Below are 72089 nucleotides of genomic sequence, written 5' to 3'. Positions count from 1 at the left end.
AATCTTTACCTGCCACAGAAAAACGTCTAAAAAAGTTGGAGGAAGCCACTAAACTGATGAAATCAGCAACTACATATTACAATATGGAAGAAACGCTGGCCATAAACGGACCATGTTCCAGCATTGATAGAACCCTATTGAGCCTATCATGGCAGCAGGCAGCATCACCAGCGAGAACGCACTACTGATGTATGGCACACGAATCATAATCCCATCACCATGGCATACTCTAGCCTCTGATCTATTTGAGTTGAAAAACTAAGAAGTTGAAACAGCATCAACACCATGTTCCTATATTCTATAGACCAAAGATGAAGAGACAATAATCCAACGCAATCGACGACACATTGTACCCAAACCACTTGAAATAGTCGAAGCTCACAAACAGGAGACCCATGAAAACAGTCATCCACCAAGGGAAGAAATCGTGAAAACAGCATGCCAACCCTTACTTCTCAAGATTATACAACAACCAGATTTGGACATCAGTCAAGACCATCTATCAAGCTTCACACACACACATATAATTTTTTTTAATATTAAGAAGAAAGATAATATATCAAAAAAGAGAGAGATCACTTAGCTTTAACACTGAAGAACATCTAACATTAAATAAAAAAAGGGGAGATGTTATGTTAGGAGTCACCTGCATTCGTAGGAGTTGCATTCTTTTGTTTAATGTTGTAAATGTAAACTCTCACACCACAACGGAATAAAACGAGATATTAGAAGTCAGCCATCTTGGTATCAACGATGATTTGTTCTGTCCTGTTTTTACCAATAAAAATATGAAACAATTACAAAGGCAAATGCTTAGTAAAAGGAAAATCCTGTAAATAGTGCTGAAAGACAGGACATTTTGCAGATGCTTGCTGCAGCAGAGGCTCGAAACACTACTCATAAATGAGATTGACCTCTGTTATGTGTGTAGACATGCATATAATATGGACAACAAACACGGATGCTAGGGACAAGATTCATATTGTAGTTTATTCTCCATAATGGCTATCTTACAGACACCCCACACCAAGGTGAGTTATGCCGGCCAAGGGAGGTAAGTAGGGGAAGTGTACCTCTACTAGGAGAGTTACACCTAAAGGGGGGGTATTGTTTATACACGTAACATCTCCCTCCTTACAGGGGAAGAGAGAAAGTGTGTCCTTTTCAAAATTCAGGTAGATCATTCACAATATCTGACAGGCTTTCTTATGACTCTGCCCGATCTTGTCTGTATTGGTGATATTGTTCTCTCGTTTGGGTCTTGTTGATCTGCTGGTGTTTCCATCTCATTTTGTCTATTTGTTGCATTGTCTGGGGTGAGTCTTTCTATCTCAGAGTGGTTGTAGATGGTGCCTCTTGGTTGGTGTATGGGGAAAGAGTGTTTTGGTTGTATTGTTTGGCGTATGAAACGACGGTTGCGGCGGTATCGTTGTCCGCTTGCATTTTCAACTTCGTACGACCGACCAGTCAACCTTTTTCTTACCGTGGCTTCCTCCCACTCTCTTGCGTGAGGTCTTAGAGGCTGGATCCAGACATTGCTGCCCACATGAAGTTGGCTCAGTTCTCTGCCTTTGCCCTGCCGCCTCAGCTTCTTATCTTCCTTCTTTTGTGCCTCATAATGTGAGTAAGTGTATCTGGGCCTCAGTAGGGCCTCAGTGGTTGGTACTGTTGCCTTTGTCCGTCGGCCTAGCAGTCTCTGTGCTGGACTAGTATTGAGACCTTCAGTGGGTATATTTCGCATGTTCAGTAGCCCAAGTAATAGGTCCTCTCCCGAAGCTTTGCACTTTCGCATTAGACGCTTCATAATTTTCACAGCTGCCTCAGCAGCACCATTTGCTTGACTGTTCCCAGGGGATATTGTTTCGTGAGTAAACGCCCAATCTTTTACGAACTTCCGAAACATGCTAGATGAGAATTGGGGTCCATTATCAGAAATGAGGATGTCTGGTATACCATATCTAGCAAAATGGCCTCTAAGACGACTGATCACTGCATCTGACGTTGAGCCATTCAACTTGTCCACCTCAAAAAAACTGCTATGCTGGTCCACCGTGACCAAATATTCATTTCCACCCCATGAGAAAATGTCGGTAGCAACTCGTTGCCAGGGTCTCTTTGGTACTTCTGTGATTATGAGGGGCTCCGCTGGTTGACGGTCTGCATATGTTGCACATGTGGCACAGGCTTGGACATATTGGCGTATTTCAGCGGACATACCTGGCCAAAACAATAGCTCTCTCGCTCTTCTGAGACAAGAGTTTATGCCTAGGTGGCCCGCATGACATTTTTGTTTCATTTCCACTCTCATAGATTGAGGTACGACTATTCTTTGTCCTCTTAGTATTAGTCCATCTTGTACTGTCAACTCGTCCCTGTAGTCAAAAAAAGGTTTTACTGAGTCGGGCAACAGTTTTTTGTCACTGGGCCAGCCTGTCGCAATAACCTCGGCTAATATCTTCATGATAGGATCCTCCAGTGTCTTGAATCTGATCTCAGAAAGTCTGCGGTCTTTGATGGAATGCATCGTCAAATTATTTACAGTCATGAGCTCTTCTGATTTTTGGTTTGTCTATGGGCGCATGTGAGAGAGTGTCTGCTAATGGGATTTCTTTCCCTGGCTTGTATCTGATAGAGAAATCATACTGTTGCGCCCGTAGCAGCAAGTTTTGGAGTCGTGTAGGTGCTTTCGCTAGTGGCTTCTGTCAGATCGCCACAAGTGGTTTATGGTCAGTGAGGACATTCACTTTCCTTCCATGCGTGTAATGGTGAATTTTTTCCAGACCATATACCACTGCAAGCATCTCTTTTTCAATTTGGGCGTATCTTCCTTCGGTGTTCGATAGGGAACGGCTTGCATAGGCAACTGGTTGCCCTTCTTGGATCAGGGCTGCTCCCAACCCATACTCACATGCATCATTCTCAAGTGTGAGTTCTTTAAGTGGGTTGTAGTAAGAGAGCACTGGTGCTTTGCATATCATATCTTTGACTGTCTTGAAAGCCGATTGCTGTGCCTCTGACCACGTCCATGTGACATCTTTTTTTGTTAGGTCTTGGAGGGGCTTTAAGATTGTCGTCAGGTTGGGGATCAATTTCCCAACATAGTTTATCATGCCAAGAAATCTACGTAGGTCTCCAATAGTTTCTGGTGCTGGCATGTCAGTAATGGCCCTGATTTTTTCTGGGTCAGCCATTATACCTTCCTTGGTTATGCGATGCCCCATGAAAACGATAGCGTCTAGGCCTATTTTTAACTTTTCAGGGTTTAATTTTATCCCTATTGTCTGGCATTTTTTTAGAAGGCTGTGAATTCGTGTGTCATGTTCCTCCTGGTTAGTTCCATAAACCACCAGGTCATCAGCAATGATAATGACTCCTTTCATGTCTTGGAATTGCTCTACCAGCTTCCTTTGAAATATTTCAGCTGCCGAGTTTAGACCAAAAGGTAGTCGACACCAACGGTATCGGCCGAAACCTCCAAAAAATAGAAACGCCCACAACATAACAACACATAGCGATGAGAAGGACAACAAAAGTGGCATACTTCCATACCATACCTGGGCCCAAAATAGCAAAATCCCATACCCGAGCAGACACAAAGGAGGCATATGCAAAGTTGAGAGCAGACAACATAATGTCTCAAATAGAAATAAACGCGAAGGTAGTCGCAGGTGTTAGGACTAACTTTATTTCTTGGGAATGTTTAAACAACTCAAACATGCTCACCTTCAAGACATTCCAATCTAACTATTCGCCATTGGGGGCATCCCAATAGACTAAGTGGGAGTGTGTTACCTACGGGTCAGATATGGTGATATATTTACAAGCGCTAACTTTTACTTGGTAAAAAAGCAATGGGGCGCTAATTGGTCTCTGGACCGCAAGGAAAAGGACTAGTGATCTTTAATAGGGACAGATATATTTGAACACGATCGCACCAGTTCGACTGCAGCTACACAAAACCAGGTGTGAAAGAAAGGGAGTGCATAATCAAAGAATTTTATGTGTTCAAAGGCATCAGGTGCCTACCAGGGGACTACAGCATTAAGATTGATCCCTCAGTACCTCCAGTACTACACATATTCCATCGGGTAACAATAGCTTTGCAAGAGAAATTATAAGTCGAGCTAAACTCTCTTGCAGACTAGGACATGTTAATAATAACTCGCATAACAAACTCGATATCCTGGGTCATTCTTTTGTATACACTACAAAAACCAACAGGTATGCCAGGCTACACTTGTGCCTTAAGAATTTAAATAAGGTAGTGTTGCAGCCACATTTTGTTACACCAACATTTGATAAATTCATCCCCAGACTTTATGGAGCAAAATGGTTTTCAATAGTTGATGTGAAATCTGGAACATTAAACTGGATGAAAAATCAAAAGATACATGCCGGTGGCAACAGAACTAGCATATACAAATTTCCTCGCTTATCCGTACTAGAAGGTCTTGCAGTACTTTCTCATCTCACCCAGTTGTCATAGTGTTTGCCCTTTGTTTTACAAACGCCATGGTGACACGTAACTAGCTACACACGGGAAATGTCAAGTCAATTTCCTGCATACTGAATATACAATTTAACTGGTAAGTCTATCAGGGATTACTGGAAGGTTATTTCCATCCCACAATATCAGCTTCCCATGCTCCTCCTGGATACATAATGCCAACACGTGTGAATTCAGTCTTAATGTATTTTGTAGTTGCCGTTACCAAAATACGTTTTTTGTTTAACAAATATGAAAATGGGAAAAAATAAAGCAAAGTAATGTTGAACTTAAAGAGAACTGTCTTATGTAGTGTGTAAATACATAATACTTCAAAACATAAAGCAAAGTAATGTTGAACTTAAAGAGAACTGTCTTATGTAGTGTGTAAATTACATAATACTTCAAAAAATAAAGGCAAAGTAACAGTAAACAAAACGGAAGCAAAATAAAAAGGAGCAAATGAAAACTAGAATCCAAAAGTATATCAATTTAATCAAGTTTTATTAAAAAGAAATAAAATGCTGGGTTGTCTTTATTTCCTAAAGCAAGGATAAAAAATTAACCTTCAGGTAAAAATTACAAAAACATAATAGAACACACGTAAAAAAAGGGTCTCTAATTGAGAGATTATTCTAGAATTAATCAACTGGAATGACAAAGTTAAATTTAGCGTCCAAATGATAGTTACAAATTAAAACAGGAAAATATTCGTTTTCACTTTTTTTTTGTTTAAATTACATTTTCACCCCAAACAAGGCACATTGCCACTTTGGTGTAGGGGGCTACTATCAGGGGCAACAACTACTAGGGTAATATGTAGGGATTTGGGCAGCAAGATGTCAGTTCATGTTACACTTGAACTTCTGTACATCAGTACTGTTGGGGAAGCAGGGACCTGGAATGGAATTCCAAAGTCTAGCGGTTCTGGGGAAGAAACTATTGGAGTAGAAAGATCCTTTACATCTAGGGATCTCTACAGTGTGGGGGTGGGATTTAGCAGCCTGTCGGGTGTGTCGAGGGTGCTCACGTCGTGGGGGCATAAGTGCTTGCAGTTCGTCAGAGCATTCACCACTAAAATACTTGTAGAACAGGCAGAGGGATGCAACATTTCGTCGACGGGACAGAGGTTGAAGCTTAGATACCAGTTCAGGGCCTATCAGGTTTGCAACTCTCTTTTGAACCTTGTCTAGGATCGAGAGACTAGTAGCAGATGCACCAGCCCAAATGTGACAGCAATACTCCATACATGGGGGGATGGTGGCCTTATAGAGGTACAGGATACTTTCGGATGTTAGTAGTTGTCTAGCACAGTAGAGAGAGCCCACCTTTCTTGCAGCGGCCCTGGCAATGCCTTCAATGTAATTGTTCCAACTCATGTTTCCTGTGAACGTTAGGCCAAGGAGTTTGAAAGATGTACTCTCAGATAAAGAGTCGTTGGCCATTGCTATAGGTGGTAGAGAGGGTTTCTTGTAATTATTGAATGAAACTAGTTTGGTTTTGGTGGCATTGAACGTGACCAACCATTTTTGTCTCCATTTCACTACAGATTGGAGGTCTTCCTCTAGTATTTCTGCCATTTCTTTAGATATGTGTTCCTTTGTTTTCCTGTCATGCCTGTTATAGAGTGTGGTGTCATCAGCATATATACCCATCTCAGAGGCAATTTTATCAGGGAGGTCATTTATGAATATTAGGAACAACAGAGGTCCAAGGATAGACCCCTGGGGCACTCCCGCATTTATATCATATTGTTTAGATGTACAACCGTCGAGGACAACCTGGATTTTTCTCTTATCTAAGAAGGATTTAATTATGTTAAGTATTCTACCAGTGATACCGTATGATCTAATTTTCCTGAGGAGACCCTCATGCCATACCCTGTCAAAAGCCTTAGATATATCTAGAGCTACCACTCTGCCCTCCCCCGCTTTGTCCAGTGAAAGGTAAAAAACAATCTTATGACATTTAAAAACACGAAAGGCAAGAAAAATATAATAAAGAGTCTTTAAAATGTTCTTTTTATTCATGTGCTTTCTCAATTTTCTATAATCTTCTGGTTCTAATGTTTTTTTTTCTTTTAAAATAATAATGTCCTTATATGCAAGAAAGTTCGGGTAAAATTGTTTTCTAAGACAATATCTTTTAAGTTCCTTGAACAAAGAGGGAATTTTCTTTCCTGGAGAACACATGTACCAATAATATGCCTGTTTTCTTGTCTAATAGGCCAGGTAATTTAATTTCTGTCTCTTACAGAAAAGTATCCCTAAAACAACCTGGCCCTGTCGGTGGGGCATTAGAATACGCCAACTGCCCCCCTGCAGAGACGAAAAATCCCTCAATGGGGGTCCTGGATATGACCTTAAACTATATCCAGTGGTGAGGCCCCAGCTTGTGGGCTTTGGGGAGTGTGGAGCCACCCTTTAATTACCATTGCTTCCAGGTCCACTCTGACCCGGAGTGGTAGTACCTGTTAGGGTTCCAACTATGGGTTGAATAGAAACCGACGTGAAAACAACAAATATATTCTATTAAAAAAATTTTTTCATCAAAATCTTTGGATTCGGCATTAAATAAACCGAAAAGGGTTGCTATGCCGTAAAACAAAAACAACCAACCAACCAACCAACCTAAAACAACCGCTTTCTTCCATTGGTCCTTTGAGACTAATAGTTTCCCAGTTGGTAAGGCTTCTACTCCAAAAGGAAAAAGGGCCAAAACCCCATCTTGGACCCTGGCATTGCTTAATGGCTGCAAGGATTAAAATTCTCAGTCTCAGCTGTTCTGGGGTCTTGTTTGCCAGACTAAACTTCTCCAAATATTCACTGACATGAGTTGCAGAACACACACACTCATTCATAAAAATGTCATACGAAGACGTAGCCGCGTGTATGAACTCATCCTGGCTGAGGATGGAATTAATAATGGACCGCATTTTTAATGGCCGAGATTGAGCCCAAATCAGAGGCGGGCAAGCCAATATTATGGTCCCTTGATCTCCACTGTTTGGAACAGCCAAAGAGATTTATCAACATTTATTTGCAGATAGGCTCAGTGTATGTCTAGCACTGCAACGTTTGATCCTTGCTGTCACTATTCCCTTAATTTTTACCACTACTCCTCCCAGCTACTTGATTGTGCCCAGCCCAAGCAACAAATCAAATCCAAGTAAGTATCCATCCACAACTAAGACTTCTATGCTAATGTTCAGCTTTGCACTAATGTTTCCTTGCATCACTCCTATTCCACAGCAATTAAGTGTGCTCCTATCTGCTGTTAGCTCAGGGGTCATTTTCCTCATCTATTCCTTACAACATGTCTTCTGGACTAGTGACTGCATGCATCTGGTATCCACTAGAGATGCACGTGGTATTCCATTGATACGAACAGTTAGAAGTGGCAATGTCCTATTTACGACAGTTTGGGGGATGACATATGTGCTTAATTCTCATGCTTTTGCTCGTATCTTGGACAAAATCAAGCAATGTGCCCATGCCGCTGACATTGATAACATGTGATATTTCTTTGGCACTTGACAATATACTATTGACTTGACTGACTGTGCCACTATCTAGTAGACAATCGCTTGCTTTATGATTGGGGCCATTATATTTATAACACCGCGGGGAACCATCTGTTTCCTTAGATATGCTTTATGTCGACCGTGCAACAATACTAACAATGAAAATATGTGTGCTTTTTCTCAATTGCTTGTACATACATGTACAAGGTTACTGGAATCATAAGGACGAAATCGAGATCCAGGATAGGATACTCCTTAATAGCAACAAAATCATTATACCCCTATCACTCCAACCGGAATCCTACAACTATATTCATCCCACCAGGGGATAGAGAAAACACATTTACTGGTCTGACCAGCAATTTTCTAGGTCAGTATCAACAAAGACATAGAGGAACTAATTGGAAATTGTTCCACATACCAGAAGTAACAACCCAGTATCCCATAAGAGGCAGTATACTAGCATGAGACGACACCTTCCTATCCGTGGTAATATGTCAGTACAGACATATTTACCATAAAAGATAAGGAATTTTTATTAGAGGTGGACAATTACAGCCGCAGATACTTCATGCAGTGTCTCCACATGACCACACCAACTGCAGTAATTCGACAAATGAAACTCCATCTCAAAGAAGGAGGCATTCCAGAGTTAGTATACAACGACAATGGGCTACAGTATTTCATTACAGAGTTTGCAAACTTCACTAAATCTTACAATTTCGGGTACACTACTTCGTAACCACACTATCCCCAGTCAAATGGATTCATAGAGAGGATGGTGGGTATTTGTAAGAAGTTCTTGATGAAATGGATACAAACAACCACCTAACAATGATGACTTATAGGGTCACACTTCTATCAGCTAAAATCAAACCCCCAGTAGAGTATTGCTACAGAACCAAGATCATACTTGGTAAAACTTGCCGGTGATGTAATTCATCGCAGAAACTGGCAACCATGAGGCCAACAAAGAGCAAGGTAGATAACACAAAGTACCAGCACCACTGAAAACTTTTGTGGCACACACTAACTTCCTTACTTTCACATCTCAGCACAGGATAATCACCCATCAACCACTTTAAGCATCGATCCATCAATTCTGTCCACACCTGCCAAACCACATGGATTCATCAGGGTTAGCAAACATACAAAAACTTGGTCCACGACATAAAACTAATTAGCTAACATTGAACCATGCCCTTCTCTGTAAACCATTTTCAGTCCATTACAGTACAGTGCACTTTCCTACTGTTCTCTGTAGAGAAGCAAGCACTGGCACTCGAACCTAAAACTCGCTCAATACAAAAATACGATAAATGTAAATTTAGGTGCTATCAGAGTTCGAAGTGGCAGCATAAAAATACATTTTTTGTTCTGTGACAGTGAGATTATCTTGTTCATTTGAGCTTGTCCAATTGGGAAGAGGACAAAAGGAAAAAATATGACGGCTACTTGAGGAAGAAGCAAGCATGTTGTGGAAGAGGAAAAATCCTCTTAAGTACAATGCCGAGAGTTAAGAAGAGTTCCAACCTTTTTTCTTTCTTCTTTCTCTGCTTTGAGAATAAGCCAACATTTTTTTCATGGGTGAAACACGAACACAGCTTAGACGGCGAAAGTATTTACATGACTAAATAAGAATTAATTTCCGGAAAAATATCGCTCGATCATGAAAATCAGTAGTAGCAGCTCCATCCCGTGCTCCTCCACTTCTTCTCCCATACCACATTACTTCCAGTTTCGGGCTCAGCGTGAAGGAGTTTTGGTTTGTAAACTGTGACAATAAAATCTATTTCATACCAGTCTCATCGCATCTTTGCCTAATTCCTAACCATCTGCACATTCTACTGTTACAACAATAACATTTATTTATTACAATTACATTTATTATTATATTCCTATGTTTAACATGTTAACTGGATTGCGATTAGTATGTATATATTTAAACGTTATTGGTATATTAAATTCATCCTCAAGAACTTTAAATTGAATATTTTTTATAGGTTTCAATTAATTATTTTCAACCCCTGTCAAGATGTGGATTATCTCATTTTGTTTTATGCTTCAATTTATTAATATTTGCGTAGATGCACAGGGGTAGTTGAAATTGGTTAATCACAATGAAAAGTACAGGAAAATTTTAAATATCTGAAGAAAAGGGGTTAATTAAAGTTCTTGATGATGTTTAACTGTACGAATTACGTCCCTTGGAATATAATAAAAATGGCTTCTTGTTCACTAAAGACATCTCGTCGTTATCTCTCCTTTAATGTTTACTTATTCGTCCTAACAAATACAACAGAATAATACATGGTGGTAGTGATAAACCCCAAGAATGAAACATTAACATAAACAAAAAGCGGAGAACATTGAGGACAGCCCAACAATAATCCAGCCTTCTTACCAGACGAGAAACCATGTGCATTTTGCATCTCCGAAAACGCCATATAGAATTCTTACTCATAAAGCTGTGAGTTGTTTTTGTTTAATATTTTCTTTTCATTCCCTTACATTGTTAAAAAAAACATGTCCAATCAGGCAATAGAACCACACGTGCTGGGATACTAATAATTTGGAGGAATCCATCAAATTCTTCAAGCAGCAATGTGAGGTGATGTAACTAGTTTCTGGTAATCCTATTAACATAAGCGCACTTAGATTTTCAGTACCAAGATTATGGGTGCTAGTTAATTAACTAGTATAATTAATACTAGAAATAATTAAGGGGTGACCAATAAGTGAAGTTAGGCGCTGACAGGGAGAATTAGAGTGAGGAAAGGTTTAATATATTTGATATTTGACAGTGGTAATTTTTAATTATCTCATGACTCACAGACAATGCCAATAGTGATTTTTGTATACAACCTCATCTAGAATAACTGTAGAGCCCTACACTCTAAGGAATGCGAAGTTTTAATATACCTTCTATATTTCTTTGGTTGAGCAATTTTACCACAGAATATACCACTTAGTAATATTATATTATTATTTTCATGAGTTGGAACAATGACAATATTTTTTGTATAGAGCACGCTCTATTGTATTGAGAACTACTGCCATAATATATACCACTAACAGTAGTAATATAGTGTTATTTTCATTACTCCTGGACAATGAAAAATAAATGATAGAGAAGTGTACAAAAAGGAATGAAAAATCTAATAATAAAATCAATTAAATAATTAATGAATGATAAATAAAGAAAAAGTTATTGAAAATAAACGAAAAAATAAGTTAAAACAGAATGATTGAAGAAAATGAAATAAAAATGACTGAAGAAAATTGAGAAAATAATAAAACAAATGAAATAAAATTGAATAAAAGAAAAATGAATAAAAATGAATGAAAATTTTGAATGCAAAAATTTAATAAAAATAAGTTGAAAAATAAATGAAAACGAATAAAAATGCAGAAAAAATGAAAAACTCGAATGAAACATGAATGAAAATGAATTGAAAAATGGAATAAAAAGAATAAAACTTATAAATAAAAAATAGAATAAAAAGAAACAACGAATGAAGAAGTATATGAAGAAATGAAGAAAATTTGAATGAAAGAAAATGAAAAAGTAATGGTTAACAATGAAGTAAAAATCAATGAAAGAAATAATTAAAAAGGAATGAACACTAACAGAAAAAAAAAATTAATTGAATAAAAAGATGAAAAAAATTGAAGGAAAAATATATGAAAGTTTAATTAAAAAATGGATTTTAATAAATAAAATACTGAATGAAAGTCGTAATCATGTATCTTATGTTGTTTCTGAGATTATCTTCTATATAATAAAATGGACATTAGATTAAAATTTTGAATAAGAAAATAGATGAATAAATGTTCAATCTTAACTATAGATGATGAAAACAAATAAAAACTAATATGTCTGCAAATGGTCCTTCTGTGCAAAGCAAGAACCACACAAGAATGTAGTTGCTCTGCCATGTGTCCTCATATGCTGCAACAAGGCTGACTTCGATGTAAAAAGAACCACATACTTCACAAGAATGTGGTCTGTCTCCTGTATTTTTCTGCATATGTTGTGACAAAGTTGATTTCATGTAAAGGAAGAACCACATACTACACAACAATGTTGTTTGTCTTTTTTTTTTTTTTTCATTTTTCTTAAACTTTTTCTTCTAGGGGATGGGACATCCAACCAGATGTCTGACATTTACCCCTAGTTTAGTGAGTCCAACCAAGAGATCTTTTCAGGATTCTAGCCGTCCCTTTCAGTGCAATCGTTTGTATTTCACTTGCACTTGGTTCACCGGGTATGCTTGTTATGTACTTTTTAAAGTTCTTTTTCATAAGTTCAGTTGCTCCTATGATGACTGGTATAATCGAAACGTCTTTTAATTTCCAATTTCGTTTCATATCATACATAAGTCCTTGATACTTTGTTATCTTTTCCCTCTCAACTCTGTTAAGCCCTGTATCATTGGGTACACTGACCTCTATTACGGTCACTTTTTTGTTTGCTCTGTCCCAAATCACTATATCTGGTTTAACAGCTGCATTTTCAAGATATGTAGCAGTAGGGATTATGTAGTCATAGTGAATAGTGTAGTTGTCATTCCCAACTGTTCGTTCGGGTATATGTTCCCAGGATTTTTTACTACACTGAATGTTGAGTTTCTTACATATCTTCCAGTGAAGGTATTTGCAAACTCCGTTATGGCGATCTGTATAATAACCGTCTCCAAGTAGGACTTTGCAACCAGAAATCAGGTGGCCCACACTCTCAACCTCAGTGCTACAGAACCTGCATTTATTATTGTTGCTTAGACCACACATCTTTTTGAAGGCGTTTGTCATGAGGCCCTGGTCTTGTGCAGCCAATATCAACCTCTCTTAGTCGTAATGGAGGGATCCTCTTTTGAGCCAGTCCAGGGAACCATTTGTCTTCTGTATGTGTTTGCATATGCTGCGACAAAGTTTACTTTCAGGAAAAAGAATCACACTCTTCACAAGAATGTGGTTTTCTCTCATGTATGATTTAAAATATGATTCAACAATTGTGACTTCTATATAAAAAACCACATACTTCACATTTTGTCTCCTATGTGTTCGCATATGCAGCGACAAAGTTGACTTCCATGTGAAATAGGAACCACATACTACACAACAATGTAATTTCTCTCACATATGTGTTAGCTTATGACGCAACAAATATGACTTTTTTGTAAAAGATGAACTACATATTTTACAAGAATGTGGTTTGTCTCCTGTATGTGTTTTCATATGACGTGACAAAGTTGACTTATGTGCAAAAGAAGAACCACATACGTCACAAGAATATGGTGTTTCTCCCGTATGTGTTCGCATATGCTCCAACAAATGATATTTATGCGTAAAACAATGACCACATATTTCACAAGAATGTGGTTTGTCTCCTGTATGTGTTTTCATATGCCGTGACAAAGTTGACTTCTGTGCAAAAGAAGAACCACATACTTCACAAGAATATGGTTTTTCTCCCGTATGTGTTCGCATATGATCCAACATATGATATTTATATGAAAAACAATGACCACATACTTCACAAGAATATTTTTTGTCCCCCATATTTGTTTGAACATACTGCAGCAAACTTAATTTTTGTATGAAAGAACCAGATAATTCACAAGAATTTGGTCTGCTTCATTTATACATTGAATGTACCAAAGCAAAATACCTTATCAGTAAAAATTAACCACATATGAAAAAAAAGTTGTTTCTTTTCTGATTGTTTTTTTCACAATAATATGGCTTTTCATTTAGTATCATATCTCAAGTTCTCATTTTAGGTTAAAATGTAAGATCGTTTTAGTATAAAACATGTATGTGACAACAAGATGGATATTTTTAGCAAATCTTACCAGTCCTAATTTGGCTGTGATTTTAGTTTTACCAAATAAACAAGATATTTTTATTCTTTTATATAGGATTTTATTCATAAGAATTTTCCAAATATTTTTAAGCATACTTAAATATTCCATGGAACAAAGATCCATTCAAATCCAATTGTCGATTTCTTTGTGTTAATGCAGATTCTGCAAATATAAAACAAATTTTAAGATACATTTCATATGAAAAAAATTGAATGTTTACGTAGATTCTTATTAAAAACCCAAATTCATTATTAATTAAATTCAAAATACAATTACAGTATTATTGTTGTCAACTGATACACATATACATATATACATATATATATATATATATATATATATATATATATATATATCATATCACTTTAAAATATTGTTTTAATGACATTATAAATCTTTTTTGTAATGGAGGAGGAAATAAATCAGAACATTATTAGAATATTGGTTATGTTATTACATGGTCTATATAACTTCTGTCTCTAACATTGTGATGTATCATTATATGTATATTTATATTATTATATGTTTTAACATTTTGAAATTGTCTAGTTTCTTGAATGGGCATATAATGTCTGTTGATCGTCTCTAATGTTCATATGTGTGGATATTCTTTAAACAGTGAGTATAACAACTATGGACAATGACAACTCACACAGTTTTTACTAAAGTGATGGATAATATTGTTGGTGTGGACACCAACAAAAGACACATACCTTTTCAAAGTTTCTTTTGAGTTTCCTGCAAGTCCTTTTCTTTTGAAAAGGGAACACACAAAAATGTTAATGATATTTGGATATAATCATTTATTTCCATGCTGGGTCTTTTCTCAGAATTGGCATAATCTTACAAATTAACATTTTGCTAATTTGCATCCTTTAACTTTAATAGGCGTCAAGTCCACACTCTGGAGCATAAGAATGCTGTCTGTTCGCTAATACATTGAATATGGAACTTATCTCACACTGTCCATGTATATATCTACATAAATCTTTTTTTTTTTTTGTTCTTTGACGTCACTAATAAAATCATCTTTATTGTTTATATTAATTCCTACTTATGTTAGTTATGCAAACTAAAATCCATTTTCATTAAGTTACCATTCTTGGTACATATTTTAACATAAATATATCATCTTTAAATCCCTAATCTTCTCTGATAACATTCTTTCTATTTTTCAAACTATAGACATGAAAGATCACAGAGAAGTATTAGATGGCTTAAATGATTGCATTTTTTGTGAGCCGTTTTGTTATGGGTTGAAATAGTTGCTTAGGAGTCAAAATTGAAAGAATTCACAACTTAGCAAGTGTACTGTGTAAATACCATCTTATCCCTGGCATCTCCTCGTGCGTTGATTAACGTGTCACTTTGTTGCACATTAAGTATATATATTGTAAATTTACAATGCCTTAAGAATGCTTGCTTTGGCAGAGCCATGGTTATCATGAACTGCTATTAACAGTAGGAATGAGGTTTTGCCAGCAAGTCATTTTTTTCTTATTCTTTTTACATTCCTAAATTCCAGGCTTCATAATGTTATTATATAAGAATTTTACAAAAAGAAAATATATTTACATAAAAAAAGATAAAAATCTTCATGTATGAGTCTGTCACTGGATGAAAATGTCATATTCCAAAAAAGTCACGTAAATTGATCAAGTAGATTTATACATGGAAAATCACATTTTTTACGATTTTCAATGATTATCGTTTATAAAAATTACGATTTTCAATGATTATCGTTTATAAAAATTAAGTACACTGTTATAAAGTTCATTCTTCTCTTAATAATTGCTGAAAATTTTGTATTGATTGGATAATTACCTGACTTTTGGTAGATTTTTAAAAAGACGGTCCGTCAAAAAGTACTTACCTGCCCCCCCCCTCCAGTTTTGGCGGTGCCTAATTAAATTGGTATTAACTTTAAAGCAGACAACTGTAATGATATCGCTGCTCTATTGTTTCTGTGACTTTTGTATAGACTCTTTCGTCCCGGTTTCCTGATGTAACTTTTGTATGCACTCACGCATGCGCATAGCAATCTTTTAATAAAGCGGGAAGCCATTGTTAATTCAGTTCCTCTCTTGACCAGATACACGTGTTCCAGGTCTCATTCTTACACATATATGCATGACAAGAACAACTAAGTACTCCTTAGCTTTCAGTTAAAAATCTGTTTTCTGTGGTATTTGTTTAGTCTGTAGAAGCCATGTTCCCAGGCATTAGCTCATATTTGAAAAGTGATGGCTTTTAAAGGAAGTGAGTCCCCACTCTAAACTGATCTTGTGACTAACCTTACCGCTGTGAAAGGTATGTAAACAAATCAAGATTTCAGGGTTGGTCCAAAGCACATTACAAATTATGTTGCTACAAATGCTATGCTCTACATTTCATTGACTTTTATAAGTGAATTCTAGTGGATAAGAAACAACACGTGTACAGACCGCTCTACAAGGGAAAGCTAACTGCAACAACTCTAAGGGCTTCCATACAGAATGTAGTAAACCCTTATTCAGTCCCTTATGCAAAATCTTCCGTTTTTTTTTTTAATTATTATTAAGAGATCTAATGAACGTTAACACAAAATTAACATATTTCACAATTTGTCTTAGAGACTAAAGGATTCATAAGCTGATTATCCTGTTGCCAAACCCATTTACTTTCAACTGAAGATAGATAGTCCTTGAACCTAGCAAAGTTTTTTGCTAGTCTTATCCCCCGCGTCATCCTGACTCTTTCAAGATTTGATTTGGTTTGGAATGAAATCAGGCTCACCTTTTATCTTCTATCACTAATCCTTGGAGGTGTTTGTGGATGAGAAGTCACTTCTTTATATAAAAGCTGCATTCACTAATACCTAACTCTGCAATTGTATGGCTAGTAGATCAATAATAGAAATGGAGTTGCTTCTACTTTTTGTTTATTTGTTTTGTTTTGTTGAAATCCATTCTATTTCGACGATCCAGCACCCCGTCAACTTTGACATGGTATGATATTTTATCCAGAGTCTGCAACATAATGCCTTTCTTCTACTGTTTTTGACATATTATGTGTGGTTTAATCCGTACCACATGTCATGGGTGCAATGATAGAAGTGGTTTTACTTTGTGGTTGAAGTAATGCTCTTGCTTTCTGTTGCCTACGTCATTATCTTGTTTATATTTTGGGGGTAATTCTGGTTTGAGTAGATCATTTCTGGTTGTAAGAAGTGATTTTAGTCGTCTAGACATCAGTTTCTGTGCTGGTGATAAGAGGACTTTACCTGCGGTATTCCTGTGATCCAATATGGCTGAATATAAAAGGAAATATATAGGAAAACAAATGAACACATATCTAAAGAAATGGCAAAAACACTAGAGGATGACCTCCAATCTGTAGTGGAATGGGGACAAAAATGGATGGTCACATTTAATGCTGCCAAGACTAAACTGGTTTCCTTCAATAATTACAAGAAACCTTCTCTGCCACCAATAGCAATGGCTAGTGACTCTTTATCTGAGAGTACATCTTTCAAACTCCTTGGCCTAATGCTCACAGGAAACATGAGTTGGAACAATTACATTGAAAGCATTGCCAGGGCTGCTGCAAAGAAGGTAGACTCTCTCTACCGTGCTAGAAAACTACTAACATCCGAAAGTATCCTATACCTCTATAAGGTCACCATTCGCGCATGTATGGAGTATTGCTGTCACATTTGGGCTGGTGCATCTGCTACTAGTCTCTCGCTCCTAGACAAGGTTCAAAAGAGAGTCGCCAATCTGATAGGCCCTAAACTAGCATCTAAGCTTCAGCCTCTGTCCCATCGACGAAATGTTGCATCCCTCTGCCTGTTCTACAAGTATTTTAGTGGTGAATGCTCTGACGAACTGCAAGCACTTATGCCCCCCCGACGTGAGCACCCTCGACAAACCCGACAGGCTGCTAAATCCCACCCCCACACTGTAGAGATCCCTAGATGTAAAAGATCTTTCTACTCCAGTAGTTTCTTCCCCAGAACCGCTAGACTCTGGAATTCCATTCCAGGTCCCTGCTTCCCCAACTGTACTGACATGCAAAAGTTCAAGTGTAATGTGAACCGACATCTTGCTGCCCAAATCCCAACATAGTACCCCAGTAGTTGTTGCCCCTGATAGTAGCCCCTTACACCAAAGTGGGAATGTACCTTGTTTAGTGTGAAAATGGAATTAAAAAATAAATTAATTAATTAACCTTATCTTCCTTCGCTTTCTGGAAGAGGTTTTTGTAAGCAGATCCCACTTTTCTATTTGCCTTGCTATTGTAAGTACTGACAGGTGTGTGCGTGTGTGCGTGTGCGTGTGTGTATGTGTGTAAAACATCACTTTCTGACGAAGGTGTAAAATTGGGGTTTACTAAATTGGGGTTCATTATCAATGACCACCTCATCTGGTATTCCATGTTCAAAATTGTGTTTAGATTTAGTGATTACTGTCCTAATTGTGTATATCGTAGCCTCGCCACTTTCACAGCGAGACTACTCAAATAGAATAATGGCGTGCATTTTTGTTTTTTTAGATTACATGTTTCATGTAATTTTTATATCTAAGATTCTAATAATTCCCTTACTTGAATGAACTTTCAGTGTAACATAATTTTTATATAATCTTGAAAAATATTTTTTTTAATTTAAAAGCAGAGACACAGAAAAATAATTAAACTTTAAAAAATGGTAAAAATTATATAAATGTTCATGGTAGAAATGTATGGATGACCGGTTGGGGAAAAACAAGAAAACCAGCACTCCGTACCTCCCTCTAACTACCTGACGCCATCCTCAGACAGCCTTTTGACTTTCAGCACATTTTGGGTTTCGGTAGAATCCACATCTATACAAATTCGTTTGTTTTGGTTTGTAGAAGCTAGAATCTCTCGCCTTTGGAGGATAATTAAACTATTTTAAAAAAAAATTTAATTGTACAAACAATGTGTTTTTTATTATTCAATTCAATATCTTTACTTTGAAATAGATCCAGTAATATTTATCTTTCAATGATTTTTTTTTTTTTTACAATGAATTTACTTAACTTCAAAATTTAGCTGAATTTATCAGCTTCCAAATGTCGCTGTAAAAATATTTTTCATTATAACTTTTTTTTCACGTATATAAATATTTCTTTTCCTTTTGGAAATTAACTTTAGGCTTTAATCTTTCAAATACAATCAAAATGTAGTCGGAAACATACAAAAAAAAATATGATAAACCGGCTTTCAAAATTATTTCCCCCTATTTTTTTTTCGTCATTATTGCTCGTACCTAGTATACAGCCGTATTTTATAAAATCGAAACAAAAAGAAAAAAAAAAGAGTGAATTAATGCTTACTTTTTCCAAATTTTGTTGCGCATAATTTGTCTACTTTAAAGAAAGAATATGATGAAAATCTTGTCTTACTAATAAAACATTTTCCTCAAATGAAATAGCTGACATGATACACATCTGGATTATCTCTCCTTACTAATCGCTTTTCGGTTAAGACATTTCCTTTTATTTTGATTCGTATTTAAAAAATAAAATGATTTAATTACAAAATTAAATCAAGCAGACTGTATTACGTTTCTCCGTAAATATGCTAACCATATTAATTTTTGAAAGAACAGACATAATGAATTACTTCGTGATCTTCGGAATTTAAATGCAATTTGGATGCATTTAGAAAGCCTAATGACGTGATACGAAAGAGAGAGAGAGAGAGAGAGAGAGAGAGAGAGAGAGAGAGAGATCATGATTTATTAATTATAAATGATGACTAATTAAACGAATTAAAACATTCCATTTTAAAACATAACTCCATCCCAGAAATAGTGTTTATTTTTTCATTTACTTTGTGTTAAAGTAGATAAGAAAAAGCTTTGAAAGAGAAACAAACATTATTATCCAATCAAAGAACAGCAATTTTTCAGTCCGACAACAAAAATAAAAATAAAAATATTTAAAAATACACACAAATTCATTAATTCAAACAGAAACGCAGTTTGAAAAGGTAAGTTTTGTTATTTTTTAAAAATTTATCTTTTGGTTTTATTGCGTCAAACTACATCATAAAATGTAAATGTTTGCAAGATCACGTGTTTTTATTTCGTCTTGCATTTCAATTTTAGCTGATATTTTATTTATTTGGATGAAAAAAATTGTACTCTTGCATAATTTGATCAGAATTCTCGTGAATTCCCGTCAAGCATGGATCGGGCGAGACCGGCAGTTATCAGTGTCAAAATGAAAAAAAAAAAAAAAAAAAAGAAAAAAATACAAGTGCAAATAATCAAAAATAACAACAAAAACAAGTACCTTGAAAAATGAAAATATGTTTATTTTATTTTAGTATCTTTTTTCTTTTTTTTTTTTTGCAAAATATTTGTCGACAGAAAGTTTTGTTTTTTTTCTCCAAGAAAAGATTTTTTAACCGTATAATTGTTAGGCGTAAGTAAAAGTTCTTTTTGTTTTTTGTAACCGTATATTTTTTCTTGTTTTTTTTTTTTCATATTCAATACTTGTTCAGTCAAGTTCTTTTGGTGGCACTGTCCATTTGTACATCTCCAGGAGAAACCATCATTTTACACACTATCTTTTTTTAAAGTAAACATTTGTGTTTACAATTGTTGCACCTCATTTTTGGGGGACAGCCATTTCTTCTGACAATATGAGATTGTCTGCATAGTGCATCGATGCTTTCATTTCTTTTTCTAACATGTAAAGATTTATTTTCTTGTCTGTCATTTTTCTGTTTGGCGAGTTTGAAAATATATTTGTTTGTCAGCTTTTTTTTCTTTTTTTTTTTGTTGGTTTAGTCGCTGTCTTCCAATTCGAATGTCGTCTGCTTCCATTTAGATAGCGCTTTTGCTTTGGCTAATCAAACTCCCAAAAATTCAATTAAAAAAATAATAAATAACTGATCAGAAAATAAAGTCACCCCCGCTCCCTTAATATCACCTTAAAAATTACTAAAAACATAACAGAAAAAAAAATTAAATAAAATAAAAAGTCAAGTTAGCGTTTCAACATTTGAACAACGCTCGGCTGACACCGATGATTGCCGGTCTCGCCCGATCCATGCTTGACAGGAATTCATGAGAATTCGGGTGCAAGAGTACCAAAAAAAAAAAAAAAAAAGCTAAATGGAGGTCATCTCGAACATATACTGCAGAATGAAGAAAAAAGGCCAAAGACCCTAGTGTTTTAAAGTGATGTTTTGAATATAATAAACTAGTTATGACCAAAGTTTGAGTTCATTCGGACAAAACACTAAGAAACCGGGCCTAATTAGCATTGGAGCCCATTTTTTGGGGGGTCACCCTGAATATATATATATATATATATATATATATATATATATATATATATATATATATATACACACAATACGAACGTGTAAAAATGGAATATTTTGTTTTGGTTTAGGAAAGAGCAGAAATGACGGTTAAACTTTCTAATTTTGACTGGGGCTTCTCGAGTCAGTATGGATGGTCAGAAGTGTTATAAAGTCCTGGTTGGATGTAGAGTGTTATTTGAACTTTTACAAACTTTGTAAAGAATATATTTTAAAACAGGTTTAGATAAAAGATCTTTATTTAAAAAATATATTTATTTTTAAAAAATAAACATCATAAAAATACTTTATCAACAAAAAATATTTTTAATCAAACATTAAAAAAATGTATTTTACTTTTACAAACATAAAAATAAACATCATAAAAATCTTTTTTTTTATTGTGCTTACAGATGACGTCCCCGAAGAGGCTTAGCCTGTGATTCCGGCTCAACACCTTCCTCGCCGTTATCTCTACTTTTTAATTCTTTTTTTTGTTTTTGATAAAGTATTTTATTCTGTAGTAAAAAAAACAAATTTTTAAACATTGATAATAAAATAAATTATTTTAAAATTTTTAAATATATTTTTTATAATATTTAAATATTATAAATATATAAATATTATTCAAATAACCTTCTACTTCCAACCAGAAATTTATAACACTTCTGGTTATCCATACTAACTCAACAGGCTCTGATCAAAATTGAAAAGGTGTCTCTTCAGTTTAACCGAAATGACAAATCACTATACTTTTTAAAATAATTATTAAAACCAAAAACTGCATAGTATCCATCAGTTCAAAATTCACATTTGTGAACTGCCTCGTTATAAGCCTGACAGCCATTATTTTTATTAAAATGATTGTGTATTGTGATCCTTTGTAATTCAACAAAGTAATTTTTAAATCTTTAAACTGGCGAAAAAAATTTGTTTTTTTTAGTAAATTAAAGTTTAGAGGCAAAAGTCTTGTATTATTATCTGTTCTCCTCAATCTAATAATTGTAGCAGAAGGCTGAGAATAGTGAAGGTGCTAGTCGAACAAGGAAGACACTGTCAAAAGTTGTATAACTTGAAATACGAATCATAATTGGTTGATATGAATTGATGCCTTGTTTTATTACAGCCTTTCTCATTGGTTGACTTGAATTTTAAGCCACGCTCATGCATGCAAATTAAACTGACAAAGTTAGATCGTGATTAGCTTTCTAAGATGATGACGGTCTGTTTGTGCTTATCATACAAGCTTCATGAATTCATTATTTGAGGGCAAAGTGAACCGACACTGTTTGTATATGTGTCTACAGAAATTGGAACCAGAAAGGAAAGGTAATGAAAAAATTGGAACAACCTCATTCATATTTAATAAGAACAGAACTAGGCAGGTAGCTAAGTCATAATAGATGTCATCTTTTAAAAACAAAAGAAAATCTTTCACACATCAACTACACAAGATGATTTTGAAAATATATTTAATGGAGAAAATAGTCAAAGACAAAATTCCTGAAAAGCACACAAAACAGAACAATAATTAATCGTACAAAGGGAGGAAGAACAATCATTTAATAAATGAGAAAAAAGAAAGTTATTTTTTTTAGTAAAAAACTGGAGATGTTAGATATACATGAGTTCTTTCCCTTAACCGTGATTACTCATACTATTTCTTATACTGCAATCTCCCACCATATAATAGACAAAAGACGTTGGTTAACTACTATATTTTAGTTTTCATTAAATATTCTGTAGTGTTTACACAAGTCATGTATTCGTTCATATACTAATTAAATTTAACTTTTAAAATTAAATTTAACTTTTAAAATTAAAATTAACTTAATATAAAACAAATGACTAGTATTAAATTCTTAATTAGATTTCTTACAATCAAAAGTGTTTTAGATGTCTATTGACTGTGTTTATATTAATTTCAGTTCAAAATCAAAAGTCTGTTGGTTTTGTTTACTTGGGAAAAATCAGGTATTACATTTCTGTAATAAATTGGGATAAAAACAAAACAGAGGTCATTAGCATGCATTCTTGTGATGTGTCAAATACATGACTGTTTCTGTCATCAAGCATAGCCATTATTTGTTTTTTAAGTATAAGCAGTGGTCTGACACACACCATTACAAGGCCCTCTCCCTGGATAATTGATTACCAAAGAAACAATGTGGGTGACAGTCCTGTCAAAGGTACCTGCAGATGTATGTCACTGCAAGGATTGTTGAAATAATGAGTGCAACTGGGTCTGCAAGATTGATGAGAATATTTCGTAGCATACATGTCCTTGCATGGTTTTGAAAGTGATGAGCGAGTGCAAGTTGGTCTATGTGATTGTTTGTTCATCTGTAAGTTAAAAGTGGTGAATGAGTGCAAGTAGGTAGACACAATTTTTAGTGTTCTTAGTCAGCAAGTGCGCCTGCAGAGTCTAAGAGATGAGTGCAAGTGAGTCTGCATTTGTTGATTATGTCATCCATGTGGGGAGTGAATTTTCAGGATTGGTGGTGCACTATAGTTGAATTCAGTTGCACAATGTTTGCAAATGAGTCTGCAGTGCCAAGTAATGCTGATGACAGTCAATCAGCGAGTAACTGCCAAGGTTGCTCTCGTAGTGTGTTATGCTGAGTCATTGCATTTGGGATTGTGTCAAATCGTCAGAGGTGTTCAGGTTTGAATCAACAGAGTTCTTCAGGATCGTGTAGTGTCAAATTATTGAAGGTGTTCAGGTTTGAATCGATGGAGTTTTTCAGGATTGTGTTGTGTCAAATCAACATAGGTGTTTGGGTTTAAATGGACGGTGTTGTTTATTATTTGATGGTGTTGTTTTATTATGATCATATGTTGAATTAATCGAGGCATTCGGGTTCAAAACAATGGAATTGTTCAGGATCGTGTCAAGTCACATGAACGAAATTGTTTGGGACCGTGCTGCTGCATGTGATATTAATTTTTTTTGTTCTCTCTTCCCTTATCAAGCAACAAGCTATTTTGGCCATTATGGTCTTCGACTCAAAGCTGGACCTGCTGACTAGAAAATAGTGAGTCTTAATTGAATGCTGATTTTCCTAACTCAACTGTGTTGAATATCTGAAATGGCTACTAATTGACTTCTGTGGAAAAGAGTAGTACTGATTCTCCTTACTGTGAACAATGACAAATATATATTGGAGTTCATGCACATAACAATAATTAAAAAAAAAAAAAGTTATATTACTCTTGTTGGTTAGAAATGCATTACTAATTATTGATACATAAGAACATTGTAATTCTTGAATAAAATTAAATGAACTCTTCTTCAACAGCATTGCAATACAAATCCCAACTCCAATGCACTTTCTATGCTATCAAATATTCAACTGTCTATCTTTCCCAGTTCCTCCTTCTTAAAATAGTTTTTCTCCTCATATACAAATGAATACCATCTATAAAAAACTAACTATGGACACAAATCTTCCACTGAAAATCGAGTGCTGAACATGTGAAAAAGTCCACCTGTTTAAAAGTAGGTAACACTTCATTTTCTTTTCGATTGTTCCAGCAGAATCCTTTATATTTTAAACCACAGATATTCATACAGATATGGTTGACATGGTCCATATGTTTTTTAAAGCGAAAACACAGTTTTGTCATTATTTGGATGTATTTTAATTTTCTAATTTTTGATTAAAATATTTCTTTTCAGTTAGACTAAGTTTAATCTAAAAAATATTGTTTTTAATAATCAAGTCTGAAAATGGTTTCTTGATAAAACGTCTATATGAAACAATTTATTTTGGTTGTCCTTCTAGCATAATCTCTACAACCTTTTAAATTATGATTTTAAATATCACAAATCCAACCTGTGTCATTCAAAATACATCTGACACAATTTATATACCTTTATAAATTACGATCTGATTATTATCTTCAGTTTTTTTTATCATGGATTTAACTCACAACCTTTAGGAAAGGAATTGCTTCTTGAATATCTCTTAACCAACACCCTTATCCACAAGCCTATGTATCATGCCAAAAGATATTAAGTTTAATGCCATATGAATAAAAATTTAATGTCTTTAAATGTAAATAATGAAATTTTGGTTTTTATTTACAGATGTTCCTGGTAATAAGATTTTCATAAATTTGGGTGGATCATCATTTCCTTGCTGATTTACTTTCTGTTTTATATGGAATACAAAAGAAAAATTTCTTGTAAAAATATTTTCCCTTGACTAAGAGAAGCTTCTTAAATAATTAAAATAAGGATCATTTATCAAACCAAAAATTTGGCCAGACCTTGTTTTCAAGAATGGCGAATTCAAAATAATATATAAACTCAGAACCGAGGAAAGAAATTATGTTAATCTGTTTTAATCAATAGACTTTAAGCTGTAATAAAGACTCCAATAATCACAGTGGAAACAAATATTCTAATGACGAATGTGATTCATCATTTACAAGAAATTCCAAACAGAATAAAATAATGGAAAAACACATTAAACAAAAGCTATATTCTTGTAACGTGTGTGATTATTCCTGTTCTTGGAAATCAGATTTAGTCAACCATATTCGAACACACACTGGTGAAAGGCCATATTCTTGTAATGTATGTGGATATTCTTGTTCTCGGAAATCAAATCTAGTTATACATGTGCGAACACATACCGGAGAAAAGCCATATTCTTGCAGTGTGTGTGAATTTTCTTGTTCTCGGAAATCGAATTTAGTCAAACATGTGCGTACACATACAGGAGAAAAGCCATATTCTTGTAAAATATGTGAATATTCTTGTTCTTGTAAATCACGTTTAGTCATTCATATGCGTACACACACTGGTGAAAAGCCATATTCTTGTAAAATATGTGAATATTCTTGTACTTGTAAATCGAGGTTGGTCGAACATATGAGGATGCACACGGGAGAAAAACCATATTCTTGTAAATTATGTGAATATTCTTGTTCTCAGAAAACACATTTAATCAGACATGCACGTACACATACAGGGGAAAAGCCATATTCTTGTGATGTTTGTGAATTTACTTTTTCTGAGAGTTCACATTTAGTTGTTCATATGCGAACACATACAGGGGAGAAGCCATATTCTTGTGATGTTTGTGGATTTTCTTGTTCTCAGCATTCAAATTTTGTTAGACATGTACGTACACATACAGAAGAAAAGAAACTGGAATCTTAGGCAGATATCAATCATACCAATTATTATAGGAGCTACAGTGCTTACTAAGAAGAACTTGAAGCCCTACCTAACTAATATTCCTGGTGAACCAAGTGCAAAAGAAATCCAGACAATTGCACTTAAAGAGCAGCGAGGATATGAAAAAGAGCTCTCGGTTGGTTTCAATAAAAAGCAGGGGAGTGTTGGCAGCTGGTTTGACTTCCCCATACCCAGCATTACAATCTTCAAAGAGAGAAAAGAAATGATACATGGTTGAACAAAGCTTAGAATGAGAAGATAACCAATTTTTTTATATATGATGTGAAAAGAAGCTGGAATCTTATGATTTCCATCATTTCAGTAATCATGAGATCTATTGGGTTCCTGAAAAAGTGAGTTGGAAAATCATCTGGCAAGTATAGTTTGTGAAACAAGTGCAAAAGAAACAAGCTATTGTGTTTAACGAGAGAGTTAGAATCCTGAAATGATCTCTTGGTTGGAGTCCTTGAAATAAATGTTTGGTATCTGATAGGATATCTCATCAGCAACACAAACAAATGAAAAGAAGTTGATAAAAAGGGGAGGAAAAGCCTTATTCTTCTGATGTATGTGGATATTATTCTTATGAATTAACTTTAGTCAAACGTGGTCACAAAGACCTACACAAATGAAGTCAATCATCTTTCTCTTTCTTTGAGATCCGTTGGTAGAATTACATAGATTGTGCCATAAACTCTCCATTACACCAACAAAATGTTTCATCCAATGGATCAGGCTTTTTAACCTAGGGCAGGCAATCAATGTACTATCAATACAAACCTTCAAAAACAAGGTTATATTTATGTCAGAGTGGTCCATGGTGATACTCTGTTAGTAAAAATTTGATATAGGTTTCTTAGTAATCATTTGTTTATAAAAATATCTAGTTTTCACTGGATCTTTGTCATTCTCATTGATCAAATCTTCATACAACTTCTTGGTGTCTACTGCATTTTTATCTAAAACAGTGTAGTAACTTTTCTATATTTGATTATACAACGGTTGCAGTCTGATCCACCTAAACCAGAAGAATACTACTTAAATTTTAGATCTCTCATGGTGTCATTTATTGTTATTTTGACATCAGCAGTTTTGGTTCAAAATTGAACACATGCATCTTCATTTGTCAGATTCCCTTAGCTGTTCTATTGTAGAGAATAACCAAGTTGAGTAAATTATTATCTGTCGTTTTTTTCTCAAATAATATAGAGAGGGCAAAGTGTTCAAAGACGTAAGGACGAGAATTATTGGAATTAGATTGTGCAATATGGAAATGAGTCCAATTAAATTATTATTCATGAGAAAGATTCGCTCAATATTCAACAAATTAATTCTGTCAGAAATTAATGTCAAAAGAATTAATGACACTTTAAAAAAGTATAGGTCAGGTGATAAAATTTATTTTTTGAATTATTTATATAAGGTAACATGGCTAGAAAGCATAATTGAAGATTGGATATGAATGATAATATATAGAATTGAACATTTAAAATAGAAGATCAAAAGACATGAATTAAATTAAAAATAAATTTATGTCAGTGAATGAAAGAGATGAAGGGCCTATGGATATAATGTACATTTGACGTAACTAAAATTTGGTGTAACTAAACAGCTTTTAATTCATCAGAAAACCTTTAATTCCAAAATTATGTTTGAGCAAACGCAAATGGATTTCAACAGAAACAATGGAATTTGATCCTGAAAGGAAAAAATATTTCCGAAAGACAGTGGGAGTAGATGTATTGGCATGGCTTCAGCACGTTGCTACAGCCCACTTGTATTTAAGGGGAAGTTTGGTGTTAATTGGAGCTGCAAGTTTGAATGCGGACACTTAGCAGTTTATTGTCAACTAACTGATCAGTTATTGCTACCCAACTCGGGGTTTTGTTATTGTATGTAACAGAATAAATCTATTCTATATTTTATATCGAAAATACATGTATTATGCAAGGGAAATACCTCCAATGATCATAATTTCATGTATTAATTATGCAAGGTGGCAAAGCTGATTAAATATATTCTATTCAGATTATACAAGAGAAATAGATCTTCTGAACCCATTTTAATATAGAAAGTACACAAGAGGAAAGACCGATTTAACAGTGATTTAAAACTCATTATCCTTATGCCATATGGTGATTATACAACTCCAAACTAATTCAACTGTTATTTCATTCAGATTATACAAGAGAAATAACTGGAATGCCCCTAATTTAATTTAGTAATTATACAAATAAGGTACATACAAATGGAATAGCCGATCTCCCAAATTCAAAAAAAATTTGACACTTCTCTTAAATATTCACCAGAATTCAAGAAATCAACCAATTTTAATGAAATATTCATTTGGATTTTTAAAAACGTTTTATGAAAATAAAACACTATAGATGTTAATAATATAAACAATATGTTAACATAATCCTCATATATTACAAAAAAGACCCTAAATGCGGTGTTAATAAATTAATATAATTCAGGGAGAAATTAATTTATTGAATCAAGAATCTCATCACTTTAGCATTTTAATTTAATGTCTTCCCCCAAAAAATATATGATTGTAAAACATATTTTGTGTGATTTTCTTGAGAATAGTTTATGTTAAATCATACAACACGATTTTATATTTTCTGCATGAACGTGTAATCATCTGTATAAAATCTATTTTGCACTTTTGCAAGAAATATTAGATACTGAGACGTTCTAAAAACAATAATTTAAAACGTAAGATATTTTCTTCTAACGATTAATTTGAAGAACTATGGATGTAGAGTACATTCATACCACATTCATCATTTAAATTTTATTGCCAAAACTTTAACGGTTCTGTCAGTTTAACAATTCACAATTAAGAATAAATGGACACTTCGTATTGGAAAACAGAAAAAGTTTTGAATACCATTTTATAAAAGTTTTAAGGAAAAACATCATCAAAACATTATCATAATAAATTACAGTTTATCAAGTTTAATATGAATATTTTCAGATAAAAATAAATAAAATCTTAATTGTTTACATTCAAAATATTTTAATTAATTAAGCATTTTCTTTTTATTACAACAAAGTAGGCGTATTTAAATTAATGAACTGTTATATAATCTTCCAAATTACAAAGTTAAGATATAATAATTTTTTAATTGCTCTAAATAATTCCAAAAACATTCTCCCAGAGTAAATATATTTATTCTGAAGAGGAATGTTCTAAAAGATATATTATAGTTTATGTCTGAATAAAATAAGTGTTAGTGGTTGAGACCCAATAGGTTGTACATCTCTATATACATATCCCCCCCAACACATATATATATATATAATGTTTAGAACTTTTATTTTAATAAAAAATGTTCTTTGGAGAAGACAGTGGCTTATAGAAATGTTATATTTTCGAGTTTAAGTGCTTAAAGTTAACTTTTTTTAAACACATCCTTGTAAGTATGTCGGGCCTTGTTTTTACACAATGAATTGAAATGATTCTATACTTTAGACTTATGATTGTAAAAGTTCAATATTAAAAAAATAAGCGTTGTAGAGAAACTATTTCCCATGTATAATCTAAAGAAAACTATTCAATTGGTTATTTACTGGTAATATCATAACAGAAAATTAGAACAATTAAAACTATTTCCCATGTGTAATCTAAATAAAACATATTCAATTGATGTATTTGCTTGTAATATTACAGAAAATTAGAACCATTAACGCTATTTTCACATGCATAGTGTAATTAAAAGTATTCAATAGACTTATTTACTGGTAATATCATTACTGAAAATTAGGACAATTAAAACTATTTCTTATGTGCAATCTTAATAAAAAAGTATTGAATTGGTTTATTACCTAATCATTACCTAATTATTGTCTAATCAGCTTTTAAGTGTATATAAACATTACATTAAGTTAGGGTTATAAGAGCTACTTCCGTTGTATTATCTGAATAAAACTGCTGTAAAATTTTTACTTTAATTTGTAAAATTACTACATTAAGAATTGTCTTTTACCTTGCAAATATACAGCATCCACTTATGATTTTTAAATTATATCATTTGTGTAATTTTAATTGTTGGGGCATTACCTTCAATGATATTGTCGCTTATGGCAAGTCTAGATAAGAGTTATTTTTTTAAGAGTGAAGACAGTAATAAGTAAGCCGAAGAGTTTGATGTCACAACTGCAAGTATAAGCATTGCAACTTGATCTATTTTCAGAACGACGACATAACATCAGAATCTAACAATCAAATTGGTTTATGCATTCTAGTGTAAGTAAGTCAAGCCAGGAGGTTGACCAGCTGAATCAAATTGCTCGTCATGTAATCAAAGGAATGTATTTGGACGGAATTTATTAATTTCAGGAACGATTTGGTTGTCACCATTCGTCCACACAGTTCTGTCAGTGCGTAGAATTGTAGTTGCGATGTGACCTTTTTGCACACAAATCCATGTTTGTCTTCGCGCATATGGTGAACAGGCTGGAACATTCTAGAAAATCAACATAAAAAGCCTGACGCATCAAAAACAAATCAGTTCCAGACAACGTTTCCACAAGTTATTTCACCACTGTCTGTGATTATCACGTCTCTGTCTAAAAGACTTAAAACTGCACCACAAAGTATACCAAGTTCAAGCTGCAACGGATAAATTATCATGTGTCTGACTCCATTTAAAAGACTTAAAGCTACACTGCAAAGTATACCAAGTTCAAGCTGCAACGGATAAATTATCACGTGTCTGACTCCATCTAAAAGACTTAAAACTACACTGCAAAGTATACCAAGTTCAAGCTGCAACGGATAAATTATCACGTGTCTGACTCCATCTAAAAGACTTAAAGCTACACTGCAAAGTATACCAAGTTCAAGCTGCAACGGATAAATTACTCGATCCTTTACCAATGAAACTCATATAAATAACAAAGAATGAATATTTTTCTAAAAAAACTCTTACCTTCCTGCTATGCCTTCATTTGTTTCTTCATAAAATATGTTGACAATAACAATCTCCTCAATCGTGAAGGATTCCTTCAGTCACAAAAGCTTTCCACCAATACCCTTACAATTACACAAATATTATCTTTTTACTTGGATTATAGAACAATCAAGTTGATCGGTTCAAGTAAAATCGTGGGCAGTCAAACCGACCAATGAGGAGCCTGCTTATTTCTGCAGAATTTCTTACAAACTCTCACACCAAATGTGAATAAACGAGACTTGCAAGTCAACAATTATTTGTCTTGTCCTATTTTTACCAATAAAAACATAAAGTATGGTGTCAGAACAAAGGATTTACAAACAAATATGAGCAAAATACTGGGAAGGAGTCAAACTAAATACCGAGCACAAGAGCCATAAAAAAGTTGAAATTCCATAAAAAACCTTAGTATGAACAACCACGTGAGCCCACCAGAACCCTTTCTGTTCGAGCAACTCGAGTTACTGGAATAATAGATCCAAAAGTTAAGCCATAATTGGACAGTGTCTAGCCTTGATGAGAAGCCAAGTCCTTGTCAGGCGGACACCTTGATATATTGTATGGACGATAAAGCTGAAAACATTTTTGCCACATTTAAACTTTCATCCAAGGAAGCCCAAAACTTTGATATAGTGGTATCAAAGTTCAATGACCACTTTAGAGGTGACACAAATATAATTAATGAATGGGGTAGATTCAATCAAAGATGTTAAAAAGAAGGTGAGTCCATTGATTCTTTCATCACAGATTTACACAAACTGGCTAAAACCTGCAATTTTCGAGACTTGCAATTTTCGAGACCTGCAAGAGGAATTAATTCATGACAGAATTGTAGTTAGGTGCACGAATCCTAAGCTATCACTAAGTCTGCAAATGATTTCAGACCTCACCTTGGACGAGGCCATCAGATGTGTATGAGAGAATGAGATGATAAAATCACAACAACATCTCCTGTGATCTCCAGAACACATTGATGGTAAAGTACCAGCTGATGGTAATATTGCTGTCCATTCCATTGGTGACAACAGAATTCACAGATAAGGTCAGGGTAAACAGATGACAAGACCCGGACAAGAATTGCACTATGAGAATCAACAAAAAAATGAACATACACAGCAGCATAGGCTGTAGGCTGAGTGCCACCATTGGTAACAAAATTCACCATCAGAGACGTGCGTGCCTCGCCATTTCAATACCTGCCACAATTTTTGTAGGATTGGCCACTATGCCTAGTGCTGCGGTGCAAGAAGGTTGCATGAAATTAAACATAGCTCAGATGACTGTGAAAGCGACCAGAGTGTGTACCTTGGTGTCCTGATGATATCAGAGATCAGCATGAGTAAACCTTGACGAATGATATCGCCATCAATAGAGTACCACTGAAATTCAAGCTGGACTCTAGGGCAGATGTGACCGCGATTCCAGAACACATCTACAAATTAAGGAAAGATTGACCAGACCTCTTGGATACCCACAAAACCCTTCATGGTCTGAGACATATTCCATGCAAAGTGACTGGAATGATCACTACAACTGTCTTGCATAAAGAACTTTCAACAGAACAGCAGATATTTATTATTCCCAATCAAGCTACTGTTAGGTAGGCCAGCCATAAAGGCACTTAAGCTTGTAACCATCCACCCAAACTTACTATCATGAGCTAAAAACAACTATTTGATCTAAAACAAATGGCAGACCTATTCACAGGCCTAGGCACATTTGGGGAGAAATAAACATGCTGCTACATCCAGATGTAAGTTGATATTCAGGACCCACACCATGATGCATACCACTACCCTTAATGAAGAAAACACAGTCAGAACTCTAGAGAATTGGAAAGGTGGGGGTCATAAGCAAGATTGACAAACCCACTGAATGGTGTTCCCCTATGGCGGTAGTACCAAAAGCAAACAGGAAGATTAATATATGTATAGATAACACAAAACTCAATAAGTGCACAAAACGTGAACTCCACATGCTCGAATGGAAAAGCTGGGGGTCATTCCATGGTTGACCAACTTTTGTTCTAACTAGGGGAAGTGAAAATCATGAGCAAATTGTACGCCAACAGTAGATACTGGCTGATTCCACTCTCCTCAGAATAATGTGCACGGATGACCTTTATAACCCCATTCAGATGGTACCAATTCAACCGTCTCCCATTTGGTATTTTAGCAGCTAGTGAGATCTACCAGAGGCGCATGTCACAAGTACTAGAGAATGAAATCGGAGTGATATGAATGCAAGATGATGTGTTAGTATATGGCAAAAATTAACAAGAACATAATACCTGACTAAAAAGTGCACTAAAAACAAACTCTGGCTGCTGACATTACACTCAGAAAAATGTGAAATATCCAAATCATCAGTAAAATTTCTTGGACATATATACTCACATAAAATATCCCATATTTAATTATACAGTGCTGACGATCTGCCACCAGATCTGGAAAGGCTGACTGGTGTCTTCAAATGACGGAAACCTGTCAGTTCTTAAGGGTGATAAATCAATTATGAAAATTCATTCCAAACCTGACAGATATGACTAAGCCATTAAGGGACTTATTCAGTCAGAAATACACGTTCGTTTGGAGCAATGCACAACAGGATGTATTCAGCTGTATAAAGAAAGCATTGTGTTCAGCACCTGTGTTTCATAATGAAGTATCTCCCATTTTGGGGAGCTGAGGGCTTTTAACCTTGTGCACAATTAGTTTTGTACTTGTGGGTAAGTACATACGTGTCATGCAGGTACTGTGATTTTCAAAATGTTAGAATATATCAACCAGATTTGACTGACAGTTGTTTATAAGAATTCGGCAGAGTCAAAATCATCTGAGACTCGAAGTGCCTAAAAAGTCAGCCTTGCATGCAGGTAGCTGAATTTGAAAGAAACAAAACGTGTGAAAACGTATCTCTCTCTCTCTCTCTCTCTCTCTCTCTCTCTCTCTCTCTCTCTCTCTCTCTCTCTCTCTCTCTTCATTGAAAGAGAGAATGGAATTATAATTGTAATTTTTAACCAGTTGAAACTTGCATCTTGTGCACATAGCAGTTTGGTTGCAAACGTCGAGTCTCAACGGGTCTTAATTTAAAAATGCTTCTCCAATGTTAAATGTAAAATAAATTATATATTTTTATAAAAATGCATTTGTTCGTTATTTCTATACAAGTGTTAAATTTCAGCATGCAGTCCTTGCCATTGAATGCCAACGATGGAAACGCTGCCTGTAACGATGCAATGAAAACTCAAAAAGAGACCCATGTCAGCCGGTTATAGTCAATGCCATATCAACCTGTGGATGTTTCCATGTGCCTATCGTTTGATATCATGTTGTTCTATTGTATTTCGTATGGATACGAATCTTCCCAATAGCTAATTTACAAGTTCATTTGAAATGGTTTCTTATCTCACAACTGTTGTATTGTGTTTTGTATGGATATGGAATTCCCAATAGCACTCTCCCTGATGCAGCGCTATCTCTGTTTACTACTCCAGTAGTGTCCGCCATGTTACTTTATAGTGTTGACATTGGGCCCGATGTATCGTTCTTTTGTGCTAATAAAAATCTTATTTAAAGGGTATACAGTATTTGTTTTACTTACAACAATTTTATTAGCAGAAAAGGGTAAACAAAAAAAAAAGTAAAACATTTTAAAAATGGATCGTGCCCTGAGGCCTTCTCGATTGGACATAAACCCTAATTCATCTAATGCCAAGCGAGAATTTAAGCATTGGCTTGCTACATTCAAATATTTTTTTAGCGGCACTACCCCAGGAAAATCTCAACAAGTTGTCGGTCCTGATAAATTTTATGATATTTTCGAATATGTCAGCGATTGCGGAAATTATGAAGAAGCCTGTCTCAAACTGGAGGAACTCTTTATCAAACCAAAAAACGAGATATATGCACGGCATCTACTCACCACGAGGCGTCAACAACCGTGAGATAGTCTGGATGAGTATCTTCGGGCATTACGAGTCCTTAGCAAGGACTTCAATTTTAGGGACGTCAGCGTGGCGATATATGCTAATGAATCGATTCAGGATGCCTTTATTGTCGGAATTCAGTCCCATACCATTTGCCAGCGTTTGTTGGAAAATAAAACGCTCGACCTGGACACTATGTTTGACCAGGCCCGAGCGCTGGACAATTCAACGAGGAATATGGAATTGTATTCACCAGCACGATACCGAGAACCAACCGCTGCAGCCCTCGGGAAGGAAGAGACATCAGACTTGGATTCTAATCAAATAAATCTAAGTGCTGCTAAATCAGAAATCAAATGTTGGAACTGTGGAAATTATAAACACACAAAATCACGATGTCCAGTGAAATCGAGTGTTTGCCATCGATGTAAATGGATCGGCCATTTTGCAAAATGCTGCAAATCAAATAATACTACTCAATCAACTTCTGCCTCGGTCCTTTATCCAACCTTAGCCTCTATAAGTTCGAGTTCGGCAGTTCCATCGTCCCTACAGAGATCCACCGTAAAAATCCACATTTTGGGTCGGCCATTAAGAGCACTAATGGACAGTGGTAGCACTGACAGCTTTATTCATACCAAAGTAGCTGAGGATCTGGATTTAAAAATAACAAATTCAGACTTGAGAGTTTCGATGGCATCGTCTGACCTCTCAATCAAAGGTGGTAGGTGCTTGTTTTCCTAACATACTTTTTAACAAACGTATGTATCCCAACCAGAAACTGTCAGTTTTAAATAACCTTTGTTGTGATGTGATTCTCGGACTGGATTTTCAAAGTAAACATGAAAGCGTTACCTTCAAGTACGGTGGGAGTTCAACTCCTATTGAGATTTGTGAACTCCCTGTGGCTTCGGTAGAACCGCCTGAACTTTTTGCTAATATAAATAACAACTGCAAACCAGTTGCCACCAAGTCTAGACGTTATAGCTCAAGTGATAGGAAGTTCATTGACTCAGAAGTTAAGCGCCTTTTAAAGGATAAGATCATCGAAACCTCAAACTTCCCCTGGAGGGCACAAGTGGTCGTGGTTAAATCCGATAATCAGAAAAAGAGAATGGTTATTGATTATTCTGAGACTGTGAATAAGTACACAAGCTTTGATGCCTACCCCCTGCCCCGGCTGGATGACGTAGTGAATAAGGTTGCTCAGTATAATGTATTCAGCACAATCGACCTGAAAAATGCATATAACCAGATCCCCATCAATGAGAATGATAAACCCTTCACTGCTTTTGAAGCTAACTCTGGTTTGTATCAGTTCACCCGAATATCCTTTGGGGTTACAAACGGAGTTGCTTATTTTCAGCGAATTGTTGATGAAATTATTAGTTCTGAGGACTTACATGACACCTTTGGATAACTGGACAATATTTTCATCTGTGGAAAGGATCAGGAGTAACACAATGAGAATCTGGCGAAATTTATCAAAGTAACAGAAAAACGGAAAATTACGTACAATAAAGAAAAGTGTGTGTTTTCTGTGAATGAACTGAGCTCCATGGGTTATATCATTGGACCCAACGGTCAAATTAAACCCGACCCCGAGAGGTTGAAGCCTTTAAAAGAACTCCCTTATCCAACTGACGCCAAATCACTCAAGCGAGCCCTGGAGTTTTTCTTGTATTATTCAAAGTGGATCCATAGGTATTCTGATAAGATTCAGCCTCTTATTAAGACCAATTTATTTCCCATTAATCAGGAAGCTCGAAATGCATTTGACAGTCTAAAGCTAGATATTGAATCGGCTGTAATAAAAATTATCGACGAGAATGCTCCCCTTGAGTTGGAGACTGATGCCTCTGATTGTGCTCTTTCTGGAGTCCTCAACCAAAATGGTAGACCAGTTGGTTTTTTCTCACGAACTCTATACAGCTCTAAACTAAACCATCCAGCTGTTGAAAAGGAAGCGGCTGCCATTATAGAAGCAGTTAGATATTGGCGCCATTACTTCTTGGGGAAGCACTTCAAACTTATTACTGATCAGAAATCAGTAAAATTTGTTTACGACCAAAATCACCATAGTCGAATAAAGAACGATAAATTGCTCTGTTGGAGATTGGAACTTTCATGCTTCAATTTTGACATTATCTATCGCCCTGGTGAGAATAATCTTGTAGCTGACGCATTGACACGTGCTTCTCGCGCTACTGTGAATAGTAGCAACAACCTCCTCAATTTGCATCGATCCTTGTGCCATCCTGGGATTACAAGGATGATGACCTTCATAAGGAGTAGAAACCGCCCTTACTCTTTTGAGAATATTCGGCAGATGACAAAGAACTGTATTGTTTGCAACAAGTGCAAACCAAGATTTTTCCGCCCTGTTGATGAGCATTTAATCAAATCAACTCAACCTTTCGAGAGGTGAAACCTCGATTTTAAAGGACCCCTACCTTCATCTACCCCAAATAAGTATATGTTGGTATTAGTTGATGAATACAGCCACTTCCCATTTGTATACCCTTGTAAAGACACAAGTACCCAGAGTGTACTGCAATCTTGCTCCCACTTGTTTTTTATATTTGGCATGCCCAGCCAAGTTCATTCAGATAACAGGAGTTGTTTCAAGAGTGTTGAGTACAAGAATTATATGCACGGCAAAGGGATATCCACCAGCTACAGCACTCCATATCACCCGCAGGGGAATGGTCAAGTGGAGCGAATGAATGGAACAATGTGGAAAACTATTTCATTAGCATTGGAAGACAAAGGTTTGCCGACTGAACACTGGGAAGAAGTTTTTACAGACTCCCTCTATTCCATTCGGTCTTTAATATCCACATCCCCAAATGAGACACCTCATGAGCGCCTGTTTAAACACCCAAGAAGATCAGTGTCCGGGACAGCGGTACCGTCTTGGATGGCCAAATCTGGTTTTGTTTTAATGCAGAGACACAACCGGTTAACTAAATATGAACCTCTGGTTGATAAGGTTGAACTTCTAGATGCTAACCTCCATTATGCCTTTGTTTGATCTAACGAGGGTAGGCAGATGACTGTATCTACACATGACTTGGCCCCGTTGAAAGACTTCCAATTCACTAATCACCCACATGACTTGGAAAACTGGAATGATACACCAGCAGATCAGCGAGAGGAAAATTCACCCCCACCAGTAGAACGACCTGTTTTACGACGGTCAGAACGTAGTAGAAGACCACCAGATAAGTTGAATTTGTGATTCTTGATTAAATTTATTTTGTGCATCAGAACTATTAAATTGCACTCCTTTTGCTGGCTGAAATAGTGAGTTTTAACATTGCGAACCTGAACTATTAAACTATATACCTTGCATTGGTTGTGATCAACCCACCTTCATAGACTAATACTTGAATGAACTTTCCACCCACGGCAGAAACTTTCTAATTTAACGGAGGGGAGAATGTTGTATTGTGTTGCCTATGGATACGAAACTTCCCAATAGCACTCTCCCTGACGAAGCGCTAGCTCTGTATACTACTCCAGTAGTATCCGCCATGTTACTTTATAGTGTTGACGTTGTACCCGATGTATCGTTCTTTTGTGCTAATAAAAACCTTATTTAAAGGGTATACAGTATTTGTTTTACTTACAACACATGTCTAACACTCGAGAAGCTGGTTTCCTCAACCAAGTAACACTCCCCCAGCAAACGATACTGTCATATCTGTGCTATACCTGTACAACCTATCAAATGAGACTGTGGTTTCCAGCGACGCTTCATTACATGGCTGAGAGCAGTATTATTACAATGACAGGATAACACAAAATTACATTCCATCGCCTACGCTTCACGAACTATGTCAGAGATTGAAACTCGTTATGCCCAAGTAGAAAAGGGGACCCTAGCAACAACATGGGCTTGTGAGCACTTTTCTGACTATCTTGTTGGACTTAACAGTGGAGACATATCACAAACCACTGGTGTCACTACTAGGTAGCAAGGACCTCACCGAATTTCCAGCAAGGATACAGAGGTTTCGGATACGTTTAATGAGGTACAGATATGCAATTCACTCTATACCTGGTAAGCAACTATATACAGCTGATGCTCACTCAAGAGCAGTATCCAGTGATGGTTCCACAAAACAAGACAAGGACCTAGAAGAGTTAGCAACAACATTCGTCCACACCATGTTGGAATCTTTACCTGTCACAGAAAAAAACGTCTAAAAGAGCTGGAGGAAGACACTAGCTGTTGGTTATCTGACACAGGATTTAGTTCTGCCTCCAAACTGCTTGTCCTATCACCGAATGGAGATAAGTGGCGTAAGGATACTGTCGTGTCTCGTCCAATAGGGAAACGAACATGAGCATAGTTAGAATTGACTTCAAGTAGGTCTAAAGTATAGACTAGGGGCTCATATTTGCTTCCGTGTACATGTCGCTTTAAAAGGACAGAGCGTTTGTTAGAGGTGGACATGGAATCTCCAGTGACCGATTTCCTTTGGAAATTGAAGAGACGTTCGTGGGAAGTACAATTAGTGATGGTGGAAAGCAATGAGCAAATGTTGTGGAGGGCTACATCTAGTATTTTTTCCCAATTTGTAATATGGAGGTTTCTTGACCATAGAGCCAATCTCATTGCTTGCCAGATGATACCGTTATACCTTTCCACTTGTCCGTTATCTTGAGGATTGAAGTAGCAATGCCTCGAGAAGCAAGAATTCCTTTAGTTCGTCCGACATGAAAGCTGTTCCATGATCAGAATGTACAAAAGAAGGATGCCCAAATATGGAGAATAAGCTAATTAGGTGTTTCCGCACTGTTGCAGCTAAAACACCGGTACAGGAGAAAGCGAAAGGAAAGCGAGACTCAACGATGGCCAGTATGTATCGTTTGCGAGAATTTGAAGGTAATGGTCCTTTGAAGTTCACACCTTTCAAATGGCTGATTTGCTTTCATGGGAATCTGAGGTGTCATCTTAAGGAAACTAGATTTTACTTTGGAACAGACCCGGCAAGCCTTCTTAACTGCTCTCACATCTGAGTATGACAGAATTTTGTTTCTGATGAAATGTAGCATCCTAGTTACCCCCGGATGGCATAAGTCTGTGTGCAAGAATTTTAATTTGTCAGCAGATGTGGTAAAAGAACAAATTCGAGACAAGGTGTCTGCAGCAACATTTTGTTTCCCTGGACGATAGGCAATATCATAGCTAAAACAGATAAGTTCTAGCTTCCACCTTGTAATCTTCTCATTTTTATTTTGCTCTTTCCTGTGGGGTCGAACATAAAAAAAACACAGATTTTTGGTCAGTGATCAACTTAAAAATGCTTCCCGAGCAGTAAATATCGCCATTTTCAGATTGACTTTATAATTGCATAGGCCCCCTTTAAAACCACAGAATGCTTCTGCCCGGCGAACTAAGAACGAAAATACACAGCCTTTGAAGCTTCTTGATTCCTCTACCAGTTTCGTCGAGGAACCAATGGAGTAGCAAGCTTTCAACGAGACATCGGAAGTTAAAGTTCTTGGAAAGAATGCCACTAGCCAAGATTTCTGGGTTAGAGGCAGCGATGGCGTGCTCTGAAAGTGAAAAGGAAGAGAAGACTACCTACTAAGGATGATTAAGTAATTTCTTTCTTCAGGTCTCTATAGGCGTCGGTTTGTTCCTTAGTGAGAGAAAACTTGGTAATTTTAGTTAGGGGATGTAATTTCTCAGAGAAGTTAGATATCTACTTTGAATAGTAAGAAAACTTTCCCATCGTCGAAGCGAAGGAAGGTCTTGAGGGACAGGCAAGTCCATCAATCGTTTGAGCCTGTCAGAATCTGGTTTTACCGAACCTTTGCTTATAGAGTACCCAAGTAAGTCTACTGAAATAAGAGAGTAGTGACACTTGTTTTCATTCAGTGTTAGTCCGTACTTTGCCACAGCCTTCATAAAACATTTTAAATTAGTTTCATACTTAGCCTGATTTTTCCACAAACTATAACATTGTCGATGTAGGCGAAGGTTCCTTGGAGGCCTTCTCGTTTGATGATATCATCTGTAATGTCTTTACCAAATAAAGGGAGACCACCGCAGGTGTCACAGGAGTTACGGCCCCTGGCGACATCCGGGGTGGTGGGCGGTCTGATATCCACCGAGCACGATCTTCCTCGTTCGTTTTCTCTCTCTCGTCAATCTCCGTCCATCCTACAACCTCTCTATGGTAATAACCGATATCTAGCAAGTATCGGTTACTTACCATAAGGATTATCACATTAGCGACAAGGATAGAGTAATTTACAAAAATAGACATAAGAAAACACGAAAAAAAAAAACAACAACAAACAGTCACACGTGTTGCAAAACAAACATGGCTGCCCTACCTCACTACCCGGAATTCGACTGCGAGTCAGAAGCCAAAGCAGCAAGATGGACGAAATACATTAGCAGATTGAGGAACTATTTTATCACCCACGACATAGAGAGCGATAAAAGACAAAAAGCAATTTTGCTAACGTTTGTTGGTGAGGCGATGAACGACTTCATTGACGAATTACCAGCCGAACAGACCACACCAGGAGAAAACGAAACCCACTTCGACAAACTCGTCTCGGCTGTACAGGCTCATTTCAACCCCCAAAATAACACGGAATACAACCGATTTGTATTCCGTAACATCAAACAAACCACGCCGAATGTAGAGGACTTCTACCAAAAATTGAAAGAAGCAGCAGCTACATGTCACTTTGCAGACGCAAACGCTGAGATAAAGTCTCAACTGATAACAGGCTATTCATCAGAAAAAGTCCGGCAAAAGGGTTTAATAAATTCTAACATGTCACTACACGACTTGATAAATTATGCCAGGACGACAGAAACAATAACAGTGCACCTACAACAAATGCGCTTAGAGGACACGACAATACAAACTACTACTGCAGTAGTAAACAAAGTCACGTACGGACAGCGACAGACACGTGACTGTCCCCGGCAAATTCAGTGCAGGAATTGCAATGGAAAATATCCACATGAACGAGGACCAACGTCTTGCCCAGCATTCCAGAGCCAATGCACTTATTGCCGGAGATGGGGGCACTTCGCCTCTGTCTGTTTTAGAAAAATGAACGACGAGGACAGACAACAAATCGTCCTCCACGTCCACAAGTCCAAACCAGCCACCGACCGGTGAACTGCATCGAGGACAACCAGCAGGACTCAACCAGCGGCAGTGACACAGAATATGTGTTTCATACAGGTAAGATGAAAAACCTTCCCTGTTTTGATATATCTTTTGGCAATAGCCACCAAACGTTCAATGTGTTAGCCGACTCAGGAGCCACTATCAACATTTTGTCTGAAGCAGATTTCAAGTGTTTAAAACCGACACCATGTCTCCGACCGACAAAAACTGTGATATCTGGATTTGGGGTCAAGCAAACTACTCCAGTTCTAGGCCAATTTAGGACCCTCCTAGAGTTTGGGGGCATCTCCTGCCAGGCTAACATACATGTAATAAAAAGCCCAGAAAAACCTATCATTGGCTGGGAAACATGTGAAAAGCTTAAACTTTTATCAGCAAAAAAGCTCCCAGTTAACCACATCAGCAACTCTGACACACAAATCCCGCAGACAACTCTTAAGCTTTTGGAGGACTATGCAGACCTATTCAATGGCTTAGGTAAACTTAAAGAGAAAAAAGTCCATCTGCACATAGATGAAAATATACCACCCATCGCTCAGAGATACCGCAGAGTCCCCTTTCATGTAAGGAAGGACATAGAAGAGCTAATACAGAAAGATGAGAAACTGGGGGTGATTGAAAAAGCGGAAGGACCAACCCCGTGGGTATCCCCTATTGTGGTGGTACCTAAGAAAGACCAAAGTAAAATCAGAGTTTGCATTGATATGAGAGCGGCAAACAAAGCTATCAAAAGGGAACGTCACCCTACCCCCACACTTGATGAGCTGAAGGCCATTCTATCGGGAGCCAGTGTCTTTAGCAAGTTAGACCTCAATCAGGGCTACAACCAGTTGGAACTAACTGAAGAATCCCGATACATTACCACGTTCGCAACACACCTGGGCCTATATAGATACAAAAGACTATTTTTCGATGTCAACTCCGCCAGTGAAATATTTCAGGAAGAGATTAGCCAGGCACTCGCAGGGATTGAGGGAGCCATCAACATCAGTGATGACATTCTTTGCTTTGGATTAGACCAGCAAGACCACGACGGAAATCTCCAGAAAGTATTTCAACGACTACGCGAAAAAGGCCTAACACTGAATAGCAGCAAATGTGAATACAACAAGAGATCATTGGAATTCCTCGGACACACATTCGGTAATGAAGGCATCAGCCCAAGTAACCTTAAAATAAAAACAATCCTCGAATTACCAGACCCCCAAAACGCATCAGAAGTCAGAAGTTTGTTGGGGATGACCAACTTTTGCGGTGCACAATTCATTCCAGACTACGCAACCCTGACTCATGAACTGCGTCAGTTAACAAAAAAAAACAGTTGAACAAAGATACTCTTAAACAGAGCGAGAGGCCCTCGCCATCACGTGGGCATGTGAACACTTTCACATATATATCTTTGGGGCCCCATTCACTGTTTATACAGATCATAAGCCTTTAACATCGATCTTTAATAACACCCGCTCCCAACTATCTGCGCGCATTGAACGTTGGGTTTTGAGAACACAGCCATACAATATGACTGTCACATACCGACCAGGTCATTACAACCCAGCCGACTATCTCAGCCGCCATCCAGTACATCTACCACCAAGCAACAGGGAGCAGAAAATAGCGGAGGAGTATATAAACTATATTCTCTCAACGTCGACCCCCAAAGCAATGACAATTGATGAAGTTGCAATGGAAACTGCGAAAGACAAGACGCTCACTGCAGTCATTCAAGCCATCCTCACCAACAAATGGCAAGGTGCCAATGATGGCATAAACAAAGCCACGTTTCTCACCCTACATGCCAACCGTGATGAACTATCACTAGCACATAAGGACAGTATCATTCTGAAAGGGCGCCGGATAGTGCTACCTGAGACCCTACAAAACAGAGCTGTCAAAATAGCCCATGCCGGCCATCAAGGCGTCGTGAAATCCACGGCCCTCCTCCGGGAAAAAGTCTGGTTTAAAAACATGCAGCCTTTAGTAGAAGAAAACATCAGGAACTGTCACACCTGTCAGATCAGCACTCACAAAACGGCAAGGGAGCCGCAGAACATGTCCCCACTACCAGCAGCCCCATGGACAGAGGTTAGTGCTGACTTTGAACATCTCCAGAATGGGAAATATCTTCTTGTTGTCACAGACGAGTACTCACGCTACGTTGTTGTCGATATCCTGGACTCTATCTCAACAAACTCGGTCATACCCCGTTTAGACAAGATATTTGCCGAATTCGGGGTACCAGTATCCCTCAAAACAGACAATGGCCCACCATTCAACAGCCATGATTTCAAAACCTACGCCTCCGTCACCGGTTTCAGACACAGGAAGATAACACCTCTATGGCCCCAGGCCAATGCTGAAACAGAACGCTTCATGTGCACTGTAAAAAAATCCATCAAAGCCGCCTTAATCAAAGGCCAAAGCTGGAAGCAGGAGCTATTCAAATTCCTGTTAGATTACCGAACGACACCGCACTGCACCACCGGTGTTTCCCCAGCCTTAATTCTATTTGGCCGGACCATAAAAAAACCGCCTGCCACACCTAGTTGCACCTATAGCTGGAGACCATAGCATTAGGGTACGTGACACTCAAGCCAAGAAAACAATAAAGAAATATGCTGACAGAAAAGTATACGTAAAGCCCAATAATCTGAGTGTGGGTGACACTGTCGTTGTACAAAGCGACCACACTTCAAAGGCACACACCCCCTATCAACCTAACCCATTAACCATAACAAAAAAAAAGGGATCCATGATTACTGCCACACACAAGGACAACCAAATTACAAGAAATGCCAGCTTCTTCAAAAAAATCCCTTAGCCACTAAGAAACCTCACACATGACCCACCTGAATACTCTTCATCTGAAGATGAGGGACACATGCATGTGACAGCATCACCAAAATCTAAAGAAAACCAGGGACAACACTCTTCAAACCTCAGACTCTCAGGCCGCACAAGACGGTCACCCAAAAGATTTGATTGCTAAATGCTACAAATACCCCTGTACATAATAATGCATAATTATCATTTTCCTTCCCTTAGGTTGACAGATGCTTCCCTTCGACCCAGCAACGCAAACACTCCAGTCACACCACGCATGAACAAACTCCTTGATGAATATAAAAAAAAAATAATAATAATAATAAAATAAACTCTTTAAAAAAAAGAAAAAAAAAGAGAGCATTGTAATGTCTTTACCAAATAAAGGGAGACCACCGCAGGTGTCACATGAGTTACGGCCCCTGGCGACATCCGGGGTGGTGGGCGGTCTGATATCCACCGAGCACGATCTTCCTCATTCGTTTTCTCTCTCTCGTCAATCTCCGTCCATCCTACAACCTCTCTATGGTAATAACCGATATCTAGCAAGTATCGGTTACTTACCATAAGGATTATCACATCATCGACGACTCGTTGGAAGCTTGCTACTCCATTGGTTAGTCCAAGCGGAATTTGAGAAACGGTAGAGGGATCGAGAAGCTTCGAATGCGGTATATTTTCGTTCTTCCCGTTTTATGGCAACTTGATGATAAGCACTGGTTAGATCAAGAGTGCTAAACATTTGATAAGTGACAATCTCATTTACCATGTCCTTCATTCGACGAAGAGGATAAGAGTCTAGGAGAGAGAACTGGTTTCTCGTTTTAGAGTAATCCACAACAAGTCTCTTTTTGTGATTCTTAGGAGACACTACAAACGTTTGGGCTCTATACCCCCTTCCTTTAGCACACGGGTTAGTTCTGATTTAATGAATTCAACGTCGGGCAGGGTACACCTCCTGGATTTAATTGCTAATTCAACGTCGGGCAGGGTATAATTGCTGAGGTTAGGTTTGTAAAGAGAGAGGACAAGAGACATATTAATAACGGTCAGTCCACAAACAGTGAGAGGGTGAAGGGGTCCTCCGAAAGGTATTTCTACTGAAGAAAGTTGGCTTGGAGATTTATGCCCGAGAATAATATCACAGCATAGGTGGGCCATAATCCATAGCCTGACATTATTGTATACCTTTCCATTCGGACTTAGAGATACAATGTTCAAGAGTAGAGGACGATTGGGAACTGCTGGCCATCAAAATTCTCTCAGAACTTGGCGAGACTGTTAACCCAAGTATCTTACTTTTATCAGGATGGATGAAATTTTCAGAGGTTCCAGTATCGACGAGTAGCCTCATAGGTTCACCTTTGATTTACTCCAATAAAGACGAATAGGAAAGACTCCCCGAAAAATTTAAAGAAGAAACTGATGAAACAAAAAGAGACTCACCAAAATTTATAGCAGCTACTGTTGGAGATTTGCAGGCATGTACGAAATGCCTCTTCTTACCGTTTTCATATACTGAATTTCTGGCGTAGCAACTCGCCCGGTCATGTCTTGGGTTTCCACAGAAGAAGAATTTCTGTCCTAAGAGTACCGCTACTGTGGATTGCTTCTTGCACCTAGACTGGTTGTTCTCTTCTTTTTCTGTGTTAGCTATAGATATAGACACAGCCAAAGAATTCGACTGAGCGTATGTCAATTATTTTAGGGTTGTCTCGAGCGTGAGAGCTAAGTCATGTGCAATATGTAAGTGAAGTTTCTTGTTCTCCAGAAACCTCTGTCTGATGTGGGATGCCGACATTCCGTTTATAAAAGCATCCCTGGTGTGCTCATCCTTCGTTTGTATCGCCGTCATAGCCTGAAAATCACAGTCCTTGGCGAGGTCTTTCAAGGACTGAAGATATTGGTCTACGCTTTTGTTTGTTTGTTGACGACGAGTTGTCAATAAGTGCCGACAGGAGATGCTATTTTAGGCTGAACAAAAACTTTCTCGAGGACGTTCATGGCTGTCTGGTAAGTTATTAATGTCAGAAATGTGTTTGAATACTGCCGGAGACACCAGGTTAATTGATAAATTTAGCCTTAACTCGTCCGTTAGTTGTGAATCGCTAATTAACTAAAGGAATATAGTGAACGACCTCTTCCAGTGTCACCACGCGTTGACAGCATACATTTTCGTTGGATCCAAATCTAGATTTTCCTGTTTCAAGTATTTCTCCATTTTCAGTAAAATAAATTATAATGAAAAAGGCCCAAGTCTAAGAATGCTTGAAAGAAGCTTTATTTTACTTAGAACTACGCAAGGACGAGCCACTATGAGTGCTGCAGTTGCTTTAATGAATGAAAGAAAGAAAGCTCAAGGAAAGTTATTCACTTTCGGAAAGGGTAAGTGAAAGTTTAAGAGGGTTTTTTTTCAGCACAATATATATATATATATATATATATATATATATATATATATATATATATATATATATATATATATATATATTATGTTTTAAAAATAAATAAATAAATAAATGAATAAAAATATTATTTGTTTACGTCCAAAATAAAAAATGAGCAATTTCTAAAAAAAAAAAAAAAAAAAAAAACATCCGATCTTCAAGTTGAAGACGCTATCGTTAAAAAAAATCAACAACAAAAAACTACGTAAATCTATAAACGATAAAAACTAAATAGTAGAACGTTTATGGCATCATAGCGTAATGGATAAGATGCTGGACTTAAAATTCAACGCTATTTCACATGATTAATGGTAGCCGAATGGATACGGCCTCCGCTAATCGAGCCAGAGATGTCTCGTGTCGCGGGGTTCGAATCGTTCGACTGGTAGTAATCGTGACACCCTGCACTGAAGAATCCCGAAAGAATGAAACACTAGTGTCTGTAGGTATTTAATTATTATAGTAAAAAAATAATTATGACAGCCCCTTTAAGAAATACGTTTCTTATCGTTGAGCACTTTCTGTTGAATTAAAAAGTCGGTCAATTTAGCTCTTATGCGTAGATCATCGTATAACGATTTGATCACTGTCTGTCTGACGTAATGAACATTTAAATTAAAATGTTTAAAATTCAACGCTATTTCACATGATTAATGGTAGCCGAATGGATACGGCCTCCGCTAATCGAGCCAGAGATGTCTCGTGTCGCGGGGTTCGAATCGTTCGACTGGTAGTAATCGTGACACCCTGCACTGAAGAATCCCGAAAGGATGAAACACTAGTGTCTGTAGGTATTTAATTATTATAGTAAAAAAATAATTATGACAGCCCCTTTAAGAAATACGTTTCTTATCGTTGAGCACTTTCTGTTGAATTAAAAAGTCGGTCAATTTAGCTCTTATGCGTAGATCATCGTATAACGATTTGATCACTGTCTGTCTGACGTAATGAACATTTAAATTAAAATGTTTAAAATTCAACGCTATTTCACATGATTAATGGTAGCCGAATGGATACGGCCTCCGCTAATCGAGCCAGAGATGTCTCGTGTCGCGGGGTTCGAATCGTTCGACTGGTAGTAATCGTGACACCCTGCACTGAAGAATCCCGAAAGGATGAAACACTAGTGTCTGTAGGTATTTAATTATTATAGTAAAAAAATAATAAATATATATATATATATATATATATATATATATATATATATATATATATATATATATAAACATTCATTATATAACATCCAATATAACAGACATGAGTTGGTGCCTGTTGATTACTTAGCACCGTCGACCCGATTCGAACCTGAACTACCACAAACTCAACTTCAATAATAAAATAAGAGTCCAAGTTTTGCTTGAAAGAAAGAGAGAGAGAGAGAGAGAGAGAGAGAGAGAGAGAGGGAGAGAGAGAGAGAGAAAGAATAGTAATGAAAATAGACATTGTTGAAATCTTATGAAAATGCGTTGATTTTAAGTAAAATAGAATAAAAGAGAAATAGAACTAGTGTCAGATTATGTCAGGGCGACGCCAGGTTGCCTTGCTGATAGTCGATTTAGGAAAATTGACTATTATTAAAAAAAGTTTAAATGTTACATAACCAACATTATTATTATTATTATTATTATCATTATTATTATTATTATTATTATTATTATTATTATTATTATTTTGTAAACGTTTATGCAGTGAGAATGTTTCGAAAGAGAGAAATGTTTAGTAAAATATTTCAGTCAACTTAGAAACAATAGCAAGAAAAGAATGTGGTGGACAAAAACAAAATATGTTTACAAACCTAAGCGGTAAAAATAAAAACAATAAATTTGGCCAGAAAACGCGATTGAAAGTCATATGCTAGATCTTTGTGTAGTCGAATGACATAAGCACAAAAGATTAGTTTCAATATATACAAGCAGAGTTAAGAGTTAGAAGAGAAAGTTAGAAAGAGACAGCAAACAAACGGAGAGAGTTGAAGCATGGGAGACAAGGCCGGATGGCCTTATACTGGGCGAAGTAGAATCTAAAGACACTTGGAATCTTTCAACAGGAAAACATTTGGAATAAAAATCGTCCGAAAATATAACCAAAAACTTCTGGTTGTTTCTATGAAAGGAATGTTCATTTCAGCTTTGGCCAGTTCATCAACCAAGATCCCAGATGAATGAAGGTCATGTTTTCCTGATCGAGAGATGTTCTTCCGCGCCTTTTGTTGAAAAGGAATGTTTGTTGATAAAATGTTATATGTCCCGTTGAGACTATATATGTGTAATGGATATTTGTAAACAGTTATATACACCACTACAAAGAACACTATATACACACAACATTATACCTACGTTCATTATACACACGCCTGCAACGTTACATCATTGCAATTTGGTGCTCGATGACCACAGGCTCTCCACAAGAGAGCGTAAAAACTTGGATTGCACCCCCCCACACACACAATGTCAAGAACATAAAAGAAAAAACAACCAACGGAAGTAAGTGTTCAAATGAATATTAAATAAGTTGAAAAGAATATTAACGTAGAAATAAAGAAAGAAAGAAAAATAAATAAAAACATACACCTGCACACGAAAAAAGAAAAAAAAAAAAAACAAATACTCCACACACAGAAAAAGTATTTACAAAAGTAATTAAGATCAAGGCAATATATGCCGTAATTTATTAACGAGCTGAAAAGAAAAAGGGGCAAAAATTGTATTATGTACACACACACACACACACACACACACACACACACACACACACACACACACACACACACACGCAAAACGTGAAAAAGGAAAAAAAACCTTTGATACAAATAAAACAGTAAACCACAAGAAAGAAACAGAAAACGTATTAAAATTGTAACATTTTTGTTGTCTGTAAAAAGTTTTTTGTTTGTTTGTTTAATCACTTAGTTTTGTTTTAGTTAAATTCCCTTTCTTCTAGCCCTTATCTTATTATTTTCTTTGATTCTAGAGCTTGTCTCATTTTTCCACCTTATCTAGTCCCTGTTTAATTATTTCCCTTGGTCCTTAGCTAATTATTTCCCTTAGTTCTTGTCTAATTATTTCCCTGGGTTCTTGTCCTTGTCTAATTATTTCCCTTGGTTCTAGTCCTTGCCTAATTATTTCCTTTGCTTCTAGTACTTATCTAACAATTTCCCTTGTTTCCAGTCCTTGTTTAATTAACTTGGCTCTAGTCCTTATCTAATTATTTCCTTAGTTCTAGTCCTTGTCTAATTATTTCCTTTGATTCTAGTCCTTGTTTAATTATTTCCCTTGGTTCTAGTCCTTGTCTAATTATTTCCTTTGTGTCTAGTCCTTGTCTAATTATTTCCCTTGGTTCTAGTCCTTGTCTAATTATTTCCCTTGGTTCTAGTCCTTGTCCTATTATTTCCCTTGGTTCTAGTACTTATCTAATAATGTCTCTTGTTTCTAGTTCTTGTCTAATTCCCTTGGTTCTAGTTCTTGTCTAATTATTTAGCTTGATTCTAGTCCTTGTCTAATTATTTCCCTTGGTTCTAGTCCTTGCCTAATTATTTCCCTTGGTTCTAGTCCTTGTTCAATTATTTTCCTTGGTTCTCGTCCTGGTCTAATTGTTTCTCTTGGTTCTAGTTCTTGCCTAATTATTTCCCTTGGATCTAGTCCTTGCCTAATAATTTCCCTTGGTTCTAGTCCTTGTTTAATTATTTCCCTTGGTTCTAGTCCTTGTCTAATTATTTCCCTTGGTTCTAGTCCTTGCCTAATTATTTCCCTTGGTTCTAGAACTTATATAATAATTTCCCTTGTTTCTAGTTCTTGTCTAATTCCCTTGGTTCTAGTTCTTGTCTAATTATTTAGCTTGATTCTAGTCCTAGTCTAACTATTTCCATTGTTTTTAGTCCTTGTGTAATTATTTCCCTTGGTTCTAGTCCTTGCCTAATTATTTCCCTTGGTTCTATTTCTTGTCTAATTATTTTGCTTGATTCTAGTCTTTGTCTAATTATTTCCCTTGGTTCTAGTCCTTGCCTAATTATTTCCCTTGGTTCTAGTTCTTGCCTAATAATTTTCCTTGGTTCTTGTTCTTGCCTAATTATTTTCCTTGGTTCTAGTCCTTGCCTAATTATTTCCCTTTGTTCTAGTTCTTGCCTAATTATTTCCCTTGGATCTAGTCCTTGCCCAATTATTTCCCTTGGTTCTAGTCCTTGCCTGATTATTTCCCTTGGGTCTCGTCCTTGTCTAATTTTTTCCCTTGGTTCTAGTCCTTGCCTAATTATTTCCCTTGGCTCTAGTCCTTATCTAATTATTTCCTTGGTTCTAGTCCTTGTCTAATTATTTCCCTTGGTTCTAGTCCTTGTTTAATTATTTACCTTGGTTCTAGTCCTGGCGAAATTACTTCCCTTGATTCTAGTCCTTGTCTAATTATTTCCCACTGTTCTATACTTATCTAATAATTTCCCTTCCTTCTAGTTCTTGTCTAATTCCCTTGGTTCTAGTTCTTGTCAAATTCCCTTGGTTCTAGTTATTTTCTAATTATTTAGCTTGATTCTAGTCCTTGTCTAATTATTTCCCTTGTTTTTAGTCCTTGTCTAATTATTTCCCTTGGTTCTAGTCCTTGCCTAATTATTTCCCTTGGTTCTAGTCCTTGCCTAATTATTTCCCTTGCTTCTAGTCCTTGTCTAATTATTTCCCTTGTTTCTAGTTCTTGTCTAATTCTCTTGGTTCTAGTTCTTGTCTTATTATTTAGCTTGATTCTAGTCTTTGTCTACTTATTTCCAACGGTTCTAGTCCTTGCCTAATTATTTCCCTTGGTTCTAGTTTTTGTCTAATTATTTCCCTTGGTTCTGGTCCTTGCCTACTTATTTCCCTTTGTTCTAGTTCTTGCCTAATTATTTCCCTTGGGTCAAGTCCTTGCCCAATTATTTCCCTTGGTTCTAGTCCTTGCCTAATAATTTCCCTTGGGTCTAGTCCTTGTCTAATTATTTCCCTTCGTTCTAGTCCTTGCCTAATTATTTCCCTTGGTTCTAGTCCTTGCCTAATTATTTCCCTTCGTTCTAGTCCTTGCCTAATTATTTCCTTTGTTTTTAGTCCTTGTCTAATTATTTCCCTTGGTTCTAGTTCTTGCTCAATAATTTCCCTTGCTTCTAGTCCTTGCCTAATTATTTCCCTTGGCTCTAGTCCTTATCTAATTATTTCCTTGGTTTTAGTCCTTGCCTAATTATTTTCCTTGGTTCTAGTCCTTGTCTAATTATTTCCCTTGGTTCTAGTATTTATATAATAATTTCCCTTGTTTCTAGTTCTTGTCTTATTATTTAGCTTGATTCTAGTCCTAGTCTAACTATTTTCCTTGTTTTTAGTCCTTGTCTAATTATTTCCCTTGGTTCTAGTATTTATATAATAATTTCCCTTGGTTCTAGTTCTTGTCTTATTATTTCCCTTGGTTCTAGTCCCTTACTAATTATTTCCCTTGTTTCTAGTTCTTGTCTAATTCCCTAGGTTCTAGTTCTTGCCTTATTATTTCCCTTGATTCTAATCCTTGTCTAATTATTTCCCTTGGTTCTAGTCCTTGCCTAATTGTTTCCCTTGGTTCTAGTTCTTGCCTAATTATTTCCCTTGGTTCTTGTTCTTGCCTAATTATTTTCCTTGGTTCTATTCCTTGCCTAATTATTTCCCTTTGTTCTAGTTCTTGCCTAGTTATTTCCCTTGGGTCTAGTCCTTGCCCAATTATTTCCCTTGGTTCTAGTAATTGCCTAATTATTTCCATTGGTTCTTGTCCTTGTCTAATTATTTCCCTTGGTTCTAGTACTTGTCTAATTCCCTTGGTTCTAGTTCTTGTCTAATTATTTAGCTTGATTCTAGTCCTAGTCTAACGATTTCCCTTGTTTTTAGTCCTTGCCTAATTATTTCCCTTAGTTCTAGTCTTTGTCTAACTATTTCCCTTGTTTTTAGTCCTTGTCTAATTATTTCCATTGGTTCTAGTCCTTGACTAATTATTTCCCTTGGTTCTAGTCCTTGCCTAATTATTTCCCTTGGTTCTAGAACTTATATAATAATTTCCCTTGGTTCTAGTTCTTGTCTAATTCCCTTGGTTCTAGTTCTTGTCTAATTATTTAGCTTGATTCTAGTCCTAGTCTAACTATTTTCTTTGTTTTTAGTCCTTGTCTAATTATTTCCCTTGGTTCTAGTCCTTGTCTTATTATTTCCCTTGGTTCTAGTTCTTGTCTAATTCCCTTGGTTCTAGTTCTTGCCTTATTATTTCCCTTGATTCTAATCCTTGTCTAATTATTTCCCTTGGTTCTAGTCCTTGCCTAATTATTTCCCTTGGTTCTAGTTCTTGCCTAATTATTTCCCTTGGTTCTTGTTCTTGCCTAATTATTTTCCTTGGTTCTATTCCTTGCCTAATTATTTCCCTTTATTCTAGTTCTTGCCTAATTATTTCCCTTGGGTCTAGTCCTTGCCCAATTATTTCCCTTGGTTCTAGTAATTGCCTAATTATTTCCATTGGTTCTTGTCCTTGTCTAATTATTTCCCTTGGTTCTAGTACTTGTCTAATTCCCTTGGTTCTAGTTCTTGTCTAATTATTTAGCTTGATTCTAGTCCTAGTCTAACGATTTCCCTTGTTTTTAGTCCTTGCCTAATTATTTCCCTTAGTTCTAGTCCTTGTCTAACTATTTCCCTTGTTTTTAGTCCTTGTCTAATTATTTCCATTGGTTCTAGTCCTTGCCTAATTATTTCCCTTGGTTCTAGTCTTTGTCTAATTATTTCCCTTGTTTCTAGTTCTTGTCTAATTCCCTTGGTTCTAGTTCTTGTCTAATTATTTAGCTTGATTCTAGTCTTTGTCTAATTATTTCCCTTGGTTCTAGTCCTTGCCTAATTACTTCTATTGGTTCTAGTCCTTGCCTAATTATTTCCCTTGGTTCTAGTCCTTGTCTAATTATTTCCCTTGGTTCTAGTCCTTGCCTAATTATTTCCCTTGGTTCTAGTCCTTGCCTAATAATTTCCCTTGGGTCTAGTCCTTGCCTAATTATTTCCCTTGGTTCTAGTCCTTGCCTAATTATTTCCCTTGGCTCTAGTCCTTATCTAATTATTTCCTTGGTTCTAGTCCTTGCCTAATTATTTCCCTTGGTTCTAGTCCTTGTTTAATTATTTTCCGTAGTACTAGTCCTTGTCATATTATTTCCCTTGGTTCTATACTTATCTAATAATTTCCCTTGCTTCTAGTTCTTTTCTAATTCCTTTGGTTCTAGTTATTTTCTAGTTATTTAGCTTGATTCTAGTCCTTGCCTAATTATTTCCCTTGGTTCTAGTCCTTGTTTAATTATTTTCCGTAGTACTAGTCCTTGTCTAATTATTTCCCTTGGTTCTATACTTATCTAATAATTTCCCTTGGTTCTAGTTCTTGTCTAATTTCCTAGGTTCTAGTCTTGTCTAATTATTTAGCTTGATTCTAGTCCTTGTCTTATTATTTCCCTTGGTTCTAGTCCTTGTCTTATTATTTCCCTCGGTTCGAGTACTTATATAATAATTTCCCTTGTTTCTAGTTCTGGTCTAATTCCCTTGGTTCTAGTTCTTGTCTAATTATTTAGCTTGATTCTAGTCCTAGTCTTAATATTTCCCTTGTTTTTAGTACTTGTGTCATTATTTTCCTTGGTTCTAGTCCTTGCCTAATTATTTCCCTTTGTTCTAGTTCTTGTCTAATTATTTCCCTTGGGTCTAGTCCTTGCCACTTATTTCCCTTGGGTCTAGTCCTTGCGTAATTATTTCCCTTGGTTCTAGTCCTTGTCTAACTATTTCCCTTATTTTTAGTCCTTGTCTAATTATTTCCCTTGGTTGAAGTCCTTGTCTAATTATTTCCCTTGTTTCTAGTTCTTGCTCAATTATTTCCCTTATGTCTAATCCTTGCCTAATTATTTCCCTTGGTTCTAGTCTTTGCCTAATTATTTCCCTTGGTTCTAGTCCTTGTCTAATTATTTCCCTTTGTTCTAGTACTTATCTAATAATTTCCCTTGTTTCTTGTTGTTGTCTAATTCCTTTGGTTCTAGTTCTTGTCTAATTATTTAGCTTGGTTCTAGTCCTTTTCTAATTATTTCCCTTAGTTCTAGTCCTTGTGTAATTATTTCCCTTGGTTCTAGTCCTTGTTTAATTATTTTCCTTGGTTCTAGTGCTGGTCTAATTATTTCCCTTGGTTCTAGTCCTTGTCTAAATGTTTCCCTTGTTTCTATACTTATCTAATAATTTCCCTTGCTTCTAGTTCTTGTCTTATTCACTTGGTTCTAGTTATTTTCTAATTATTTAGCTTGATTCTAGTCCTTGTCTAATTATTTCCCTTGTTTTTAGTCCTTGTCTAATTATTTCCCTTGGTTCTAGTCATTGCCTAATTATTTCCCTTGGTTCTAGTTCTTGCCTAAATATTTCCCTTGCGTCTAGTGCTTGCCCATTATTTCCCTTGGTTCTAGTCCTTGCCTAATTATTTCCCTTGGTTCTAGTCCTTGTCTAACTATTTCCCTTGTTTTTAGTCCTTGTCTAATCATTTCCCTTGGTTCGAGTTTTTGCTCAATTATTTCCCTTGTGTCTATTCCTTGCCTAATTATTTCCCTCGGTTCTAGTCCTTGCCTAATTATTTCCCTTGGTTCTAGTCCTTGTCTAATTATTTCCCTTGGTTCTAGTACTTATCTAATAATTTCCCTTGTTTCTTGTTTTTGTCTAATTCCCATGGTTCTAGTTCTTGTCTAATTATTTACCTTGGTTCTAGTCTTTGTCTAATTATTTCCCTTAGTTCTAGTCCTTGTTTAATTATGTCGCTTGCTCAATTATTTCCCTTGGGTCTAGTCCTTGCCTAATTATATTTCTTGGTTCTAGTTATTTTCTAATTATTTAGCTTGATTCTTGTCCTTGTCATATTATTTCCCTTGTTTCTAGTTCTTGTCTAATTATTTCCCTTGCTTCTAGTCCTTGCCTTATTATTTCCATTGGGTCTAGTCCTTGCCCATTATTTCCCTTGGTTCTAGTCCTTGCCTAATTATTTCCTTTGGTTCTAGTCCTTGCCTAATTATTTTCGTTGTTTCTAGTCCTTGCCTAATTATTTCCCTTGGCTCTAGTCCTTATCTAATTATTTCCTTGGTTCTAGTCCTTGCCTAATTATTTTCCTTGGTTCTAGTCCTTGTCTAATTATTTCCCTTGGTTCTAGTATTTATATAATAATTTCCCTTGTTTTTAGTCCTTGTCTAATTATTTCCCTTGGTTGAAGTCCTTGTCTAATTATTTACAACCTACTTCAGAATGGGTACTGATCTATATCGGCAAGAGGAGGGGCTAGCTATGGGCTTGCCATTATCACCAGTGATGGTGAACATATACATGGAATACTTTTTTTTTTTTTTTAATTCAATTTTTACCCCAAACAAGGCACATTGCCACTTAGAAGCAGGGGGCTACTATCAGGGACTTAATTAGTGGGGTCATTATGAAGGGAGATGAGTAGAAAGATGTTTGTTAACATTGCACTTGAACTTCTGCATATCATTGCAGTTGGGAAAGCAGAATCCCGGAAGGGAGTTCCAAAGACCCGCAGTTCTGGGGAAGAAACTATTGGAGTAAAAGGTTTTCTTGCACCTAGGGATCTCTACTGTAAAGGGATGAGACTTAGTAGCTTGTCGGGTTTGTCGGGGGTAGTTACGTCGGGGAGGTACAAGTGTTTGCAGTTCGTCAGAGCATTCACCATTAAAGTACTTGTAGAACAGGCAGAGGGATGCAACATCTCGTCGATGGGACAGAGGCTTAAGCCTAGATGACAGTTCAGGACCTATCACGTTGGCAACTCTCTTTTGAACCCTGTCCAGGAGCGAGAGACAAGCAGCAGATGGACCCGCCCAGATGTGACAACAGTACTCCATACAATGGCGAATGGTTGCCTTATAGAGGTATATGATACTGTCAGGTGTAAGTAGTTTTCTAGCACGGTAGAGGGAGCCAACCTTCCTTGCAGCAGCCTTGGCAATGCTCTCAATGTATCTATTCCAGTTCATATTCCCTGTAAATGTCAGGCCGAGGAATTTAAAAGAAGTACTTTCAGGCAATGTGTTCTTGGCCATTGCATATGAGGAAGTCAGTCCGACAATCTCAATCAATGAAGATAAAACTAATTATAATCTCCTTAAAAGCAAGATCTTTGCTTTATTAAACAAAGTAAGAATAGACTCGGGGAACAGTGCAGAAATGAGACCACTAAATGGTTCAAAATGGCGATTGAAGCACATTTCCATGCGGAAATTTTATAGCAAGCCCCACTCTCCCCAATGGTTTACTTGTGCAGCTGCCATTGCTCAAAGGCAGCATGTGTACCACAGATTTAACCAACAAGTCCAGTTCGAACAGACAAAAGTTTATAGAAGCTTGAAGTAATTGTAAGAGAGAAATAGCAACAGCTAAGAGAGAATATACCGAAACCACTAAAAAACACATCGATGCACGAAAATTAGGAACCCAAGATTTTTTAAAAATCTACAACAGTGTAGTAAATAATGGGTAATCAACAATCAACTATCCAATAATCATGAGATTGTTTCTATGGCAACCGAGAAGGCTAGTCGGTTTGTCTCTAACTCCACATTGAACTATTAAATAAAGTAAAAATAGACAAAAATCAAGGGAAATTATCAGATGAAACTAATGAAAATATCTGTAAAGTAAAGATTTTTTTTATTAAAGGATAAAATAGACTAGGATCAAGAGAAATAACTAAATAAAACTAATGAAAATGTCTGTAAAATCAAGATTTTTTTCTCTATTACACAAGGTAAAAATCGACAAGAATCAATGGAAATAAGGAAAATCTAATTAAAATATCCTTAAAATCAAACAGGATTTCTTTATTAAAAAAGGTAAAAATAGACTAAAATAAAATGAAATGAAAATATCCTTAAAATCAAGAACTTCTTCTCTATTAAACAAAGTAAAGAAGAATCAATGCAAATAATATGATAAAACTAATGAAAATATCCTTAAAATAAATTTTTCTCTCTATTAAACAAAGTAAATGTAGACAAGATATTGTAATTATTAAGAAGTTACTAACAGGGTGCCCTGTGATTGGATGAAAAATAACAAATCGCAGGCTTCCTTTTAGATTTCTCCCAACCCCGTAAGAGCAATTATTTCGAATTCTCTCTTTTGCTAGTTGGCCATCGAAGATAACACATGTTTGGCAGCTTTCTCCGCCATTCATACCAGACACGTATGAGGAGTTTTGACAGCAATTAAAGCACCAAAGAATTCAAAGCTTCCTTTTTTACCTCAACCTGGCCAAACTCCACAGAAAACAAACACTGTTAAAAGGACAAATCTCTATGGATAAGTTCCGCAAAATGCGACTGTTTTTGCAAAGAAAACATGCTTTTTTCCTCCTCTTTCCTATCAATACAAGTTCCTTTATACCAATTTTCATTTGTGCTGTGTTCCTTTCTTCTAATCAATGTCACATTATTTTTGTTACCATCTAATGTTGGGAAAATTCTAACAAAAAATCATGTCAAGTAGCTAGATACAACTAATGAAAATATACTTAAAATCAAGATGTTTGCTCTATTAAACAATGTAAGAATAGATTGGACTCCATGGAAATAATATGATGAAACTAATGAAATATCCCTAATATCAAGATGTGTTCTCTATTAAACAAGATAAAAATAGACGGAAATAAGTAGATGAAACTAATGAAAATATCCTTAAAATCAAGATTTTTTTCTCTATTAAATAAGAAAACAGTAGACAAGAATCAAGGAAATTAACTAGATTAAACTAATGAAAATATCCTTAAAATCAAGATATTAAACATCCAATAAACATCATAAAAATGAACTAGAATCAAGGTAAATAACTGGATAAAACTAATGAAAATTCCTTAAAATCAAGATTTTTCTCTAGTAAATAAAGTAAAAATAAACTAGAATACATTGAAATAACTAGATGAAACTCATGAAAATATCTTAAATATCAAGATTTGTACTCTATTAAACAATGTAAAAATAAACTAGAATCAAGGGGAATAACTAGATAAAGCTAATTATAATATCCTTAAAATTAAGATGTTTTTTTCTTTTAAACAAGGTAAAATATGCTAGAAACAAGGGAAATAACTAGATGAAACTAATAAAAAATATTCTATAAATTTTATAGGTATTAGAGTTATCTGTCGCTTACAATAGAAGACAACTGGAGTGACCTCTAATTTCTAGAAATACCGTCACCATGGGTTCAGACATTTGTATTTTGTATTAAGCTCACCATGATCAGAAAAGATACAATATCCCGCTTTACTCAACTCTTAGATGGTGTTGTTAACAGTTTTTTTCTGTAAAGTGTTGGACATTGAATATATATATTTATTTACTGTCCAAATTCCACTGAGCATGAAAATTTCTTTTATTACTGCAACTTGTCAAGTTGCAGAAATAGAAAATTGAACTGAGGAAAGAAATGCTTCACAGTCGTCATGACCCTATATAGAACTGGATACAACTGATGGGGAATGGACTGTATTTTTGGACACCTGGGCAAAGAGGTATGTGGATTGTAAGACACAGCCGTAATCTGAAACAAACTACAGGAGACCTTGACAGAATTTTGGGGTCGTCACCAAAATCCGTTTTTTTTTTGGGGGGGGGGGGTAACAAATTGAAAGAGAGAGAGAGAGAAAAAAAAAAGAAAAAATAACTATGTAAAGCAAATTTTCCGGAAATTGGAAACTAATGAAATGAACAAATGAACTACAGACTCAAAATGTGATTAAAATGATCCGAATTTTATTAAAAGAAAGTAAAATGTTATTATTACTTTAATTTTTCAAAGCTAACGTTTTAAAAAATCAAAAACAAATACAAGAAAACAACAATTCTTACTTGCAAGAAAGGCTGAAAGGAAAAGAACCTACAAAAAAACAGAAAATAGTTCTTTTAAGTCTTTACATTCAGTCTTTCAACAACGAGGGTTTTTTTTAGGAAAGAAAACATGCAGGGCTGAGTTGCAAAGTTCTTTTAAAGTTTTTTCCTTTCTTTTCCTCTGTCCTTTTTTTTTTTTAAACAAACGAAACTTTCAAAAGTTTCTTTTAAAAGTATAGCTTTCTCTTTCTTTTGACGTATGGAGTGTCTGAAATAAAATTCCTTTTCTTAGAAAAGGGTCTTCTTCTTCTTCTTCTTCTTCTTCTCCTCCTCCTCCTCCTCCTCCAGAAATAATGTTGCTTTTCTCTGAAAAGGTTTGTCTGGCTACTTCTTCATCTGTTTGAAAGAGGATGAAGAAAATAAATCAATGTGACTGAATCAGCCAACAGCTTGAAACGGAAGAAATAAAAATGGTAACAGGCTTTGGTGCACTTCCTTTTTCTTTGAATGGTGTATTTCAGAACATCAATTTCCAACTGCTTCAATAAAGGCTCTCTACCCTTAGTGGAATGGTTGAATGAATTTACGTCGGTCAATGAGTTTTGCTCGCTAGAAATCGTATCCGGAACTAAATTGAAAAAAGCGCAAGAAAAAGGGATTTCTGGGATTGTTTTCAGAACAGCCAATCACTAATAAGAACATATGGTAACCATCCGCGAGCCAAAGGATAGAGAGAGAGAGGGAAGGCGAGAGAAAGAGAGAGAGAGAGAGAGAGAGAGAGAGAGAGAGATGTCCGAGAGGACTTAAATGACAAAAAAGGAGGGAGAAAGAGAGAGAGTGACGCACGCACACACACACACACACACACACACATTCGCCAGCTGAAAAGCCTTTCAGTTCAAATGACTGTTAGACAACAGGATCAAGATGAGAAGGTGAGGGGGTTAAATGAATGCTACAGGCTAACCAAAAATGCTGATCTCCCCCTTCCTGATAATGGCGACTACTTTGATAAAAAAATAAAATTCCAACAACCTCTACACTAGAAACAAACAGGTTACTGCTTGACTCAACTCTGCCTCAGAAGTAATTTCAGGTAATGTATCTTTAGCCATTACTATTGGTGGTTGAGAAGGTTTCTTGTAATTATTAAAAGAAAGAAACTTAGTCTTGCCAGCATTGAATGTGACCATCCATTTATGTCCCCATTCCACTACAGATTGGAGGTCTTTCTCTTGTGTTTCTGCCATTTTCTTAGATATGTGTTCATTTGTTTTCCCCTTGTGCCTGTTATAGAGCGTGGTATCATCAGCAAATATACCCATCTCAGAGACAATTTTATCAAGGAGGTGATTCTTGAATATTAGGAATAATAAAGGTCGAAGGATAGACCCCTGAGGTAGTCCCGTATTTATATCATATTGTTTAGATGTACAATCGTCGAGGAAAACCTGGATTTTTTCTTATTTAAGAAGGATTAAATTATTTCCAGTGATACCGAATGATCATCATGCCATACCCTGTCAAAAGCCTTAGATATATCTAGGGCTATTGCTCTACACTCCTCTGCTTTGTCTAGTGTATGGTATACATGTTCAGAGATTACAGTTAGGATATCAGCTATCAGCTGTAGAACAGGCTTTCCTAAATCCATATTGTTGGTCAGTATGAAGTTTAGCAGCTGTAAGGTGATGGACTAGAGCTGGGTTTATTATGAATTCAAATATTTTGGCAAAAAGTGGGAGGAGGCTAATGAGGCGATAATTTAGTCGGTCAGTTCTTTCATCAGAATACTTGAAAACTGGTACCACAGAAGCAGATTTCCAGCAGTCAGGAAAGCAAGATTCGTTAAGGCAGTTGTTATAGAGTTTGGAGAGAACTGGAGCAACCTCAGTGGAGCATTTTTTAATTGCACAGCCCGGATGAGATCAGGTCCACATGCTTTTGAAGTGAATAAATTTTTTATGATATCATGCATCTGAGAAGGGGTGATTTTCAGATCATCAAGTGTGGCATCTGTCCTCAAAGGAGAGCCAGGAAGGGAGTGGTTTGAGCCAAACCGACTGGCAAGCATGTAAGCCTTCTTGGTTGCCATGCAGACAGCCTCATGATCGTTGAATAATGGGGAAATTGTTAATTGGCCATTATTTACTAGGACCAAGTAAAGAATAGATACCCTGTAGCAGATGCCGCCGCCTGGCGGTGCCCGGCGCACATTTCAACTAACACCGGTGATTCGACCTTGACATTGGCACAAGCACATGGCGTCGGTTGTTTGTAAACACGTCAAATAGCAAACATGCTCGAATATTCGCCAGCAATTTTTTAAAAAATATATTTACAAAACTTTTAAAGAATTAAAAGAAAAAGTATATATTTACAAAACATTTTTTAAAGTAAGTAACAAATCGAACGTATTTAAATAAAAGATATTTAAATAAATGAGTGTCTCTTTCTGTTTCGAATTATTGCGACCAAGATTGATTTTTATGTACCGTTTTTTTTTTTTAGGGGGGGAGAGTTCTGAGTGCGTTTTTAAGACAATTCAATATTTATTTAATTATCCTTTAAAACATTAAATGGGTATCTTTCTGATTGCGTTTTTGGTACTGGTCGCGGTAAGAGTTCCCTGCCGAACACCCTCCAAAAACAATGATGTCTCCCGTTTCTCGCGCAGCCGCAAAGGACATGTTTTAGTTGCCATGTAACACTTTTTATCGACATTGTTTTACTGTTTAAAGACAGTACTACACATTTATTAATAATATCTCACTTTTAATCACTTTTATCGACTTTTTAAAACTTTTTTTTTTACTCTTTTTAAATGACAACGTTAATGTTTATGAATATTGAAATAAAACATTACACATTTATTAATATCTTTTTTTTTTCTTTACTGTTTATGTGTCAATTTTATCGACTTTTTTTTTTTACTGTTTGTGTCAATTTTATCGACTTTTTCTTTTCTTATATTGAATATTGAAATAGAAGACATTACTACACATTTATTAATAATATCTTTTTTTTTTTTTTTACTGTTTTACTGTTTGTGTCACTTTTATCGACTTTTTCTTTTATGAAACTTATCGGCGGTTCTTGAAATTTACTTACCACAAAACTTGTCGGCGGTTCTTGAAATTTACTTACCACAAAATGATGATAGAATAATAAATTTACTTACGTTTAATCAATGTTATTTTCTTTTTTAAATAGCATTTTCTTTTTAAATGACGACGTTTTTACTGTTTATGAACATTAAACTTTAAGCTTAGAAATACGATTTAAAATATAGCGCGGATCATAAGTGCACTAGCACCCATTTTCTTATTAATAAATGTTTAGTAATTATTTTTCTTTTAATATTCATAAACAGTAAAAACGTCGTCATTTAAAAAGAAAATGCTATTTAAAAAAGAAAATAACATTGATTAAACGTAAGTAAATTTATTATTCTATCATCATTTTGTGGTAAGTAAATTTCAAGAACCGCCGATAAGTTTCATAAAAGAAAAAGTCGATAAAAGTGACACAAACAATAAAACAGTAAAAAAAAAAAAAAAAGATATTATTAATAAATGTGTAGTAATGTCTTCTATTTCAATATTCAATATAAGAAAAGAAAAAGTCGATAAAATGGACACATAAACAGTAAAAAAAAGTCGATAAAATTGACACATAAACAGTAAAGAAAAAAAAAGATATTAATAAATGTGTAGTAATGTTTTATTTCAATATTCATAAACATCAACGTTGTCATTTAAAAAGAGTAAAAAAAAAGTTTTAAAAAGTCGATAAAAGTGATTAAAAGTGAGATATTATTAATAAATGTGTAGTAATGTCTTTAAACAGTAAAACAATGTCGATAAAAAGTGTTGTTACTATGGCAACTAAAACATGTCCTTTGCGGCTGCACGAGAAACGGGAGACATCATTGTTTTTGGAGGGTGTTCGGCAGGGAACTCTTACCGCGACCAGTACCGCGTTTTTTTTTAATAAAAATAAAAATTATAAAAAGATATCTATCTTGTGATACTATATTTCATCTTTATAAAAATAAAAGTTATAAAAAGATATGTGAATAAAATAATATATATTTTAAATCTCGATTGTTTATACTTGTGATTTTATTATGCATAAAAATTGCCTCGGCCTAGAAGGATTTCTCCTTCACTGACCACCGACATACATCGCACTTTAAATAAATATTGAATTGTATTAAAAACGTACAAAAAAAAAATGGTCAAAACTGTATAGAATGAACCTTTTTTTATATAAGTTTTATTCAAACAGTCTTTATTTGAACTTAATGGACTGTTTTTTGTTTGTTGTTGTTGTTTTTACTGTTTTATTTTTTTATCAAACAAAAATAGAACTTTTATAATTAAATATATACTATGGACTGTTTTTCAAACATCGAAATTTTAAAATTAAAGTTTTATTTAAAAAGAAAATAAGACGAGGTGTGTTTTTTCTTTTCGCGATCTTTTTTTCGCCATTTATTACTTTGAAATTTTATTATGAAATGATAAAAAAAATTTTCGTTAAATATATTTTTAAAAAATTATTATAAAATATCTATAAAGTCTATTTTTTATGTTTGTAAAAGTTTGTTGAAAGTTCAAATAACGTTTATAATTGAATTGAAAAAAAAGAAAAAAAAAACAAAGAAAAAACACCTGGTCTTTTTTATTTTATTTTTTTAAATAAAACTAACTTTAATTTTAAAGTTCGATATTTGAAAAACAGTCCATAAAATATATATCATTATAAAAGTTCTATTTTTGTTTGATAAAAAGAATAAAGCAGTTATTAAAACGTTCTGTAAATATATTAAAAACGCACTCAGAAAGACACACATTTATTGTAATATCTTTTATTTAATATCTTTTAATGTAATATCTTTTATTAAAAAAAAATCTTTCTCGCGAATATTCGTCAAAATTTAATATTTAAAAATATTATTTTCAAAATATATTGTCGCTGAAGCTAATGTTTTAAAGAATAAATATTGAATTGTCTTAAAAACGTACACTGAAAACACCCCCAACAAACACGGTACATAAAAAATCAATCTTAGTCGCAAAAATCCGAAACAGAAAGAAACACCCATTTATTTAAATATCTTTTATACGTTCGTTTTGTTAATTACTTAAAAAAATGTTTTGTAAATATATACTTTTTCTTTTAAATCTTAAAAAGTTTATAAATATGTGTAAAAAGGATGGAATACTGTTGCCATATCTGGACAGGAGCTGCTAAAAACAGCCTATCCTGCCTTGACAGAGTACAAAATAGACTTCGTGGCTTAGTGGGGGATGCCCTTTTCTCTACCCTGCAACCTCTCTCCCACAGAAGAGACGTTGCGAGCCTATCCTTGTTTTATCGTTATTTCCATGGCAGGTGCTCGTCTGAACTCCAATCTCTGGTCCCCCTCGCCAATCTTTCACAAAAAACACCCGTCTAGCTGAATCCACTATGAAAAATTTCCTCCACTCTATGTCTGTGCCTAAATCAAAACGCGGATTCCATGAACAAAGCTTCTTTCTTAAAACTGCACGCCTGTGGAACTCTGTTCCGTCTGCCTGCTTCCCACCGGACTACAACTTGGATATCTTCAAGTCCAACGTTAACAAATTCCTAATGAACCGCCCCCTTAAGTAAACACTTCATCAAATCTCCACACTAACGTAATGTACTTGGTAGCGCTTAGAGCGGCTGCTCCATCAACAGTTGTAAAATATCGGGATGTTTGTAGTGCCATGTCGCGCATGGAAAGGGACCCTGCACTCATCCCCGGTGGGCTTTCCTGAGGCCACAATCCTGTGGGTGAGGACAGCTGATGGTCTACTTGTATTGCATGTCTGGTATTCTGCACAACTACTTGTCCAGCACCCCCTCACTCATCCACCCTAACTGAAACTTTTAAATAAAATAAAATGAAATGACAGCTCAAGCAAAAGTTACGTTTAAACCAGGACCAAACTCAAAGAAAACCAACCTGCCTCCTCCCTTGAGGCTTGCATTTACTAATATCCGCGGGCTTAGAACTAACTTAGATGATGTTGAGTCATTTCTCCTTGTAAACACCCCGGATATCTTAGCATTAAGTGAAACTAACCTTCACTCCTCCATACCCTCTAACCACTTTAACATGCCTGGTTATCTCCCACTCTACCGTAAGGACTCGGACAGACATATGCATGGACTTGGAGTCTATATTCGAAACACCCTCCCCCTAACTAGAGAAATAAAACTAGAATCAGAGGGCCAGGCCTTTATGTGCTTCAGACTAAATATGCAACACAATATTAGCTACTTATATTTTCTCTACCGCTCTCCCTCAAACCAAGACTGTACCCTAATAAACAAAGTCTCAGACAGCATAGATATAGCACTCTCCCTCGATACTAGCGCACAAATACATGTATTTGGTGACTTCAATGTCCACCACAGTAACTGGCTAGGATTCTCAAATCACACAGACGTAGCTGGTAGCGCCACATATAGCTTCTCTATATCTCATTCCCTATCTCAGATGGTTACATTTCCGACACGTTTCCCAGACCAGCACGATCAACATGCCTCACTTCTAGATCTCTTTCTGACAACAGTTCCCAATGACTGTACAACAAATGCCCATAGCCCACTCGGGAATGCTGATCACGCTGTGATAATGGTAGAAATCAGCCTAAATTCTCGCCCTAAAACTGAAGACCCACTACTCAAAACAACGAGGTATTACAAAAAGGCTGATTGGGAAGCCATCAGGGAGCTCATCAGAGATGCCCCATGGCAAAATATCTTTACTCTTCCAGCGGAACAGTGTGCAAATGAGACAACTGAATGGTTCAAAACTGCTATTGAAGCGCATGTTCCCGCACGGAAATACTATAGCAAGCCCCACTCCCCCCAATGGTTTACTTCTGCTTGTGCAGCTGCCATTTGTCAAAGGCAGCATGCGTTCCGCAGATTCAACCGACATAAGTCCAGCTCAAATAAACAGAAGTTTATAGAAGCTAGAAATAATTGTAAGAGAGTGATAGACACAGCTAAGTCAGATTACTCTGAAACCACCAGAAAGCGCATCGAAGCACAGAAATTAAGAACCCGGGATTTTTGGAAAATCTACAACAGCGTAGTTAATAATGGACAGTCAATTATTCCCCCACTAACAAACAATCATGAGGTTGCTTGCACGGCAACTGACAAGGCTAATCTGCTTGCCAGTCGGTTTGCCTCAAACTCCACACTGAACTCGGTACACCACTCACTCCCTGATTTTCCTCTGCGAACAGACGCCACACTTGACGACTTGAAAATCACCCCTTCTCAGGTACATGCTATTATAAAAAACCTAGACACCTCTAAAGCATGTGGACCAGATCTCATCCCGGCTGTGCTATTAAAAAAATGCTCTGCCGAGGTTGCTCCAGTCCTGTCCAAACTTTACAATAAATGCCTTAACGAATCTTGTTTTCCCGACTGCTGGAAAACCGCCTCTGTGGTACCAGTCTTCAAGAATTCTGGTGAAAGAACTGATCCACTAAATTATCGCCCCATTAGCCTCCTCCCGCTTTTCGCCAAAATATTTGAGTCCTTAGTTAATAAAGCCCTAGTCCAGCACCTAACAGCTGCTAAACTCTTGACTGACAAACAATATGGATTCAGGCAAGCCCGTTCAACAGCTGATATCTTAACTGTAGTTTCTGAACGTATATACCGTTCATTGGATAAAACAGGGGAGGGTAGAGCGGTGGCCCTTGATATATCTAAGGCTTTTGACAGGGTATGGCACGATGGTCTTCTAAGGAAAATTAGATCATATGGAATCACTGGAAGAATTCATAACGTAATTAAATCCTTCTTAAGTAATAGAAAAATCAAAGTTGTCCTCGACGGACGTACATCCAAACAATATGACATAAATGCGGGAGTGCCTCAGGGGTCTATCCTTGGACCTCTATTGTTCCTGATATTCATAAACGACCTCCCTGATAATATTGTTTCGGAGATGGGTATATTTGCCGATGACACCACTCTCTATAACAGATATGAGGGGAAAACAAATGAACACATATCCAAGAAAATGGCAGAAACACTAGAGGATGACCTCCAATCCGTAGTGGAATGGGGACAAAAATGGTTGGTCTCATTCAATGCTGCTAAGACTAAGCTTGTTTCCTTCAATAACTACAAGAAACCTTCTCTTCCACCAATAGCAATGGCCAAGAACACATTGCCTGAAAGTACTTCTTTTAAACTCCTCGGCCTAACGTTTACAGGGAATATGAACTGGAATAGATACATTGAGAGCATTGCCAAGGCTGCTGCAAGGAAGGTTGGCTCCCTCTACCGTGCTAGAAAACTACTTACGCCTGCCAGTATCCTATACCTCTATAAGGCAACCATTAGCCCATGTATGGAGTACTGTTGTCACATCTGGGCTGGTGCATCTGCTGCTTGTCTCTCACTCCTGGACAGGGTTCAAAAAAGAGTCGCCAACCTGATAGGTCCTGAACTGTCATCTGGGCTTCAACCTCTGTCCCATCGACGAGATGTTGCATCCCTCTGCCTGTTCTACAAATACTTTAATGGTGAATGCTCTGACGAACTGCAAACACTTGTACCTCCCCGACGTAACTACCCCCGACAAACCCGACAAGCTACTAAGTCTCATCCCTTTACAGTGGAGATCCCTAGGTGCAAGAAAGCCTTTTACTCCAATAGTTTCTTCCCCAGAACTGCGGGTCTTTGGAACTCCCTTCCGGGATTCTGCTTTCCCAACTGCAATGATATGCAGAAGTTCAAGTGTAATGTTAACAAACATCTTTCTACTCTTCTCCCTTCATAATGACCCCGCTAATTAATTCCCTAATAGTAGCCCCCTGCTTCAAAGTGGCACTGTGCCTTGTTTGGGGTGAAAATTGAATAAAAAAAAAAAAAAAAAAAAAAAATAACCCTTATCCCTGAGTGGCTTCCGGGCCTTGATAAGTGGTGATCACTGTGTAAAAAAAAAAAAAAAAAAAAAAAAATTGCTGGCGAACATTCGAGCACGTTTGCTATTCGACGTGTTTACAAGCAACCGACGCCATGTGCTTGTGCCAATGTCAAGGTCGAATCGCCAGGCGGTGTCGTCTGCTACAGGGTATCTATTCTTTACTTGGTCCATTTACTAAACTGTTGTAGATAAAAAAAAACATCACAGGTTCCTAATTTCTGTGTTTTAATGCTTTTTCTGGTGGTTTCAGTATATTCTCTCTTAACTGTCACTATTTCTCTCTTAAAATTACTTCTAGCTTCTGTCTGTTTGAACTGGACTTATGTGCATTAAATCTGTGATACGCATGCTGCCTTTGAGCAATGACAGCTGCACAAGTAGAAGTAAGCCATTGGGGAGGGTGAGGCTTGCTATAGAATTTCCGTGTGGGAATGTGTTTCAATTGTCGTTTTGAACCATTCAGCAGTCTCATTTGTTCAGCGAGAAGAGAAAAGATAATGCAGAAAGGATAAACAATGAAAAAATGGCAGCCATTGGAATTAAATTTATATATAGATATAAAAACCTTTGCCACACTTACCTCTGACACTGCAGTAGGGGGAAAAATATAACTACCGGTATACCACCTTTATTTAAATCATATAAATAAGCCCATATATCTACTCAACTAACTGTTAATTTTACCATATGAACACATATCTTATAAATAAACAAATAAGTAAATAAATTAAGAATGAATGTGAAAATTAGAAACAAATTAACAGCTAAAAAAACGTGAGGAATAAAAAAACAAAAACTAAATAAATGAATAGAATAAATAAATAAAAAAATGAATAAATAAATAAATAAATAAAACTTGTCAATAGGAAAATGGAGTCGCCACCAGAAAAGAAAAAAATAACCAGAGAAACCTAAGATAGGGAAGTAGAGATGATAAGAGTATAATATTACTTCAGATCAAAGCGAAAGCTTAGGCCAATAAATAATCGCCAAGTTAAAAGGATACCAACACCTCTCCACCATGACAACTTAACAACACAAAATCGTAAATCCTCTCTCCTTCTTCATCCTTACTCCCTTCTTTCATCACACCTCCCTCCAAAAACCCCTACTGCTCACATTCATAAAGTATACACCCCACTTTCTTCCAAAACATTAACAACACCCAAATATCTTAGAAAACTAATGTAATTTTGACTCCTAATACAATATCGATTCTTTTTTTGGTTTGATGAGGTGTTATTCTTGAATTAGTATTCCACTGAAACATGTATGAACATATGTAACCAATAATGTTTGTATAATAAACAGACTATACACCAAATTTGTCCTGCATTGAGCACTCTTTAATAATCATGTGAGTTTCATTGAATTTACATTTAGGAAACCAATCGATACAACCATTATATATACACACACATATATATAATCATTATGTTATAGAGATTTTCCCTTCAGCCCCCAATTCTAGACCATTTTTATAATGGCCTTTTCCCTGTTGATTGCTGGTCCTGTACAGTTCAAGGAAGTCCACCCTCTAAGGCTTTGCCTTCGTTATTTGAGAAAGTGTTAGTTTATTGCTAATTGCCTCTAATAGGGAATGCCGACAGGACTGCCCAAGCATCTTTTACATGCTCTTCCTTTGGGGCGTTGACTTTTCAATCATACTTTCGACTTTTGTGTTACATTTCTCACTGAAATAAATATTTTTATTATTTAATAGACGAACAGTTAACTTTATGTGCATATATATATATATATATATATATATATATATATATATATATATATATATTAAAAAGTTTGACTCATGTCTAGGTAACCTACATCTAAAATTTCAAGTGTTCAGACCTAAAATTAGTGGAGATTGGTAGAGTCTGCAAAGGTAAACTCTTTTAACTTTGACCTCTTGGCAGCCAAATTTTTTGCCCCAAAACTTATGAAAAAGTTTGCTGCATGTCTGATTATCCTTTATGTAAAATTTCAAATGTTTAGATGCAAAATTAGCTGAATAGTTTGCTAGAGACCCCAAAGGTAAAATCTTTTGAACTTTGACCCCTTGGCAGCCAAATTTTCAGCCAGAAACAGATTAAAAAGCTTGCCCTATGTCTGAATACACTTTATGTATAATTGCAAATGTTTAGACCAAAAATTGGCTGAGTAATTTATTAGAGACCGCGAAGTCAATTTTTTAAAACTTTGACCCCAATTTTGACCTCTTAACATTTATTGTTTTGGGATCAAATCATATTAAAAAGTTTGATCCATGTTCAAGTAACCTACATCTACAATTTCAAGTGTTTAGACCCACAATTGTCAGAGGAGTTCGGTACAGTATTTAAAGGTCAAATCGTTGAACTTTGACTCCTTGACAGCCCAATTTCTGGCTGAAAACCGATTAAAAAGATTTTCCCAAATCACAATACTCCTTATGCCAAATCTCGAATCTGTAGACTGAAAATTGACAGAGTAGTTTGGTAGGGAAATATACACAGAGAGACAGAAAGATAATTTCACTTTCATAGATAT

General features: G+C 36.0%; 1 protein-coding gene and 1 long non-coding RNA gene across 2 annotated transcripts; one reads left to right on the top strand and one right to left on the bottom strand.

Annotated features, from left to right (window-relative positions):
- Positions 1–12070: 12070 nt before the first annotated feature.
- On the bottom strand, positions 12071–19573 carry LOC145263040 (uncharacterized). Its single transcript, XM_080119869.1, has 2 exons — positions 19216–19573; positions 12071–14038 (listed from the first exon to the last, which is right to left on the bottom strand). Exon 2 carries the CDS (start codon positions 12819–12821, stop codon positions 12189–12191), a length of 633 nt encoding a protein of 210 aa, XP_079975995.1. The 5' UTR covers positions 12822–14038; positions 19216–19573; the 3' UTR covers positions 12071–12188.
- A 197-nt stretch (positions 19574–19770) lies between these two features.
- On the top strand, positions 19771–27277 carry LOC145263041 (uncharacterized). The gene is made up of 2 exons (XR_013864458.1): positions 19771–19873; positions 25287–27277. It is a non-coding gene; the product is annotated as an uncharacterized LOC145263041 (long non-coding RNA).
- The last annotated feature ends 44812 nt before the right edge of the window (positions 27278–72089 follow it).

This window comes from Euprymna scolopes, chromosome 38, assembly GCF_053919585.1.
Source record: "Euprymna scolopes isolate OS-2025 chromosome 38, ASM5391958v1, whole genome shotgun sequence".
Lineage (NCBI taxonomy): Eukaryota > Metazoa > Mollusca > Cephalopoda > Sepiida > Sepiolidae > Euprymna > Euprymna scolopes.
Note: the sequence above shows the minus strand (reverse complement) of the source record. Positions and strands in the feature narration are given on the sequence as shown.

What these genes read in the sequence shown, in the direction of transcription:
- LOC145263040 (XM_080119869.1), bottom strand. Translation starts at nt 12,821, where the DNA reads ATGACAAACGCCTTCAAAAAGATGTGTGGTCTAAGCAACAATAATAAA.